Source organism: Ornithodoros turicata, chromosome 3 (assembly GCF_037126465.1).
Source record: "Ornithodoros turicata isolate Travis chromosome 3, ASM3712646v1, whole genome shotgun sequence".
NCBI classification, from domain to species: domain Eukaryota; kingdom Metazoa; phylum Arthropoda; class Arachnida; order Ixodida; family Argasidae; genus Ornithodoros; species Ornithodoros turicata.
This window is the reverse complement of record NC_088203.1, coordinates 75,854,053-75,925,759: the sequence shown is the minus strand read 5'-3', so window position 1 is coordinate 75,925,759 and position 71,707 is coordinate 75,854,053. Positions and strand designations below refer to the sequence as shown.

The window sequence follows — 71,707 nt, the reverse complement described above, 5'->3', positions numbered from 1 at the left end:
GCCCACGCATTGCACTTTGCCACAGACCCTTGAGGACCATCCGCCGTAGCGCCAACGGCGCACTTGTTTGCTTGACAACCTTCAACAAGTGCATTAGTTTCGCGCTCCGTAAAATTGGGTCTTCGAACGCGTTTCGCCTGTGATCGCATGTCATCCATTATCAAGCTTGGCTACCGGAAGTATGGTACCGAGGACACTTGTAGTAACAATACAGTTGGGGACGTACGACTTCTTCTTCTAACGGGATGACTCTCGGATGTATTCACACGAGCGATATTCCGCAGAATACTACAGCGGAAGATGCGAAACGTCATAGCTTTCTACTGTCACGTGAGCGCGAGTGCTCAACGTCGTGTCCTCACGTACACTGCTAACCGTGGGGAATATCCTGCGACACAGCCACAATATATTCTGTAGCAGCCGACAGGAAAAAACGCTAAGTGCGTCGTCTGCTCAGGGTCGTTTGCTCAGTGTGCAGTACGCCACTCTCGATATTCCGCACCGTGTGAATGCTCAACATAACACAGGACAGAACTTCGGCTCCGTGAGCAGTGTTTTCGCTTTTTCTTCCGCTAGAATCTTCGGTGAGGATGTCCCTCGAGTGAATACGCGGTTATTGGTACGATTGCAGATTGTCATAGTGAAAACGCACTCGCTGGCTGTTTCTCCTCGAGTTGCACGTGACAGGAAATGAGCAACCCTCTCTTCCTCGGCAAAGGGAGTACCCTCTCCACTACGATAGCTTTGCGAATCGTGCTTACGACCGCTTACGACGCCGTCGTACACTCGTCGCAGGCTGCGACGTCGCACATCTTATCGGTACAGCTTCGTTCAAACTTAACTTGAACTCGGCGCCAGCCTGCGGAGCAAGAGGGACGACACCCTAGCGGCTTTAACTGGAATTATCGGGAGAGAGCGTTGAGGGCTGTCCTACTCGCATCACGAGGGTGCCCGTCTGAGAACTGGTGCTCCGCTTCGAATGGGCAATGATTGGAGACGCAAAGCTTCAGCTTGTTTGTAGTGATTACGTGACCTTGTGCCACCTGATATCGCTGATCGCTGTGAAGCAACATCAGTTGCCTCAAAATTGCCGTTTCCTTGCTATTAACTGCGCGGGAGAAGCTTTGTGCGTTCAAGCGCTACAAGATAATTTCACTCCCATAACGAACCCGAGTTATTCTTGAAGCAGCATAGAAGTGGTAATGGACAGTGAATATTTGAATAATGCAAGCGAGTAACCACATTGTGATGTCGCGTGCAAAATTCCATTCTTACGACGTTCTACAAGGCTGCCTTTACCATAAATTATTTCGACGTATAGCAAGCTGCTCATCCTCGTTGTTGTTGTTTGAAGAAATAAAGGGTAGAAGGGGGGAAGAAAAATAAAGGGTAGCATTCATAAGAGCGCCGGCTACTCCACATTATTTAGTTAACATGTTTAACTTCTTCGCTAGCACACTGCTACACAAGGGGAATCACTGGGAGAATGGAACAAGCTTGTCAACTGGCTGGCCATCGTGAACATATGATACAACGTGGCCCGGAATGCAGTGCTTTAAGCAACAATCTTTTCCAGCATAATGCATTTACGTGTATTAATATTCCATTGATTTCATTCTGTCGCTTAATTCGAATCAATGTGACGCCGCTACAGCAATACGACGCATACCAATGACATGGTTGATAACGGCGCGGACAATCACTATCAGATGGCGAAGATTTCAGTCGCCCGCAGCAGCCTCCAGAACAGACTGGAACGATGTGCAAATAACAAATATCCACGTAAAAGTCAGCGCCCGTTCGAAGCGGAGCACCAGTTCTCAGACGGGCACCCCTGTGATGCGAGTAGGACAGCCCTCAACGCTCTCTCCCGATAATTCCAGTTACAGCCGCTAGGATGTCGTCCCTCTTGCTCCGCAGGCCGGCGCCGTGTTCAAGTTAAGTTTGGACGAAGCTGTACTTGCGATCGTGTTTGTAAATCCGACCCATTCGAAGAGAGAGGGTGGCGCACGCCATTTTGTGTCAATTATCATTTTTTCGCAACTTGATTCAGAAAGGCGTACGGCCTCCTTCGAATCAAAAGCGATGATCCTATCATTCGTGGCAATGGTTGGCGCAGAGCGTGCTATGCGTTCTGTTCTTCTTCTGTTTTTTCTTCTGTTCTGTTTTTTTGGAGCGCAGAATGATATCGTTATATTCCCTGATCTGCGGAAAGCGCAAGGCATACGTCTTTTTTTGACAACAACGTAACTACATAAGATGTGACGCTGTTACGATATTATTCGGGATAATGGTTGGAGAGGGGGGGGAGGGGGTTATGGCAGAATCAGATCACCGTTGTTGGCCACGAAGAAGTGGGCGTCGTAAAAACTGTAGTAAAAAAAATAACAAGGGCATAAAGACGGATGGAGAATGACGGGTGGAGAAGCGTAGAGGGTGCGTACGTCCGTAGTGCAGTGAAAGGTGCTAGAGGGGTCGTTGGGCAAGACCCGCCTCCTGAAGAAAGCGAGCAAGGTTTCTTGGTTGGAGGTCATGGTGGTGGTGGTGACGAACACCGGCTTGGTTGGAGGGGGGTTGTAATGGCACGATCGGCTCGCCGTTGTTGACCACACAGAAGTGGGCGTAGTCACGACTATAAAAAAAAGAAGAAGAAACAAAGAAAGACGGATGGAGGATGAAGGGTGGAGATGCGTAGAGGGTGCGTGAGTTCGTCGGGGAGAGCAAAGTGTTAGAGGGGTCGTTGAGCAAGACCCGCCTCCTGTAGAAAGAGAACAAGGCTGAAAGAAAGAAGTCACTGGAAAGGTTAGCCAGCTGTAGGACTCGAACCCACTTTTTCTGGATTACCTCTTACCAGTGTGGGTTCGAGTCCTACAGCTGGCTAACCTTTTCAGTGACTTCCTTCTTTCATCATTAATTTCTTAGGCACTTGAGGTTTCGTATGTACTTACCTTTTCTATGTGGTCCAGCCTCAGAACATCAATTGCCATCAAGAACAAGGCTTCTTGCTTTAGCGGAACGTTCGGCGTAGAAGAGCCACCGGGTAGAGGACGTCCGCTAGCGTGCCAGAGCTGGAGTAAGGGAGATGGGCTTCGCGCGCAGAATGATACACTCTAAAAACAGAACTTCACCGCATAGCACGCTGTGCGCCAACCGTTGCCGCGAATGATGGGGTTGTCGCTTTTAAATTGAGGAGGAGGGGGGCGTACGCCTTTTTGTGGCAATTACCGTATATCCAAATTGCCACAAGGTGGTGGTGGTGGTGACGAAAACGGCTTGCCGTTGTCCAAATTGCCACAAAAAGGCGCACGCCCCTCTCTCTCCTCGAATCAGAGGAGACAACCCTATCATTTGTGGCAATGGTTGGCGCACAGCGTGCTATGCGGTGAAGCTCTGTTTTTAGAGTGTATGCTCGGCAATCTCGCAGGATGTGCTCGATTGTTTCAGGTTGTTGACAGTGACCACAGCAGGCGTCACCCCTAGAGCCGATCTTGAATAGTTGAGAGTTGGTGATCCAGTGGTGTAGCCTATGTAGCATGGTCTGTACGCCTCGAGGAAGGTTTTTCATGAGAAGAAGGGGGCGATGATGGTGCACGATGTCTCGTATCCCAAGGTGGCGCAGTTCAACAAGCTGCTGAACGTTCATTTGCCTGTCGATGTGGTCCGGAGTTGGTAAACAAGGGCTCTCAAGGCAGCTCAAGTGTGCCTATAGGACGCCAGCTGATGCGCCCATTCATTGCCGCCGATACCGACGTGGGACGGAATCTATTGGAAGGAGATATCTCCTCCGGTTGTTTATGCTGAGCGCACGATCTTCTGATGCTTCGCGCTAAGATGTTGTCATACATGTGGTTCATCACGCCTTATAGGGCGCTTCTCGAGTCTGTGAGTAGGACTGCCCTGGCTAACCCTCGCACCTGGGCCGCAGCAGCTGCATGCAGGAGAGCCAGGAGATCAGCAGTGGTCGAGAATACCGGGTAACTCGATGTTTTCCTTTGCCAGGCCACATTCACCGATGGGATGTAAAACGCACAACTAACACTTTTGGCACGGTCGTCAATAGAGCCATCTGTGAATACTAGAGTATGTGACTGGCTTGGTTAGAACTTCACCGCATAGCGCGCTCCTAGCCAACAATCTTTTTTTTTATATTTCCGTGTTAGGGTTGCGAAGCAACTGTGGCTATGAGCGAAGTACTGACGGGAGAGAGAGGAGGGAGGTGGAGAGAGAGCGAGGTACAGATGGAGAGAGGACAGCAGGAAAGAGTGGGGGACAGGGGGGTTAGTATGCGTCCTGGGCTGACTTCAGGGGGAACTGTGGCGATATTCGTCTGGAAAATCTTCGGAAAACCCAGGGAAAACCTCAGACAGCACAGCCGGTGTCAGGATTCGAACCCGTGTCACCTCCAAGTCTCGGAGTGGAAAGCGATCATCCTATCCACTATGCCACGGGAGATTGCCCAACCATCATCTCGAATGACATCGTTCTCTCCACTGATTTGTTGAAAACGGGAGGTGCACGCCTTTTTTGTGACGCTTATGCAGTTATGGTAAGTGTCGCGAAAGGGCGTATGCGCCGCGTTTTCCACAAAACAGCAGTGATAGTGGCATCATTCTGTGCAATGATTTGCCTTCAGCGGTTTATGTGGTGAAGTTCCATTTCCCTGCAAGGGATCCGCTCCCACGTCGGCACCAGTGGCAAGCGCATCTGAGCAGTAGCCCCAATTTGACAACCCCGGGGACAGCAACAGAGAATTTGTTCTTGAGATCGTACTAACACACACTCTAAGAAATAAAGGTGTCAAAAAGGAGTCAAACGATACGCGGACACCCTCTCAGACGAAGGAGGTGTTGTGTTGACACTGCCTGCATTTCTGTACGCCTGCACAGGTGTCACTTCGACTCCCCATCCAAGCAGTGTTATTCTTACACCCCATTCTGAGTCCTCAGTAGGGTGTCCAAAGACAAAAAGGGACTTCCATGTAGACCATCTAAAACAGGTGCAACCGTGCCACCTTCCCAAGAGGTGCCACCTTGAGTCCCACGCCAAAGGGTGCTCAGTGGATACCTGCGTGGAGGGGAGACCAGTTAGAGACTCAGCGGGGCACCCTTACAAGTGGAATACAGAAGGGTATTCCACTAAGAGAGCTAGCAGAGCACCCTTGCGTGGGGCATCCAGAACACACCTCGATGGAAGAAGTTACAGGAGAGCACCCTTGCGAGGCGCCTTCAGAGAGCGCTTCAAATAACGGAACTTGCAGGGCACCTGTGAGAGAGGAATTCATACAGCACTTCGATTAGGGGAGCCAACGCAGCACCCTTGCGAGGGGAATCGAGAGGGCACTTCAATGGAGGAAGCTCGGAGAGCCACGTTGCGAGGGGCATTAAGGGAGCACTTCGATGCAGGGAGCTCTGAGAACCCCGCTGCGAAGGGCATCCAGCGCGCACTTCGGTGGAGGGGGTTACAGCAGGGCACCCTCGCGAGGCGCTTTCAGAGAGCACTTCGAATGAGGGAGCTAGCACAGCACCCTTGCCAGAGGAATTCCTAGGGTACTTCGACTAGGGGAGCCAACGCAGCACCCTTGCGAGGGGAATCGATAAGGCACTTCGATGGAGGAAGCTCGGAGAGCCACGTTGCGAGGGGCATTAAGGGAGCACTTCGATGGAGCGAGCTCTGGGAACCCCGTTGCGAAGGGCATCCAGCGAGCACTTCGGTGGAGGGAGTTACAGCAGGGCACCCTCGTGAGGCGCTTTCAGAGAGCACTTCGAATGAGGGAGCTAGCACAGCACCCTTGCCAGAGGAATCCATACAGCGCATCGATTAAGTTAGCCAGCAGAGCACCCTTGCGAGGGGAATCCACAGAGCACTTCAATGGAGGGGGTTACGAGAGAGCACCATTCCGGAGCGCCTTCAGAGTAACGGAGCTAGCTTCAAGTAACGGAGCTAGCAGAGCACCGTTGAGAGAGGTATTCATAGAGCACTTCAGTTAAGGGAGCCAGCAGAGCACCCTTCTGACAGGAATCGAGAAAGCATTTAGATTGCGGGAGCTACAGAAGATTGCAGTGAGAGGGGAACCCGGATAGCACTTCGATTCAGGGAGTTATAGCATAATACAATTCCAAGGGGCATTCAGAAAACACTTTAATAAGGGGAGTGAGGAGGGCACGCTTGCGCGGGAAATTCAGAAAGCGCTTCCATATCGTCGTTACAAATGCGGACGAAACAACGCACGTTGTTTCACGCGTTTCACGAAGAGAGCAATAAACGGAAACTTGGTACTACCTTTGTGGTGCTTGAGTTGCAGTCAGGTGCAACAGTAGCACCTACTTGTAACTCAAGTACCAGAAAGAGACCCTCAGGTTTCCGTTTGTCATTCTCTTTGTGAAGCGCTTTGGCCCACTTTCCTTGGGACACACTATATCAGAGGTGGGCAATACTCCTCACTGTCTTTGCCCTTATCTCAATTTTCCTTGACGGAGCTTCGTCCTCGCCTCACCTCACCTCAACTCTGTATCAGAGAAGTTCCATCACCTACCCTCACCTCAAAAATAAATCTGAGACGTTTCCTCACCCCACCTCAAAAAAAAAAAAAAAAAAAATTCAGAAAGTTTTCCTCGTCTCACCTCACAACAATTATCAGAAAAGTTACCTCACCTCAGCATTTCCTGAGAAAATTTTTCCTCAACTCACCTCACCTCAGCCTTCCCCAAGAAAATTTTCCCTCGCCTCACCTCAAATTTTTTTTCAGAAAGTTTTCCTCGCCTATCCTCACCTCAGCGTGTCCTAAGAAAATTTTTCCTCGCCTCATCTTACCTCAATCATTGCTTCAAAAGTTGCCCCTCACCTCACCTCACCTAAAAAATTCCGTGCGGTGAGGGTGAGGGGAGGGAGCTCTCACCCTCACAAGCCCTCGTGAGGGTGCCCACCTCTGCACTGTATACTTGGAGTGTAAGCACGACACGACTCCCTCAAGAGAGTGAAATATGTGACGTACAGTACACCCCGAAGGCAGTAGCATTTTCGCTATTTTTACTATCATAAGAAAAAAAAAAATTGTTTTCAAGTGAGCTAAACACTGTACCCCGAGGTGTTGTATCACGCTGTGCCAAACCTGATCTTGAATTTATTTCTACTATGTTAGTTGGACTCATAAGCGTGCTCCAGCTGCGTAAACAAATGCTTGCAGCAACACATGTTTTCTCTATTACCTATGCTATTAGTAAAGAATAAAGACAGAGCCCCGAAACTTTTTGGGCATGGCATCACTCGCTGGTTCATAGCGGCACACGGGCACGACGTGATAAAGAAAAGCGCCAGCTGTTGGTAGACCGAGCCCTTCTCTCCCCCCCCCCCCCCCCCCTCGAGCCTTTCTCCCCGTTGCGCCTGCCATCGCGGATTGCTGGCGACAGAACCGCTTTGACGGTACCGAGTTAAAACAAGTAATCTTGTGCGTCTTCATGATGCCTCTTGCTTGTCTTTCAATTGTGCAGCTGATAGTGCTACAGGTCCTTCTAAGTGTAAAGGTCATGCTACGACTTCGCACGCAGCATTCGACGTCTCTCTTTCGTTTTTTTTCGTCCTTTTTGATAATTCGGGGTAAACAAAGAACATTTTTATTGAGACTTTGTATCCAGAACGACGTATCAGGATCTCACTCGATACAGTGTGAGGAAGGAAATTAGAAAATTATTTCCCATTTGGGCACGACGAATCCGCCAAAATATAGATCCAACTTTTGAAACGAAGCCTCATCTCCAGGTGCGTTAAGCGCAATGTGGCCTGTACGACGCAGTTTGTACGCAAACGTGTGCCTGCAAAATGTTTCCACTACCATCTCTTCCACTTGAAGATAAAACCTGCGTTTAGCGAAGTATAGTTGTTGGACTTGCGCAAAGTTCGGATCGTCGCCGGTTTTCATGACAAGGATATCTCCTTTGGAATACGCAAGACCGTTGACCTTGGCAGAATCCGCTATGTTGACCATGCCACAGAACAAGTGCTGTGCGCAGGGATGTGCCTGTGTTTGCTCTGCAGGGCGTAGATTTGTCGCTGTAAAGCTGTTTTCCATGAAGCTGGAACCTAACTGGTAACTTTGTAACAGCTGATGCTTCTTTGCCAATGTGTAGGGGATATTGCGGTAATTGTGAACCCTAGCGGCGTGACTCTTGAAGAACTGGTGTTTTGCTTCAAACCGAAGGCACCAATATTGCCTCAGGGGGCCAAGCTCACTGGTGATTCGCGGATAATGAACCATGTAATGGAGCTTCGGATGCACACGAGCATTCGGGTACTTGGCCAAGAACATCATGAAAAATTCCTCGATCTTGTCTTCCAAATATTGGGGGCACTCAGAGGGCATTTTCTCCGCCAAAATAATGTCCGCCAGCTCCCGGAAGGTGAGGAATAGTTCCCATTTGTCGTTCCCCTCTGGTACGATGGGGCCCAAAATCAAAGGCATGAGACGAAAGAGGCACCATTTTTGAGAGGCAGAGCCCCTCATGGATTTGGAATCACTTAGAAATGACGCGCCGATCTTCTCAGGCCTGTTTTTGTTGTCGTTGGTGCCATACGGGAAAGTATCGGCACGCAGGATATCTTCGGCAGTTAGGACGTTATCTTCAACGAGTCCTCTGAGGGTGTAATGCATGATAACAACAAACGTCCCTTCGAACATATCGTGCATTACGTCTGGTGGAAGCTGGCGCGTAACGTCGAAGGATTCCAACTCCAGCAGTGGGGACTTTTCTCGCACACCGTACGCAGATGTCAAGTCAGGGTTCACTTGTATAGCTTCTAGCTGAGCACTGTGTGTCTTTGCATCTCGTACAATGCAGTGACGTTCGCTTTTGACTTCACCCAGTTGACTTGACCTCGTTAAACAATATCGGCAAACCCTGCCACAGCTGAAACTGCATGTGAAGCCGCCAATAGCGTGCATCGACAAGTTGTCGCCACAAAAGCCCACAACACGCACAAAAATTTTCCGCGAGCCCAGTGGTGAAGTAATATCCATTCCGTCAGTTGCAAGCACATTCAGGTCGCTAACCAGTGGTGCTAGAACCACGTCAAGATGACACTTGGTGTCTGGGTACTTTGCGACTATGGCTAAATGTATATGCTTTACCTGGGACCGAAATCTTGGATGGAGTTCCAAGAAGGTAAAATATACCACTAGTAGTTTGTGCACACCCCGTTTGGGACCAATGGGGTTCACTACTTCAAGTTCATCTGAGTACAAAATGATGTATGTGGTGGATGGATCCCTTGTGTCTTGGCGTCGTTGCTGTAGTGTGCCATCACGGAAACTGCTAATGATTTGTGGATCGCACTGGGGCTGGGGATTCAAAAGCGAGTCAGCAATCGTTGGGCTCTCCAGAACATTTCTGATGACACTTGCAACAGGAACGTACTGAAACGACTCGTTCCTGTCGGCAGCGTAGTGACACTGAACGGGTTCCACGTAACGGAGGTGTCTCTTTGCGAACTGTTCTCGCTGGTAGGCTGTGCGAACTGGCGCAAAAAGTTGCTTCATGAAGTCACACTTTAGGAGCTGTCTTAGGTCATCATGTGTAGACAGAAGTTCGTCACCGATTTTGCAGCCTACTGTGTTTGTAAACTGCTCCCAGAGGGAACTCATCAGACATTCCAAGTCCCTAAACGCAGTTTCACAGGCCGACTCGGGAACTTTATGCTCTTGTGTCAGGCGGAAAAAGAGCCGACACACGTTTCCCGTAGCATCCTCAACGAGATCAAAGAATTCATACGACGGCCCTTCATGTGTCCACTCCCCCTCACTGCCCATATCGGGACGGTCCAGGATTTCGTCGCGTAGAGTGTAGTCGCTGGTATCGCTCTCTAGGTTCACATCTGGGACGGTGTCTCTCGATGCCTTGTTTATGTGCACATTGTAGAGGTGTTTCCTGTAGGAATTCATATGGGAGTAGGTTTTCTTGCAACCACCCACATCACAAACAACGTTGAAGTTCGATTCGCCGCTGTGAGAGATTGCCAAATGCGAAGCAACACGTTGCCGTGTACACGCGAAGTACGGGCACTTCGGACATCGGAACACACAGCCAGACATTTTTGTTTAGAATTAAAGTCTTCCACACAACCACATGCCTCCGTGCAACAACGTCAGCTGATAAAACATCGTCTGCAACTTGCAGTTCAAGACCGCTGTTCAAGTTCGCACCTACAACTACGTATCGCGCCGTTTACTATCAGTGTATGAAAGAAGACGATAAGCATGCCCAAAAGTACGTTATCAACCTGTTGGACGGGTGATCACCCTCACCCGAACCTCCCTCCCCATTCGACAAGTTTGCGGCGCTTTTCCGTTGATAACAGTTTTCACCATGTTCGCGCGTTGAGTGCCCAGGTTGTTCATAGCTGTAGACCTACAGCGGATTAGGTAAGTCTAGCATCTAAAATAAGGAAGGTTCTGTTATCTCCGTTCTTCCGTTCACTCCCCTGTACTCTTGGTTCTCTTTAAGTGAGCTGAATTGCGGTCGCCAGTAGCACGATTTCCATGGAGGCTGCAGGTGCGTTAGGTGCGCGTGCTGTTTTTTTAGTGTGGCCTCAATTCGGTGTGTCCAATCGTAGTTGATCATATATGTGTTTGTCTAGGCGTCAGCACACATGCAAGAAAAGTTTAACAATTCCAATGCTTAGTTTGCTTACCTTTACAATTGACTCTATAGAGCCCACAGGAAGCATAGCTAATGCTTCTGAAATCATGTGCATTGTGGAGCATGGAGCTTCACGAAAGAAGCTCGTTGTAAAAGGGAAGAGGATGCTGTCCGATGTCAAAGAAGCCTTGCTGCAATCCACATTTAGTTACCTTGTCAACGACAAACTTATAGTTCAGGTACTGCTTGCGACATACTTGTTTGATATCTCCAGCCCCCGTAAAAGCGGGTTACCTAACCAAGTTGCTGTGCTACCGTCGCCTTCGCCTCACTTCCGTTCCCCTGGTGGCGGCGGTGCAGCGCAGAGCTACCAGACGGGAGAGATGGCGATCCGATAACCGCGCGTCGTCTGCTAGCTCCAAATGCGTCGACGGGGCAGCGCTTTCCTCGGAATACGGAGTAGAATGAGAATTGTAACCTGTTTCCTTTTGTTCCTGTTTACTGTTTTTGAAACATAAGTACACCAGGATTAGGCCACATTTGAGCAGATCCTGCGGTCGTCAGGACTTTTTGTGAAAGGTGTCACAGCAATGCAAGGGACCACGGCTGCTCCGTGAAGCTGGCACAAGCGAGGGATTACCTCATTTTATTTACTGGTGTTATGTGAAGCAACAGCCTCGCTTGCTGGCCAGGATTTAAAAAAGAAATAATAAATTTATACAAAATGAGGCAAAGAAACGCTGTGGAACACGGGACCTCAGTAACGCGTTGGTGCCCCTCCACTCTCATTCACTGCGTTCATTCGCCTGGGCAGGGAAGCGTAGATGGCGGAAGAACACCTTAGGAACAATCGAGAAAGTGTTGATAATCTTATCAACACACTCTCGATTGTTCTGACCATTCATTGGTCCACGCATCCACACTCCGCATTCCCAGGAAAGCGCTGCCCCGTCAACGCACTTGGAGCTAGCAGACGACGCGCGGTTATCGGGTCGCCATCTCTCCCGTCTGGTGGCGCTGCGCTGCACCGCCGCCACCAGGGGAACGGAAGTGAGGCGAAGGCGACGGTAGCACAGCAACTTGGTTAGGTAACCCGCTTTTACGGGGGCTGGAGATATCAAACAAGTATGTCGCAAGCAGTACATCGCGTATGTTGCCCCTGTACTGCGTGTAACGCTATGTGCACATTCTAGGCGTTTGACACTGCGGTGAACGGTTTCATCGACTTTGAGGAAAGAGATGTTCTAGAATCGACAAACCTGAGGCTGGTGCAATCCAGCAGCACTGTGCTTGATGGAAGTGGGAACCCGCCTTATGAAAGGTATGATGGTCACCATAAAACCCACAACGCACGACCATATTGAAATATGTATTTTTTTTGCGATAAGGGATAATGCTCGCAATATATGACCCCTATAGCTCTGTTGATCCACCTTCCTCGGGAAAAGCGTCATGCAGGTGAGGCCTCTGGTATAATCCTGATACGGTTGACCATCCCATTTGCACATGGCATGCAATGCCGGGAATATTATAGTTCGATCCAGGTATCACACCTTCCAGCAGCAATGGACATTCCTCCAGCCAGTTACCGCTTCCCTATCGTCCCCCAACATATACGCGCAGAGCTTACAAGCCTGAAAGATGGCTTGCCGTCAGTGCGGCTAAAGTCGGATATTGTGAACTGGCTGTTCTATGATCTGTCAAGGTACACTCTGTACGTATGCATAGACAAACGTTGTACTATTCTCATGGTGCGTTGCCTAATGCAGCTTTCCTGGAAAACTGTATTCCGTTTGCGCGCAACACCTTGTATGCAAGTATCCTAAACTCAAGGACAACACGAAGACTGGCTATGTGAGTACAACGCATTGCACCTTCAACCTACCGTGACTGTCAGCAGTTCCCAGTGAAACTTCGCTCCTTAACGGCGATTAAAAACACATGTTTCGTATAAGCTCATTTGGTCCTAAACGTCTCCCCCTACTGAGCTTTGATACCTGAGTGTCAAGCTGCACGCATTTTGCAATGGCGGCTGCAATCGCGCTCCCGCATTGGGTGTAAGTGGTTGGTGTCGGGGGTGGGGGAAGACGGTTTTTGGAATAATAATAATAAAAGTAACTTGACATATCATTTGTAATGACATGAGAACGACTGCGCAGCATGGACTCGACAACTATCGCTTCGAGAGCCCTACCCCTTTCGATATTTTGTCCTCAGTGAACGCCTCACCTTGCCTTAACATAAGGCGGTTGCACCATGCTTTTTCCAGGGCACCTGGGTTATGTCTCTGAGATACAAGGCTAAAAACACAAGAAGGCGCCTGCCACCAGGTAACCCCGTCCTTGAAGACGCTCGTCAAAAAGCGAAGAAGCAATGCACACCTTCATCGTCAGCGTCTCCATTTCACCGAGCGGGAAACGTAAGGACGGTTCTTATGCTGCATTCATGTGAATCACCCCAGGCCATAGTCATGATTTAGTTGTTGTTGTTGTTGTTGCATTCATGTGACCTTACTTATTTAGGCGCGTGGTAGGCACTGGTCGTTCATAAGGAGCTTCTGAATTACCTTAAAGCACTGTGCAAAAACAGCATTGTTTTCCTCCGTATTTTAAGTGAAAAATGTGGCTGCAATTAAGAAATAAAGCAATATCCATATTGGGTTCACGTCTACAGGCAAACGGCATGGATGAACTGGGCGATGGCGAAGATGAAGGAACTATTGAAGTCCACCTCAACATATTGAACAAAGAAATGAGGAAAACTGTGCCTGATATGGAAAAGGTTTCACTTTCGATGGACAGGACTTTCACTTTCCGCAAGCGCTGGCTGAGGGAAGAGAAGCCTTTGGTCGCGGAAGTTCTGGAGAAGTACCCCCCGTTAAGAAGTGAGGAACAGGTATACATGCTAACTTCCCTGCCCACTCTTGCGCCTAGCGCAAAGTTGTAGTTCACACGTTCCGATGTACTGTTCCCTCTCTTCCTCCATGTGTATAGCTCTCGCAGGAATTCCTCAGGCACACTGGTGTTAACATCGACAATGCAATTACACGGTTCATAAACCAATATGGCGAAAAGGTGCTGACTCTAGCCTCGCTCAAAAGTGGAGGATTACAGCCCATCGCAGACTTCTGGAAACTAGTAGAAGCTGAGAAGGATGAAACTAAAAAGTGTAAGCCTTAAAGCTTGTGTTTAAATTAACATGATTGTACATATTTCTCCGTCATCTCTCCATCTCTGCCAGATGTCCTTGCTGCGGGGGTGCTCTATTTCTTGCCATTGCTTGTGCGGGAGAAAGCCGGTGCACTTTTTACAAAAATGGTACGAGTGGTGTATACCTATAACGTGCAGCATTCCTATAATTCCTGTGTATTTCATCGGGACGTTGTAAAAAGAACGATCCCCCAGTCCTTTCGCACAGAAAGGCTAGGTTGGAAATTTTGAGCATATTTGAAACGCTTGAGTTGATCACATCTTAATTTCTTGTGGTCACTGATTATTTATTACTAGCAAAAGGAGGCATTGTCACCGCCCTGCACAATAAGATGTTTCCATTCTGCTTTCAAGGACAATGCACAAGAACACGTTCATCCGGTTGTTGTCTACAGCGGAGATGACGTCTTCAGTAGCGACTCCGTCCATGTCCACGTTGAGTCACTGAGGATTGACGTACTTGATGTCACTAGCGCCATCTCCACCCTTATGGCATCCTACACAGTAAATCATTTCACACCTTTATTTGCTCAAACAAGGTGTATTCTTATAAAAACACCCCTTTCTATTCCACAAAGAGTGCAAAAAGTGCATTACTAAAGGTGTAATATCGACATACACCACGTCTTATCCAATGTGAATCATTAAGAGTGTAAAGTGGGGTGTTGAAACAGGTGTTTTCCGTCGAATGCACCTTTTTTACACCCATTTGAAATGGGAGTATGGTGTTAAAAATGGTGTTTTATTTCGTGAGAAAAAAATTATGCTGGTTTCACAGCTCCGCTCAGCAAGTAATCACATTATAGACAATAACCTGAGTTAAAAACACAGTATTTGACAGGGAGGGATGTTAGAAATTTAGCTTATACCTTTGACTCGTTGCAAGCGTGGGTGTTAATTGCAAAAACATACTCCCGCCACCGTTACAAACGTTTCCCACCCCACCACATGTAACGAACGTGCCCCAACAAATTTTATTTCAGTATATGATACATCCGACACGCCAATATAGGCTACTGAGGGTGCCCCAGGTCTCTTTGTGGCTTGCACTCACTTTGGTCCCACAGTGTTAACAAGCTAACGAGGCGTGCCTGCGACGCATTGCCATTGCACTCCGGTTTAGGTTCTACGATGGAACCACGGCTGGAAGTCTACCGCGTTCGCGGTGCTGCTTGCCATAGAAGCAAGAACGTCGAACTGTATGTCTCGGCCAGTGGTGTCGGTATGCTGCCGCGGAAGCTCCTATTACACTATTTGCGAGGGAATATTCGCTAGCAAATAATTCCATCATAAAAGGTGTTTTCAATAGAATACTCCCATTTTAAGGGTGTTTTTGTTTTTAAACACCCATTATAAGAGTGTTCTATTAGGAATACACTTAACTAAAGGGTGCATTAGAAAACACCCATCATTTGAGTGTAGAGGCAAGACCAAAAAGGTGTGCGCCATGGGACAAGCCATTTACACCAAAAAAGTGCAAAAAATTTTTACTGTGTACTGGGCTTTTAACATCAGATATGCAAGACAAGCTGCTAAAACACTGTCGTTGCTGGAAGCATTCATTGGGATTGAAAATCAACATATAGGTGTGCTGTGCTCACGAGCTATTGCAGCCGTGAGATGCTAAGACCATCGGAGACTGAAGTGCATCTTTTCTCTTTTTTATACAGGGTGGCGACTTGAAAAAGTTCACCGACAACCGTCACGAACTGCTTCGCAATTAGTAAACTTGCAGAAACGTTGTGCTGCATACGCGTAGAGCATACAAGTGGATTTAACCCACATAAACTTCAGATTGATTTAAGGCCGCAAGAAAAAGTTTCAGTAGCTAATGTTCACACCCAACGACAGAGCTGAACCGGAGGCGTTGCTGACGGCAGGTAATGCAGCGGTCGCCTGCGACTGTCGGCACCAGTTGATAACTCGCTCCCCAGTTGGCGCAGGGTACCGACACCATGACTGAGCCCAGTAGGGACCCTACGCCGTCTGGGGTGGGGAGGGAGGGCGAGTTTGCAACTGGTGTCGACAGCAGCAGACGACCGCTGAATTACCAGTCGCTACAACGTCTTCAGTACAGCTGTCGTTAGGTTCGAACTTTTCTTGCAACTTTTCTTCCGGCCTTGAATCAACCTGAAGTTTGTGATTAAATCCATTTGTATGCTCTAAGTGTGGACAGCACAACGTTCCTCGCAAGTTTAGTAATTGCTGAGACGTTCGTGGCGCTATCGGTGAACTTTTTTTCAAATCGTCACTCTAGTTAACGTTCACATTAGTGTACTAGTATTTTTTGCCTTTCCAGAAAGATGTTCTAATGAGGCGCCACCAGATTGTAGCTTTATTCATTAACAATTTATTTTATTTGCAAGGACATGACGGTAGATATTCATGCCTGCACACGTGTTTCTAATGCCATTAAAAGCGCGAAAGGCATGCTGCGCATTTACTGTAACATTTTTTTTTTCTTTTTTGCCTTTCCGGAACGATTTTCTTATGAGACTGGCGTGTAAGCAGCACATTGTATCTTTGTTCATAGACATTTTCGTTTTATTCCTACAGAAGATGATTGTAGAAATACGTCATCACGTGTATTAATTTCTAATTGCACTAAGAGTGCTAAAGAGAAAATGCTCCTTCACTGTAACGCGTGTTTTCACTTACCATTTTTGCTTGTGTATGGAATTGTTTTAATATGCTATAAGGTGCGCGCGCTAATAAATGTTTGCACGTTAACTGTGTTGATCATGCATACGGTGTACGCATAATGCAACTGTTGGGCCCTACATGCTATGATGCGTCACTATGTCCCTATACAGGGTGTCCAGGCTAAATGTGAACATGACTTCTCATAACTCGGCCTGCCGCGGAAAAACTGATGCCGTTGCTTGAACATTTGTGTAAGAAGCAGGTGCTGCATTGCAAGATCTACTTGTTTCTTATACTTCTTCTTATAGATTTAGGATACTTTCTTATAGCTTCTTAGGAAGCGTATCAGTTAGCCTATGACAGCACGTCATTTCGGAGATCCCGTTCAGATTTAGCGTGGACACACTGTATATATGAACGGCTACCTAGCTGTTAACCCCCGCCTGTGTGTCAGCGTGTAGATTCAAACTATAATAATGGAAGTAAAAGTAACGTCCTTAGCCGCAGGTCAATAGAAGGGGCGTGGGAGCACAGCCCAATGGGGAGTCATGATACCAAACATGGAGGTCCTTTCCGCGTGCCCTAATATTGGGAGTAAAAGCAAGGCCTTTAGTCGGAATGTCAGTGGAATACTGCAAAGAAAAGGGGCGCTGGAGCACCGTCCAATAGGGAGTCAGAAAGACACCTAAATTACGGATCCTTTGTGCATGCCGAAAATTGGGAGTAAAATCAACGCCCTTAATCTGAGAGTCGCCGGAGCACTTTAAAGAAAAGAGGAGCGGTAGCACCGTTTAGTGGGGAGTCAGAAAAACACCTAAACCAGAGACATTTTCCGCACTCCCATATATTGGGAGCAAAGGCAACGGCCTTAATCAAGTTGTCAGTAGAGCACTTCAAAGGAAAGAGGAGCGGGAGCACCGTCTAGTGGGGAGCCAGGAGAACACCCAAAACCAGGGGCGCTTTCCGTACGCCCCTATATTGGGAGCAAAGACAACGCTCTTAATAAGAATGTCAGTGGAGCACCTCAAAGAAAAGAGGAGCGGCAGCACCGTCTAGTGGGGAGTCAGGAGAACACCTGAACCAGGGGCGCTTTCCGTACGCCCATATATTGGGAGCAAAGGCGATGCCCTTAATAAGAATGTCAGTAGAGCACTTCAAAGAAAAGAGGAGCGGGAGCACCGTCTAGTGGGGAGTCAGAAGAATACCTAAACCAGAAGCTCTTTCCGCACTCCCATGTACTGGGAGCAAAGGCAACGGCCTTAATCAGGGTGTCAGTAGAGCACCTCAAAGAAAAGAGGAGCGGCAGCACCGTCTAGTGGGGAGTCAGGAGAACACCTGAACCAGGGGCGCTTTCCGTACGCCCATATATTGGGAGCAAAGGAAACGCCATTAATAAGAATGTCAGTAGAGCACTTCAAAGAAAAGAGGAGCGGGAGCACCGTCCAATAGGGTGTCAGAGGACACCTATGCTAGGGGTGTAAATGCAACCCCTGAAAGAAGATGGCCATGGAGGCTCGGTCGTGTGGGGATTCTGAAAGAAACAAAGTATGATAGCGTCGTGAGACCTCTTTCACTCAGAGAGTAGTGGAGACCTTCTCGGAAGGGGCCTCAGTACAGCACCTACAGAAGGAGCGTCCCGAGTACACTCTCATCTACGGTGTAACGCGAACACTTGTTGTAGTGGTGTACCCTCATCACCCATGGGGGAGTGAAATATGTGACGGCCGTGAACACCCCGAAAGGAGTACCGTGTGCACCCTTTTTTCTTAGAGTGCAGCACCTTGCAATCAGGGAAATACTGCAAAATCAACGACCATAGATCTCCCGTTGAAAGGACTTTCCTGGAAAATACAAATCCTGCTCTTTAGGTTGCGAGCAGGAAGCGCTTTCACTAAATTACAATTGTACAAAATTGGCTCTCTGCAAATTACGACATTGTCAGCAAATCGCGAACCTATCGAACGCATCCTCATTGTACTACATATGCTGTAGTGCGGGAAAAAAGTACTTTGGACACTGCAGGAATTGTATAGCGTGGATGATGTCCTTCATCCAAGATGCTGTTTCACTGAAAGATAGTCCAAAACTCGGAGCCTTGTCTGCTTCCTCCAGGAATCTGGACTCGATCGCACAAAGACTGACTCAGTTTGTTTGCTCGCGGGACATCTCACCAATCCTAGCAGTGACCGGCCCTACATCTTAACCTCTTCAACATCTGAGACCGTCTCATCCCATCCTGGCTATAGTCGTGCTGCACACATGAGTGAGGTCAACAACGACAAGCTGGTCTCGTCAACACCACTACTTGCTCCATTTTTAAGCGTGCAGGACATGACGTACATTGCGGTGACGAAAATAAAATTCAATTGAAATGACATGAAATGAAGACACCTATGTAGTGCATGCGTTTCTTTGCAATTTTTCTGCAAGGCAATCCAGTTTTGAAAAACGCAGCAATATACGTGACTTGAAATCAGTGGCGTCAAACACGGGCCCCCAAACTCTCAAAGAACTCAAGCAATGGCGCAACCACTTCGTCGCCAGCGTCCGAACGCCATTAGACTGTTGCTCCCCATAGCCTTGACGGATGCGACCATAATGGAAGGTGAGTCCATTTGTCGGCGAGTAACTTCGTTACCAGACCACTGCCGAAACGCGGACAATGCAATAAAAAAACTCTAACCCAATCTCCCAAACGGGGTAATCAAATCACCGACCTACCGGTTGCGCACATTTGAAGAGTGGCTTATGACGCGCAACATTGCAACGCATCGGAAACACTGCAGCTGAAAAGGCTCCGTTCGGTTTGTACAGCTGCCTAGCTTATTGGCAAGGAAAAAGGCCATAACTTAGGAATACGACCTATTGCGTTTGATGTACTGCTCTCCGGTGGTGAATGACTCCAGGTCATAGTCGCGATTTATTTGTTGTCGTTGTTGTCTGATGTACAGATGAACATTGGTCCCCTCTACACGCTTTAGCTGCACTCAACTCATATTCTGGCTTTTATAGCTTGTGCAATGAGGGGCCGTTCGCAACGTTCGCAAAGAACGAAGTTGGAGTCTGTTCCGGATTGGTGGACAGACATCACGAGATATTGAAGTACAGCGTAACGCGTTTCAGTCAGGTTACTAATTAGCATTAGACTTTTTTGAAGAACAACAGCAATTCTTGAGAAGTTCGGTTTAAAGTTTTAACGGTTGAGGAAACGGTTGAGGAAAGGAAATTGTTGTCTGTTGTTTAATTCCCTGCCTCGGGTTGCATCCTTGTCGTAATGCTTACTCCCGAGAATCGTTTGTGTTCTCTATAGATGACGCAGGGTTGGGACGCCTCTGGAGTCTGCGTAGCAATCTTTAAAATTCTATTGCTGAAAAAAACGCTCAATATACGGCAGGGGCCCGTCAAACTAATCGGTCTCGATTACTTCGTGCCTGGCCTGTCATTGGTCGTTACCTGAAGAAGGCGTGAATAACAGAAATGAATGTCACGCGCACTCAACCAATAGTAGAGCTCTTGATCTTGCAACAACAACAACAATAAATGAAGAAGTGATGATGACATGGGATGTTTCCCCGCGGTAGCCACAGGACACTACCCCGTTTCACAGTGGTTAATATGAGAGGATGAATTATGGTGAGAATGAAGCAACGACAGGTTGGAGTTCTGTTTAGAGCTCTTCAAGGAGTCCAGTGGCCTGCATGAAAACGAAAAGGGAGCGAAGAGCCCGGCACTGATGTTCAGGGGAGCTCCATGGGCCAAGTACTTTGGACAAGCTGAATGGTCTATGGTCGAGGAGTTCAAGTTGGCGTCGAAGTACCCGGCGTTCACACGTGTACCGCTCACAGTCCTCGATGATATGGGGGATCGTAGCTGGGGTGCGGCAAGCTAGGCACAGCGCCGTGTTACTGTAACCCAGCTTAGCACGGAACGCAGGGGTGAAGGCGACGTTGAGTCGTAGACGCCGCAGGAGTGTCGTAAAGCTGCGAGGGAATCCACCTGGCATCCTAAATGATAATGACGGGTCCACTGCATGGAGGAGCGACCATTGAGTGATGTCATGTAGCCATTGCTGGCGGGCCAAGGGTGACACCAACGCAGACAAGTAGGAGCGCCTATCCCCGTTGGAGAGGATAATGGGCAGGGCTCTGGAGATACGGTGGGCCGCAGCAGCCGCCAAATCTGCCTCTTCGTTGCCCTGAATGCCAGTGTGGCCGGGGACCCACTGTAGGGTCACCCGGTGTCCCTGTTCGCCGGGAACCCTGAGCGCCGTCAGGATACTAACAACCACCGGGGCCAACGAGCCGCGGATGCCCATGGTTCCTACACATTGCAGGGCTGATTTTGAGTCGGTGTATATCACCCAGGAACGGGGAGGGTACTTTGAGACAGACTTTAGAGATAACAAGATGGCATACAGCTCCGCAGAGGTCGACGAAGTGCGATGTGACAGGCGGAACCCACCCCTTGCAATCTTCGTGATAAAGTATAGATAAATCATGAAGAGTGCAGGATCAAGTGCTAGACTATCGGTTGAGGGCGCTTTCTTTATCGGTTCTTGATCTCTATCGGTTGCGGGCACATCTCTGTTCTTCACGCCTTCTTCACATAACGACCAATGGCAGGCGAGACACAAAGTAATCGAGGTCGATTACTTTGACGAGAATAGTGCCCCAGAACTATTACGTATCTCAAGCGTCCAAGGAAAATAAAACGGGATTGATCGCTTTAAATCTGGACCCACAACGGTGCACGATTGAATCGTCCGATGTCTCGTTGCGTCAGTTGTTTTCATAAATGTCCTCCGATCACTCAGAGTTCTTCTTCGCTTGCGCAGAATCACATTTCCGGGCAGCGATTTCCGCTTCCGGAGGTGCTTATTTCCGGTTAATGGCCCGCATGTCTTGCTTTATTGTCGTTGCCGGCATTTCTGCTTGTGTCGTACGGAACGCAGTCTACTATAAGAGATCGGAAGGTGTTTACGATAACGGTTGCGAAAACTTGGTAAGCCAATCGCCTTCATTCCTTCGAAGTAGCTGACATCACATTGCTGAAGTTAGATTTGACAGCATTGTTTATCGTATCGTTTTCGTAGAATGTTTTAATAGACCGGAAGCACGCAATGAAATCGGTACGGCAAGGAATGTTATGTTATGTTAGGAAGGTTATGTAGCCACTTCAAAAGAATGGCGCGATGGTACTTTTAAAACAGAACTTCACCATGGTGAAGGCCAACCATTGCACCACAACGATACCGCTATCACTCCTGATTTGCGAAAAGCGCGTGAAGACAGCCTTCTTTGCGATAGGTAACACAACCGCATAAGCGTCACGAAAAGGTGTACGCCTCCACAACAAATCCGGGGATGAACGATGTCGTTCGGGATGATGGTTGGATACGAACGTGCTGAGCGACCCATCTAATACTTTGCCCTCCCCGACGAACCCTGCACCCTCTAAGCACTTCCACCCTTCGTCCTCTATCCTCCACCCGTCCGTCCTTCTTTCTTCCGTCTTCTTGTTTTTTTGAAGAGTGATATTAAACGGTAGGAGCAACTTATTTATTTACACATGGTAACGAGACTTTCGTGCACGAGACTGCACTTCTTCAGGTTACAAAAATACGAACATGGTACAGGAACATATATACAATTGACGGGGGAGTTTTGGCATGGATTACGTATCCTGTTACCCTCTCATGCCAAAACTCCTCCCCCGTCAACTGTATATATATTCCTGTACCATGTTCATATTTTTGTAACATGAAGAAGTGCAGTCTCGTGCACGAAAGTCTCGTTACCATGTGTAAATAAATAAGTTGCTCCTACCGTTTAATATCACTCTTGGATTTACTCACCACCGGCAACTTGACATCGCATATTTTTCCGCTTTCGTATCTTCTTTCTTTTTTTTTTTTGGGCTATAGTCGTGACGACGCCCACTTCTGTGTGGCCAACCACGGCGATGTGATCCTGCCATTACCCCTCTCTGTTTTCACGCCTGGCGCTTGGCTGGTCTCTTCGCCGCCAGCTCTCTTTGCCTCCAGTGGCGCTACGCCTGGGAACCCTGCGCCATGGCGTGAGTCCGTGCCCGTTACAACGCTTGACATCACAGGCTTACGGAACAAGAGAGAGTCCAGTCCCTGGTATAGCCAGAATGGCGACAGAAAACCTGATATCTGACATCTACCACTCGCATACTTTGGTGTTTACAGATGGCTCCATTGACGACCGTGCTAGAAGCGCTACTAGTGCATACTACACCCCATCAATGAACGTGGCTAGGCAAGGCACCCCGTTACCCGAAAGCTTCTACGACTGCCGAACTTCTACACACGCGGCTGCGGCGGTGCAAGTCGGAGATATTGGTACGCTGTATAAACATTGGCCCGTTGTATAAGAAGATCGTGTGCCAAGCATAAAATAATCGGAGGAGATCTTACTTTCCAATGTATCCCGTCTCATGTCAGCACCAGAGGCAACGAAAGAGCGGACAAGTTAGCATCCTCAGTGCACCTTAGCTGCAGCCCTTCCTTACCAATTCCGGACGCCGCCGACAGACCAATGGATGTAACAGCTACTTAAGTGCGTCATCCTGGGATACGAGACATCATGCAAAATCACCTACCCTCTCTTCCCACGAAAGGCTTTTCCCGAGTCTTACAAACCATGCTGCAGGTTACGCACAGGATCTACGTTCACCAACTCGCAACTATGCAAGATCGGCTCTAGGGATGATCACTGTCATCAACGTGAGACTATCGAACATATCCTGAAAGAGTGCCGCGCATACAACACTATGCGGGAAACGCACACTCCAGGACTGGCACATTGGCGAACATCCTATACTCCGGCGGTTGTTATGCAGAACGACCTACAAAAACTCGTAACTCCGTTTCTCGTTTCTCCAAGACCCCTCTAGCATACTTCCCATCCACAGTGCACTTCGGTCTCATCGGTTTCATTCATCATGTGCATACCGCACCTTCACCCCTTCATCCTTTCTTCCTATGGTTGTGACGATGCCCATTCGCGTGCGGCCAACAACGGCAAGCCAGTTCGGACATTAACCTCCTCAGAGCTCAGAGCTCGATGCTGAACTTCGTTATTCCGCACCTCGCGATAAGTGGTGTCTGCATCTGCCTCACGGAGGTGGGCAACGTCACGACTTCGGGAATGTACGTCCTGGGCCGACTTCTAAGGGAACTGTGCCGACAAATGTCTGAAAGCGTCTGAGGAAAATCCAGGAAAAACCCCCCAGACATCACAGCCGGGACCGGGATTCGAACCCGGGTACCTTCTAGTCTCGACGTGACATGACCGATAAGCACGATAAGTACATAGCTTCGCCGTGATTCGTGAGTCGTGTCGTTTCTTTGAAATCCCAGCCTACCGGAACAGGTTTCACGTGACGTTTGGAGCGCAACAACTTGGACTAATAACGATAGCGAAACGTCAACGTCAACTGTCATTTCTAGTCTATGATGAAGGAAGCCATAAAGGGGGGACGAGCACCGAACAGTTTAACTTTTTCATCTTTCGTAAACCACGCTCGGGCTTCCTTATACTAGTTCCCCTGCGCTTATGCTGTTCGAATAGTAATTTCCCGACCACCCTGGCCATTCAACGGCCTCCCACGCAGCCCAGACGATCAGGGTGTACCTCGAAATAAAGTGATCGAAATCCCACTAATAAATTACGAAATAAACTACTGTAAATATATGTTATCTGACTATCAAAATGCACAGCCGCACGCGGGAAACTGCTAACGCGAACTTCGACTAGCCTGGACGTAACAATGCAAACAATGAATTTGGACTAAACTAATAATAATCTAACAAACGCGCTGTTCCGTCTTGTCCGACCTGCTAAGCCTAACGGCCGCTAAAATGTGGCTTTCGTTATAGCTAATACGACTTGGACAGACATTGAAAACCCGTGAATTTGAGTGGTTAATTAGTGATGTCGTGTTTTTAATCACGGCGTATCATCTTACGAAGCAATCGAGCATTCTCCTCTCTGATTTTTCTTGTTTTGAGAACGCGAATTTCGCGACCGGGGATTTCGCAACCGGGAATATCGAGGTCCTCCCGACGATCAAGGCGGAACAATCGCGAACTTGCGAGGCTACGAAATGTCGACGAATGCGCCTCTATAGAATAACATCCCAAACGAAATATTGTATTGGTGCTTTCTCTGTACTATATATGTACTCTCTATACGGGCGGGTGTTTAGGAGAACCAGCTGTGAAGTGCGGTGAAGCCCGCTGTAAGTCTCTTCTTGTTTCCGTCTTTTCTCGTCCGTTTTTGATTCCAGATTAGCGCAGTGCACAGCAGCTGCGGCTTCGGGTGGTGTACAGACGTGGAGTGATGACAGCATGAAAGAGTGGGGGATAGAGGGGTTACTGTGCGTCACTGGACGGCTTCTCGTATAACTGTGACGACATTTCTCGGGAAAGTCTGCTGCAGGACCCTGAAGCAACATCAGGCAGCACAGCAAGACGTTCCAATTTCAGTTTATTTATTATTAGGCAAGGTACCACGTACAAGGGTGTGGCCAAAAAGCGCCACAAAAGCCACTTGACATAGGGTTTGAACTCTTCTAGTCTTCACCACTCTACGATGACGCTGGTGCAGTCATTATCATCAATCTAATCTCGATTTTCTATACTCGTCCACAATGTCCGAGTGACGGTCCACCCGTTCTCTCATAAGAGGCTTACCTGGACGTCGGCACTGTTCGCTGTGGGAGGCCCGATGGCAGTCTCGAAATCTCTTTTTGGCATTGCTGTGTATCCAGTGAGAGCCTTATTGTTCGCTAATGGGCAGTAATGTGGGCAATGGAAATGTTCTTCAGCCTGTTAGTTCCGCTCAATTAGCAATGGCGACTGTGGAACGCGGGGGTTTCTGCCTCTCGGGGGTTCAAGTTGATCCTTCTGGGTGAGATAATCCCATCGGGGATTATGCCTCCCAGGAGCAATGCTCAAATTTTGTTTCCGAAGGGAACACTATTTCGTTGAGGTTTGCTAATGGTAATCGGCTTTGGAATGTGCTACTTACAACGCGTAATCGTTGTAACGTTCATGCATTATGCGCTGGACAAGCTTGCTTTCCCGCGTAGCTTAATTGGCTGGTGGAATAATGCTTTTGCGAGTTGGATTCCTTGCAAAGTTTTATTCAGGCACACCTAATGCCCGAAGAGGGATTTTGTCTGTGCGCAGGAGATGAAAAAGATTCGGCTACAGTGTCGGAGAGGATTATCATGATGAAACTGCGTCAGAAGTTGCAATATAAACTTTTGTCATTGAAGAATATCACTGAAGGGACAGCCCAGAAGAGAAAGTGCCCTACGTGTGCCGTTGAGGAGGAGACATCATAATGTAATGCGAGCGGTACAGCGAAGTCAGTTTCCTTTTGTTGTGGAAGTTTGCAAAACTGGACAGCCGCGCCTTTAGTGTTCATAAACTATACTATGGCCGTGGCACCCGCCAGGCAGGCATCGGGCATGAAAAATGAACTTCACCTCATAGCACGCTCCTAGCCAGCCACCACCTCGAATGATATCGTTATCTGACCCGATTTGTTGAAAACGGGAGGCGTACGCCTTTTTTGTGACAATTATGAACAGCATAAGTGTCACAAAAAGGTGTACGCCTCCAGTTTTCAACGAATCAGGGCAGATAGCGATATCATTTGAGAGTATGGTTGGCTAAGAGCGTGCTATGCGGTGAAGTTCATTTTTAAGAGTGTAGGTATGAGTGCATTTAAGAGCACTATTTCTGGGACATCGAAACGAACAAAGGGTTTTCACACATGGGGTGTCAGTTCGCAACACTGGACAGTAGGGGCGACACATGGAAATCTTGCACAGCCATGAAGTACTTTAATAATTTCATAATCGTTTTTCGCTCGTTCATTCTTTGTGCTGTCATCACATCCTCATCTCCACCAATCCCTGGTGGTATGTGCTAGTAACCACCCTTTAGCGGTGCATGTTTTTCTGGAGTAGCCGGCTTCGCACTTGTGGAGCGGACTTCGAACATGTGGAGGAGCCGGCTTCGGACTTTAAATCTCTAATCTAATCGAATCCGATCCACGACAGAAAGAACCACGTTTAGAGTTACTGTGAACTCTCACGCATTATCCTACCTCAGAGCAGAACTTCATCACATAACACGCTGAATGCAAACCGTCGCACAGAATCATACACTCTAAAAATAGAACTTCACCGCATAGCACGCTGTACGCCAACCATTGCCACGAATGATAGGGTTATCATTTCTGATTCGAAGAGAAAGGTGGGCGTACGCCTTTTTGTAGCAATTTGGATATATGAAAATTGACAGAAAAAGGCATACGCCCCCCCTCTCTCTTCGAATCAGAAGCGATAACCCTATCATTCTTGGCAACGGTTGGCACACAGCGTGCTATGCGGTGAAGTGCTGTTTTTAAAGTGATACCGTTAACTGTACTGATCTCTGGAAAGCGGTATAGGCGTATGCCTTTTTGACACTTACGCAGTTATGCTAATTATCACAAAAAAAGCGCATGTCCCGTGCTTTTCACAAATCAGGAGTGATAACGGTATCATTCTGATGGCGGTTGGATAAGAGCGTGTTATGCGGTGAAGCTTTGTGTGACTCTACCTCCCAAAATTAGCAAACCACAAGGATGCAAAGAAGAAAGAGGACACCAAGAACCAATCCATAGAGTACGAACCGCTTTTACTGGATCACCGCAATAAATCTATGTATTTTGATCCGTGGATCCAGAACGAGTCCCGACATCGTATACGTTATTATGTGTTATGTACAAGTGAGTCGTGCATATAGTCCTGCGGAGTTGGCCTAACTGTTTCTGAAAGTTCACAAAGACAGCATAATCTTCTTGAAACAAACTATGGGCATTGTGAACACTACCGAGCTGTTGAAAACCACTACAAGCGCGGCTGAACACTTTCAAATTACATTTTCTCCTACCATCATCATAATCATCGTCACTTTGAAATTAATCAAATCAATTTTACTGTTTTTCTTTCTTCAGTCCAGTCACTGACGTCACTTCCGTTTCGGTCAACCACTGCTTTCAGATATCGCAGACATTCCAGTTCATTTCATGACAGTATCGTCCTTCTATGTACACATTGTCGTTACTGTGGTGACGTCACACAGTAGCGACACCTTTGCAGAGCAGTTCGACGTGTTCCCGGGCTCGAAGCCGTAACGCAACGATGCTAGAGCTGCGAGAAGTGTCGCTGGGGTCGCCGACGTTTTGGTCGTGCGCGGCCACTTCACCGTTGTGTCTCCTCCGGTCCGTTTCACTCGGTTCAGCCACGGTGAGATTCAGGGGTGATGGAGAGGTGGCAGTGGAGGTGCTGGTAGCTATGTAGGGGTGGGACCCTGCCTGCGCATAAACAATGTCTCGCCCGTCAGCGTTGCTTTCTCTTATCGACTAAAGGCAGAGCCCACCATGCAACATGCACACAAGGCAGGCAAGGCTTGTTTTGCTCAAGGCCGTATAGTGGTAACTACCATGAAGTTACCGTTCTCTATTTCGAGATTACCCTCTCTTTTGTGTTTTCTTGCTTTCTTTGGCGGTTCTTTGGGGACTCATTTTCAATGCGTTATTTTTTTAAACTATTATTTATGCCATGCTCGCTGATTGACCAGTATTTTTTTTTGTTCTCTCTCTGGTGTGTAGGAGGGTTTCTATTGTGGTGCTTTTAACGAAATCGGTAATTTTCCCAGGTATATCGTGACATCTTTCGTGCCTTTATCTCACGAACGTTACACGACCAGGTTTTTCTTCCTTCTCAGTGGGTTTCTGTTGTAGCGTGCTGTTGTAACACCTTTCATATTACAGTACTCTTAAAACACAACATCTAACAAACTATTATTCCAAATGACATCTGACCCCTGTAATGTCTCCTCTGATTTGTTGAGAACGGGAGGCGCGCGCCTTTTGTGACACCTACGCAGTTATGTTAATTGTCACAAAATGGCGTTGGCTCCACACTTTCCACAACCGATAAGTGATAACGTTGTTATTCTGTGCAATGGTTGGCCTTCGGCTTGTTATGTGGTGAAATTCTGTTCTAAGAGTGTCGCGTGATACATTGTGGCGCCTTTCAAACCACCGTTACACACACTGTTACTCTCACATTGTTGTTACTGTTACACATTCACCGCCCATATTAGACGTAATGGATACACGGACGAAAGGTTAGGTTAGCGCGGTTAACACGGACGAAATCCCGACAGATTGGCGACCTCTAGAGTATTCACGTCTCACTCGACCAAAGTTATACGCAGCCCTCAGAAACAACGAGCACGAATGGTGGTGATAACATTACCTGTAGAAACGGTGGCGCCCCGTAGAAATGGTGCGTAGGTGGCAAGAAGGGCAAGAGAGGAGGTGACAACCACGGATCCAGGGGCACGACCGGGGGCTGAGGGGACTCTGGGGAGGTCCCTCCTTGGAGGCGATGAATAGGCGAAGAGACGTTGTTCTGCAGAGCGCTCTGGCACTCCATCTTTTCTTGCCGGCGCCATTTTGCTCGGCGATTTTGAAACCATACCTGCGTGCGAATAGACGAGTCATTCGGAGTGAAAATGTCGTGAACTCACGAGTCAGCGACTCGTGGTGCCCCCTAGAAGGATATGGAGGCGGAAGGCAGACTGTTGCCGTGTTGCGCGACCTCGAAACTCATTTATTTATTTACCCTGAGCGCCGTGTGGCAATACAGAGGGGGAGTGGTTAATATTTTATAATATAATGTTAATATGGAGCACCACACAGAAAGATTTACAAAGTTCGCATGAACAAATTGAACAGATAAGTGGAGGTAAATAAAAAAACGAAATGAAACATTTGGGTGAGAGTAGAGCTAACATTGCACAAGTCTACAACATGAAGATTGAAAAATGACTGTGCAGCGAAGTAGTCGCATAAACATTTCTTAAATTGCTTGGCGTCGGTAATGGAGGTAAAGGCACCTGGGAGGTGGTTCTACTCAAGCGATACGAAGCAGAAATGTACCGTGAAGTGATCTTGTTGAGCATGAGGCTTCCCGCCAATGGACAACCCACATTCTTCCCCCCTCTATGTTGAGCAGAGTTGATCCAACGCTCGCTTTCCGCATGCCACGAAACACCTGTCGTCAAGATGCTGCATTAGTCCACCGAATGCGCCTCGATGTGGCCTTTACAGCTCAGTGGCGTTACCGCTTGAGACAAGTGGACTCTCCCACGTGCTGCCACTGTGGTGTGCTTGAGGATCTGGAGCATACTCTTCTTCACTGCTCCCACTACCAACCTTCTCGAACCACACTCTCAGAGTGTCCTCGTCAGCTGGACTCTCGCCCTTTCTCCCTATCGAAATTGCTTGGTCCCTGGCCTAATCCAGCCCAGCAACGCTCTGCGCTCAAAGCTCTTCTAACATTTCTGGACACCATCTGACTTCGATCGTTATTGTGAAGGGGCTCGTTATTTTATTCCCCACATTCCCACCAGCAATGGGGTAGAGTATCGCCTGTGGCAATGAACCTCCCCACTCTCCAAAGCCAAATTAAAGTTGTTTGAGGCGATGCCTATACTTTCTGCTGATCGGTGCGAGTTGAGATATATGTAGGTTGTTGGATTAACAGTTCTCTCAGGCAATTCTTATGATAACAAATTTTGCGAAACAAACAGAGACTATAATTATTGTTCGGCGAGTGGAAAGAGGCAGGTTGAGGTTCTGTTTCATGACAGTGACACTGGCGGTGCGGCGCTAATTGCCGAATATGAATCGGGCTGCCCTGTTTTGTATACTGTTTCTATTGAGTTCGAGATTGTGCTGTGATCAGCACATCACACGATAGCGGCATATTCGAACTCTGGGAGAACTAGTGATTTTAAGGACTATCATCGAGGGACCAACTGCGGGCTCGAGGTTCCTTCACTTTCACACCGGGCAACAACGTTGCGAGATGGCTATGTGTGTTATTTGAGATACTCATGGTGCGGCAAGAAAAGTTTTTCTTTGTATTGTTGACTCTATGAGATGAACCACAGAAGATTTTGTGCTCATCTTCCTAAACGTTCCCTAACCATTTATCCCGCTTGTTAGCCATATCTTGCATATTTCTATCCTTGAGTCAACAACTGAGAAAAGTTCGAAAACATTGCCACATTGCTATCGCACTGAAGTGCAGCGTCCTATCGTATACTCTCGAGGAGTGCCAACACCGCTGTGCTTCACATTTCAACCACCCCAGCATATATTACCAATTCCATCCCCTGGCCGAACATCGTGCTTTTCGGGGCACCAAGAGCATAGCGCTCGACGACATTTTGAGCGCAATCTTGTCCGTCCGACGAAAGGAGGTCGCAAACCCAGTCCACCGGGTGATAGTAAAAAAAGTCACGGCTCCTGAAATTGCGTGAGGGAAGGCGTGATTTCAGCGGAAGCTGAATGCGATGAGCCATCCTGCGTTATCTCTTTCTACTATCACTCGGTGGGCTGGGGTTGCAACCTCCTTTGGTCGGATTGACCACGATTGCGCTCAGAAAGTCGTCGAGCGCTATGCTCTTCGTGCCCCAAAAGCATGATGTTCGGATATTTTTTTCCGATGGGATAGAACCTCAATATCGCTGTCAATTATCATGGATTCGAGTAAATTCGGCACGCTCTTCACGTTGGTGGGGTACAAAAATGAGCTTTACTTTGCAAATTTCCGAATTCAGTTCGCAAAAGTTCACATAATAAACCTTATGTTACATGATATTCACATCAGGAGGTGGCAAAACCCTAGGAAGAGCAAATGCCGTTGACCGCATAATTATAGGGAGCGTAGTTTTTTTCTTTTTATTATTCAATGACACGTTTTCTGGGACAGCATGTATACAATTATCCCCGCATTTTCTTAGAAGTTCGACGACTGCTGTCGCATTACAACTCGTTGCATCAGCAGGGAGACGCCTGTTTTTCTTTTTCTTTTTCTCGCGCTAGAATATTCTGTGGGAATGTCGCTCTTAGTGCATACACGGCAATGCGAACAGTAAACCTTCGCATGAAATACACTAGACTGACAGAGTATTCCGCAACGTTACGCGCATCACGATAAAGCGCGCCAGCATCATACGGATCATCATACCGCAAAGCCAACAAATCAAACTGGGCAAATACAAGGGACGGCAGGAAGGTTCAAAGCGGATAGCATGCAGGTAGTATCCAAGGAGAAGCGAAGATACACAGCGAGAGAGCATCAGATATTGCTTTGGGTGAATATAACTGTAGAATACGCTGTTTATCCGAAGCCCCCATCCGTTCACTATATGGGCGCGCGTGTGAGACGCAGCCCCCTTTTCAACATTCTATATTGCCTATACCCGAAGCACTCAACATAGCTGCAAGCGTGCGCGGGTAAGTGAATCTGTGCGCATTGAATATGGACTCAATTGAATTTAGACCTCGCATGGCATCCATTTTACGCTCCCTTTGTGACCCGCCGTGACGCGAGATGAGCTACTCTGGTTTACGCATATGCTGGGTTCAACCATTTGCGTTAATTCGGAGTCCCCCTCGAATTACGAGAAAAGAGTAGTGGACAGATGATGCCTCACCCGCTGGCAGTAGGACGAGAGATGGCTATATAGAAGAGTTCGCGTTCTCTGCGATACGGCTAATGCGGAGTTTGGGAAATTACTTTTACTTTGTACTGCATTACGGTTACTCGTTATAGTTTTGTAAAGTAATGTATTACTTTCCTCGTTACTTTTGCATGCTTAGTAATGAAATACTAATGCCATTACTTTCGTGAAGTAATGGCGTTACCTTAGCATTCCATTTTCCGAAACGTCTCCGAGTCTATGCGGTGTTTGAAGCACGGCTACACTTTACCGGTGATATTAATTAGAGTTTGTATTAGTTAGAGTTTGTTGTAATAGAGTTTGAACTGCAGGAAGGGACAACCGCAATACTTGCTCCACATCACGCTTCAAAAATACTGCCCTCGCTCTAAGAACGAAGAGTTACTGCAAGATTGCATATGAATAATCCTCGAGAGATGAGACCGCATAATCTAACGAGCAACCATAGGTAAGGTTAATCACAGAGTAGAAGAAGTCGGTGTCTAAAGACTCTACTTGGACTCCGTCCTCCTTCCTGAGCTTGTCGGTGACAGAGGTGGTTGGGGAATGTCATCTTGAGGATTATCCTTGCCTCTACCAGGCACAATTCGTAACTGCTGGCTGTGGACAATGACTGAATTTTCAACCCAGGTAATGAGTTGCACTTGCTCGAGCGTGCATGCTACACAGCCGCTACAAACATGCGTCGCATTTCATTGGTCCCGGATTCGTATCCCGGTGCCGGCTGTGCTGTCTGGGGATTTTCCTGGGTCTCAGGCGCACTAAGACAAATGTCGGCACACTTCCCTGTGAAGTCGTCCCAGGACGCACGCCCCCCCCCCCCTTCGGCCTGCGATAGTCGTGACGTTCCGGTGCCGGCTGCAACAAGCAGTTCCATCATCACCACAACTACCGCTGGCACACTACACTGTGCGAAAACGACGAGCGGAATTAGCCTATCAAAAAGCCGCTCTATTTCTACGTAAGCTGCCCATGGATGCTATTTGATTGGACAGGGGGGGATATAGGTTTATTGCAAAACAAAACAGAAAAGTGAAAGTGATTGGACAGTAACCGTTCTCGTGTTCTGTAATACAAGGGAAGTGCGAATGTATGGCTACGTGATGATCCAATTAGTACAGTTTTTGGGTACAATCGGTGCAGGGATATTCCCGTTAGTCGCGCTGAACCTGCGGATAATACGTATATGACTCCCTCAAATCACTTATTCTGCACTCTTAAAAATGAGGTGGTAGTGGTGGTGGTGGTGATGAAAACTTCACCGCATGGCGTGCTCCTAGCCAACCATCATCTTTCATGATATCGACATCTGCCCTGATTTGTTGAAAACGATGTTATTAAAGATGACGGTTGGCCAGGAGCGTGCTATGCGGTGAAGATAAATTTTTAAGAGTGTGCTATCATTGCTTATTATGTTACATCCTTACGGTAAAATTTCCACAACAACAACAACAAAAATTGCCACTTATATATACAATGTGGGTCACCCTCAAAACAGAGAGGGGGGGGGGGGGTGTCGAGGTAGCTTGCCGTTGTTGGCCGCACTCAAGTGGGCATCGTCACGACTATAGCCAAAAAAAAAAAAAGGAAACGAAGGTGGGAGAAAGGGGAGTTGAGGACTTCAAAGTGATGTAGAAGCAGGATGACCGGTACTGATGGGACGGAAGCACACTGTAGGTGAGAGGTGCACTAGAGTGGTCTCTCCGCTAGGCCCGTTGCTTGGAGAAAGCGCACGAGGCCGCGAGTTTTTGAAAGTCGTTCCGCACAAGAACCTTCGGGGAAGAGGACGTCCGTCAGTATACCAGGCCTGGCGTGGGGAAGATGGGTTTCCCGCATGGCATGGTATGCACGGCATTCTGTCAGGATATGCGCAATTGTCTCCGGATGATTACAGTGTCCGCAACTGGAATCCTCCCTGGAGCCGATCTTGCACAGTTGAGAGTTCGTGAACGCAGATCCTGTGCGTAATCGATGGAGCATTGTCTGCATACCACGGGGAAGATCTTTCGTGGGGAGAGAGGGTCGGTGATTCTGCATGATGTCCTGTATGCCAGGGTGACGCACCTCAACTAGCTGTTTGACGACCAAGAGCCTGTCAGTGTCGGCCGGGACTGCTAAGGATGGGCTGCAGCTGTTGTGTGCTGAGGAAGCTAGCTGGTCCGCTCGTTCGTTGCCTCTGATGCCGACATGAGATGGGATCCATTGGAGCGTAAGCTCACCTCCGGTTAGCCTATGCTGGGCACACGATCTCCTTATACATCGGGCCAGAATGCTACCACACATGGGGTTTATCACGTTGTTGAGGGCACTTTTGGAGTCCGTAAGCAAGACGGCCTTAGGTATTCCGGTGACTTGAACCGCAGCAGCTGCGTGTAGCAAGGCCAGGAGTTCGGCCGTCGTAGATGAGATTGGGTAGCGGACTGATTTCCCTTGCCAGGCCTTGTTTATTGACGGGACTTTAGCGCTTATTTCGCCTACACACTAAAAACAGAGCTTCACCGCATAGCACGCTCCTAGCCAACCATCATCCCGGGTGACTCTTTCCCTTCCCTGATTTACTGAAAACGGGGGGCGTACGCCATTTTTGTGGTATTATGTAGTTCATAATTTCTCAAAAAAATGGCGTACGCCCCCCCCCCTCCCCGTTTTCATCAAATCAAAGAGAGAGAACATTGTCAATCGCGGTGATGGTGGGCTAGGTGCGTGCTATGCGGTGAAGCTCTGTTTTTAGTGTGTAGGCGAAATAAGCGCTAAAGTCTGTATTTTAGTTCTATCTTACTTAGTTAGCGCAGAAATAGTTGCCCACAAATACTTACTAAATACGAATGCTAAACAACAAATTTATTTATTGCCAGATGATGAATGGGGAGCTATGTAATGCTGGTTCTGAGGGTAGTTATTAGTTTTCGTTTTTTAAAGCTGCATTCGGCAATTTTGATTGTCGGTAGAGAGCGCTCGATCTCCAGCAATGGGGTATAGGGTATCGCCCCTGGCGATGAAACTCTCCACTCATCATCATTTAAATAAAGGCGTTTGTTTTGTTTTAGATCGCATAGTAAACTTCAAATACTTTTGGGCAATACCGTTACGTATACCGCTCGTGACCTGTAGAGGATGTCGCACACATAAGAGGGAGAGAGACATACATGATGACGATGGTATGGTGATGTCTTCCGCTCATTGAGCAGAATGCTACCCCATTACAATTGGGGAAAAATGAGAGGAGGATGATGCTGACGACGCTGACGGGGTCTTAGAGGGAGTCGATCAGGCCGGTGGTTTCAAGGAATTTGACAAAGGGTCGTAAGACGGACATCTGCTTCCGTTTGTCCCATGGTCCCAAAATGAGTCTGAGGTCAAGGGGTCGGCTGTCAATCGGCGCAAAGTCGTTTGCCAACAAGCGACGCTTGTGACGCTCAACAAATAAGCTCGTCACGTAGTCCTATTGAAATGCATTTATTGTCCTCAGCAAGTAAAGCTCATCTTCATCAATGTATACTAAGCAAATTAGGACAAACTTTCCTGCGTAGATAACACGGGTTGAACATGAGGTTTATTCCGAGCACTGTCCCGGGTTTGATAACACGATTCGGATCACGTTTGACTCCCATACGCAAACAAAGGAGGATGTTGCGACTGTTTCACTCCACGCATGCGTAATGAGAGATTAACGAATATACGCACGCAGCGGCGATTTCGTGCGTACCTGTTCGGTATACATTAGCTGTGACACGCGAAGGAAAAGCGCGACACTCTCCCGGGAACATTTTCAGACTGGATTACGGAGGACGCAGTGGTGTATAACAAGGTTAGATTATATGGGGAAAGTGTTTTGCAAATAATTAGGCTATGAATATGGAAATGAGAGGACAAGGCCAATTTTGAATGCAGCCTGTTGCCCCGTCGCATAACGTTATTGCTGCGTCCCTGTTTTATGCCAATTTTAGGAAGGATGGATTATGGAGGATTTGTAGCGAGTGGAGAGTTTTCATCCTCTTTTTTTTGCTTGTTAGTCTGACGAAACCCCGTCGTATACGGGAAATGTGACAGGATTGCGTTATATTACCGCGCGCCTTGACATGAACTTAATTGTTAATGTCTGCATGGCAGAGCAACACCTGTGACGCCACGAAAGGAACTCGTCGTAGCTAATAAGCTGCGATATAGGGTTCTCCTCGTGGAGGGAACCGTTAAGATAAGGGCCGTTACCACGCAGCGCAATCAACATGCTTTTCTTTTCAAGGAGGTCGTGCTATAAAAGTTGAGTGTAATCTATAAGGAAATGTCGGCAAAGCAGACGGTGGTTGTGAAAGGCTTCGCCGTGTGCAAAGCAGAACTTCACCGCATAACACATTACTAGCCGACCATCATCCCGAATGACATCATTCTTTCCCTTTGCTTTTTTGGGAAAGGGGTACTTGCGCCCTTTTATGACAATTCTTATTTTGCACTCTAAAAACAGAACTTGACCGCATAGCACGCAGTACGCCATGATTGCCGCGAACGATAGGGTTATCGCTTTTGATTCGAGGAGAGAGGGAGGCGTACGTCGTTTTGTGGAAATTACCATATACCCAAATTGCCACAAAAAGGCGTACGCCCCGTTCTCTCCTGGAATCGGAAGCGATAACCCTATCATTCGTGGGTTGGCGCACAGCGTGCTATGCGGTGAAGCTCTGTTTTTAGAGTGTGTACGGCGTACAAAATTATACATTTATTTTGTACGGAAACGGCGTACGTCCCGCACTTTCTATCACTCTAAAAACATAACTCCACCGCATAGCACGCTGTGCGCTAACCACGGCCACGAATGATAGGATTAGCGCTTCTGATTCGAAGACAGATGGGGGCGTACGCCATTTTATGTCAATTTGGACATACGATAATTGAAACACAAAGGCGTACGCCCACATTCGAATCAGGTGCGATAACCCTATCATTCGTGACCGTGGTTGGTGCACAGCGTGCTATGCGGTGAAGTTCTCCCTTAAGGGTGCATTACATGATGGCGCAAATGGAGGAGTTTCTTGGGGCGCCCATCAACGTGCTACATCCAATTCAACCTTTCTATTGACGTGGCGAATATGATTAGAGGGACGCAATACTGTAAAAAGGCATTTAGAAGCTTCGATCGTTGATGTCCGCAGATCGTTCAATTCTCTCTGCCTCATACACGGTTAAAAATGAGCTTCACCACATAGCACGGTTCTAGCCAACCATCATTCCCAGTGCTATCGTTCTCTCCTCTGATTTGTTGAAAATGCGAGGCGTACGCCTTTTTGTGACACTTAGGCAGAAATGTTAATTGTTGCAAAAAGGCATACGCCCCGTGCTTTCAACAAATCAAAAGCGACTTCTTGGGTGTGGATGCGCGCATACGGTTGTCTCAGGAGCAAATAATACGCTACCGTAAGTCTCTCCCGTATTGAATAAAATGCTACTCTACTGACACATGTGTTTTAAATCAAATTACCGTTTAACTCGGATAATATCGCCTCCATCACAAATTAACGGGCATAAAATAACATGTAACAAACATAAGTATCGATCTAGTAACAGCTACTAAGCAAAACTTTCTGGCTAGTAACGGCAGTATTTACTGCTTTCCACAACTCTTAGCTAGTACTCAGCTAGTGACCAACTAGTAACGCACTTCGAGGATAGTAACCGCAGTCGTTACTACCCTTTTACTAGCCATTTTTCTAAGAGTGTATGCCTCTGTACAATGATTGGCCTTCAGTGTGCTATGTGGTGAAGCTTTGTTTTAAGAGTGTAGGATAGCAACGAACCCACGCTCTCAAAAAATGAACTTCACCGCATAGCACGCTCCTAGCCAACCATCATCTCGAATGATATCGTTATCTGCTCAGATTTGTTGAAAACGGGTAGCATATACCTTTTTTGCGACACTTATGCTGTTCATAATTGTCACACAAAAGGCGTACGCCTCCCGTTTTCAACAAATCAGGGCAGATAACGATATCATTCGAGATTATGGTTAGCTAGGACCGTGCTATGCGGTGAAGTTCCCTTTTAAGAGTGTAGCTGGCATCGCTTGACACGGAGTGCTCAACGCCAATATTTAGTGCTATTTATATTTTTGCGATAGCGATTTAGCGACATTCAGCAGGACGATATTTCTTACTGAACCTGATGTCACACGCGGAGTGTAGAACAAGGACCGACGCACTCGGTTTCATTCATAACCACACAGACATGTAACACAGTGGCGAGCTCGGCGTACGTGAAACAATCTCCCGCCAACTTAATATTTTTCGATCCCGCCCGTAGAGATTGACCACAACATTTCACTTTCATTTGACGCTCTTTTCTTCTGCTTCTTCTTTTTACTTTTTATTGTGGAATATATGTGGCTCGATCTGTTCCCGTGGTTACCTCTGCATGCGTCCGTCCACTGGTCACGGTGTTGAGAGCAGCCTAGCGTAAAATTAACTGTCAACTGAAAGCGGCCAAATAAATGGGCTCGCGAGGCGTCCACCAGGTGGGACTATACGCGCTCGTTTGGTAATTACGCTGCTGCGGCTTATACGCGGAGTTCATTATTGTGACGAATAGGGATCGATAAGTTTATTAGCTAGTACGACGGAGTGAAAGCTTGAGCACTGGACATGAGTGCTGGGTTATTGAGGTTTTCGAGGTCATTATGTGCCGTAATAAGTTGGGTTTCCTTCTTTCTTCTGTATGGCGTAGCCGTGTTGGTCAGTTAATGTTATAACAGGATGAGTTTTATCTACGTGGGTGTACTTCTACAACAGCGTGCGAAGAAAAAGAAAATGAAACACGTCCTCATTTTCCCCTAACTGGGTGGTTTCGTTTTTTTGTCCTTATATCTGCCTTCCGACACGGCGGTGTGTTACCAGCGTCACCTAGATATGTCCCATGAGGATTTCCGTGTGTTTACCCGCAGGCATTCCCGGCTGATATCGACACAGTTCCCTCAGAAGTAGGCCCGTTACGCATATTCTCTCCACCTGTTCACGTCTGCAAGCCGCTCATATAGCCGCTGTTGCTTCGCGGTGTTAACACGTATGGACCTTTTGTCTTTAAACCCGATATGAAGTTCCAAATTAAACTATACCGATTTGGAGAGATAGGGGTGTGTACGGCTTTTTGTGACAGTTTTCGTAACTGCGTAAGTGAAACAAAAAAGCTACATTTTTTTGCCCCCGTTTTGAACAAATCAGGTGAGAGGACAATGTCATCCGGGATGATAGGTTGGCTAGGAGCATGCTACACAGTGTAGTAATGTTTCAAGATTATATTTCCAACAAATCACGAGAGAGGGCCGATGTCATTCACAATGATGTGTTCGCTGGAATCGTGCACTTAACTTATCTTTTAAACAATGTAGGTGTCGGAGAACGTCGAAGGGGATGCGTTGGCGTGTTTCACTTCAATCAAATTAATCTACATCAACAACCAGGCATGAAAAAACAAAAAAACCCAAAAAAACGTACGCTCTAAAACGAATCAGAAGCGATAACCCTATCATTCTTGGTAATGGCTGGAGCACAGCGTGCTATGCGGTGAAGTTCTGTTTTTAGAGTGTAGGCAGAGCGAAGAAATACAATGCGTGACGCGTACTCACCTGTACCCTCACTTCAGGCAGGTTGACCTTTATCGCGAGCTCCTCCCTACTGTAGACATCTGGGTAGTGAGATTTCTCAAAAGCACGTTCCAGCTCGTGCAGTTGATAAGTGGTGAAGGTGGTGCGGTTGCGACGGTGCTTCTTCTTAGAGGAACTTTCACCATTGGACGAGTGGTGATGATGGTGGGATGTGCCGTGTTCTCCTATCGGCGTACCTCCTGGGCTGCCCGCGCGACCGGGGCTGGCCGGGGATAGCTCTGCTCCGCTTGACAAGCACTCCAGTCCAGCTAACGCGAAAATGGAACAACAACGTGCGTAAGAATGTTGGCTTTCCACGACATGGCATAATTTTACTATATCTCTCACTCTCTTTGCTGTATTTCGAACTTACAAAGCGCATTAATCAGATTATCTTTTCAAGATTAACAACAACAATGCATAACTGAAGTGATGACGATGAAGAAGTTTGACAATCTAATAAGCCGAGTTGAGACGTTCAAATATTCGGGAGTCCACTTTTTCACTGACTTAAGTGGAAGGTGCACATTAACGCTGTGTCTTCTAAAACTCTTTTAAGACTTTGTTTCCTTAAATATACCCTGAAACTGGAGTGTATTAATACTAAGCTTCTGACATACAAAACCCTAGTGCTCCTAATTTTGCGCAGTATGCATCACTGGCAGAGATATGAAAACACTAGAAATAGTTCCAAGGGAGGGAGGAAACCAAGGGAGTCAGGTTTATCATGAAACGTTATGACAGAAAATTCTCTCCGACTTCTGCCCTCCACTCTCCGCTCAGTAGCAGGAGGACACTGGAAAGGATGAAATATTTGTACTTAATTCTTCAAGGGCGGCTTAATATTCAACATTCATCTTACTTCAGTTTCGCGCAACCCTCATCGTTACGTAATGAGCATCCCCAGAATATTGTACCTCTTTTCTCGCGTATTAATAGTTTCAAACATAGTTTCTTTTCACGCACTATCCCTCAATGGAATGTTGGTCCTGGTTCCACTATAGGGAACTTCCTGTCAATTAATTTGCCGTGCGCATCAGGTGTGCCTGCTTCTGCTATAGCCTCTGAAAGGCTGCAATATGTGTAAATCAATACATTTACTGCTGAATTTGTAGCTCAGTACCTCAGCGCATACTGGCCAGTATCTGATACTGAAATGAGAAGGTGTTGGGTGAATAAATAATGATCCAAGCTTTTGGTGTGGCATAATAGCTATGCACTCCATTCCCAAAGTTAGGTATACCGCGCGGTAGTCCACACACCCAACAGTCACCACATGAATCCCTCATGAGGAGATAATGTCAGTGCGCAAGGCATAAAAGTTAGAATATGAGTTGAGTTGAGTTCAGTAAAGTGTGTATAGAAGGCAACTGGCACATTAAGTTTCAACGATAACGATGAGCGTTCCACGTTCGATAGAAATTTGCTCAACAGACAGATCATACAGATGTGCTCAGTCGGTAGCGTGTTCGCCTTCTGATCCCGAGATCGCGGGTTCGAACCCGGCCGAGGACGCCAGCAACTTGGTGGCAGGGTACAAGTTGCTTAGACACGTCGTCTTCCGCGAGGGACGTTAAATGCGGGGTGCCGTGGGATGAGCTTTCATCGCACGTTAAAGAACCCTCAGGTGGGCAAAAGCAATCCACAGACCGACCGCTGTGGCGTCGCTCATGATCTCAGTTGTCTCGCGACGTAAGCCCCTCAATTACTTAAAGATGGTCACTCTACACGTAGTGCTCCAAAATGTTTCAGTAGTATATAGTTCTTCTGAAACATTACCTGCTCTGGAAAATATCTGTTTATAGTGGCGTGCTGCTGTATGTTTGGTTTCGCAGAGAAAACCGAGGAAAGTACACTCTGTGGGCGTCGTGTCACAGTTTTGCTTCGTTATTCGGTATGGCGTTTTCACATGTACAAAAAAAAAAAAAAAAAAAGAACGCTCTCTCCAGATCGAAGTTCAACCAAGACAATATGCATATATGGACTTCGGGAAGTGTATTTACTCCTGAATCTTAGAATTTAGCTTATGACAAGTTGATAACACTTGCACATTCTGGCCGCATTACGTGCGTGCATGTCACTCACATTATATGCACGCGCCCAGTACTTCACTGTGATGTATAGAGAGAGAAAGGAAGTAAACAAAACACTAGCATTTTTTGAAGTGTGTGAGGTAGGGACGCAAAACGCCGCATTATTATGACGACAACTACTTATTGCATTTATCTGTTATCACACTGAGACAAGATTTTTTTTGTAGTTCCATTCCTGTTCACGGCTCTTTGAACAATTAATGGTAGAAATTTTCATTATGTGATCCATTGTGGAAAATGAGTATGTGATTGTATCACCTTAACCATTCCGTTCGTAATCACGAGAGGAACATATGGCATGCCCCGTTTGACATTTCTTGCTCGCCTAATAGACAGTGACACGAACTTATCGGCTACAAACATTTTACATAACCGCATATCTTCCCTTTGCAGACACCAGTAACACCCACCATAAAACTCTTAACAACACCATCGAGATTACCCCCCCCCCCCCCACACACACACACACATACACACACAGCTTTCCTTCAGCCTGAATACTCCCTCAAACGAGTTGCATACCTCATTCAAACGTCACTCGCAATGCCGTTTCTTCATTGATTGGCGTTCCCTTATATTTTTATATAGATCCATCTAAATGGTCTCCGGCAACGCTTCATACCCGCCGTATACCCTTTCTTCAGGGGGAACTCAATCGGACCCTAACAGCCGGCAATTTCGTACAGGCGCCAAAAACATATGGCACGGGGATTCGTCCGTCTACCCCATGCGGAGGACCCGAAAAGGACAGGAAAAAAAAAGTAGTATATAGAAAGCATAAGGAGCATAAAGGAGCGTAAACGTTTGCGGAGCCAAAATGTGCTCCCTATTGTTAGTGTTCTCTCTCGGGGTTCCTGTACATGTGCGACGCGGTGTCTGGGAGCCAGACTATATTATTATGGGGTGTACGGGGTTTTGTCGTGGCGATCGCTTTTGACAAGGGGTAAGACGGGGGGGGGGGGAAGCGGGGCTAATTTAGCGCCCTCTACTCACTAAATAGCTCGTCGGGGGGTTAAGTTAACCGGCCCCCTTACATGGTTTGGTGTCGTGTTGCCTGTTGTTGTTTAGTGTGAAGGGAGTGGACTATACGTGGAGTGCTCGAGAGTGGAGAGTGATGTGAGGACTATTAGTGCAGATCGCGTTTTGAAGGGGTGCATGTCCCATAGTGTTCCAGTTATTTCCATTACAATGTACTGTGCAGGTTTCCACATTATGGAAGATACATCCCTCCAAGACGCATTCGACCGTAAGGAGTCCTCACATCACTCAACGCTCTTTCGAAACTTTGAAAAAAAGACTGACTACATCTTCGGGCGTTTTCCCAAACGCGTTTAAAGGCTCTAGCTTTATAGGACCATTGTTTGAGGTAAATTTTTGGTCACGTGGCCCCATAAGGCTGTCCCTTTAAAATGCACAGCGAAATGCCGACACTCGTCTTATATGCTGATAATTGGCAGAAAAAGTACAACAGTCGTGCAGCAATGGTGGAAGGCACCACTGATTTTAGCCACTTTTTGTTCTGGTGCTCTACTCTTATTTTTAAGTTGCACTCTTAGAAATGAACTTCACCGCATAGCACGCTCCTACCCAACCATCATCTCGAATGATATCGTTATCTGCCCTGATTTTTTTAAAACGGGAATCGCACGCCTTTTTTGTGACACTTATGCTATTCATAATTATCACAAAAAGGCGTACGCCTCCCGTTTTAAACAAATAACGCGAGATGATGGTTGGCTAGGAGCGTGCTATGCGGTGAAGTTCATTTCTAAGAGTGTTCTTGCAAAAATGACTAGAAGTCGGCTGCAGTATACGTATTTTGTATACAGTATAATAATTTTTCCACAATTGAGAAGTTGGGAGGTTAGCCTGTATGTTCCGGTCCACACGGTAGTAGGTCGTAGAACTTGTGTGGAATAATAGATAACAGTGGAAGGGCGCAGACGAGATGGATCATACTGACAATGAGACAACAATTTATGAGAAATTGTTATCTGTTAATTTTTCTCTGTCTCGGGTCCCCTCATTGTCAGTATGAAAGAAACCCTCCAATCATAGGGCACACACATACACAAAAAGAAAAAAAAACTGTGTAAGAAGGTTGTACCACTCCTGGCAGACATATTTTATGAAGGGTTTGTATTGATGCACTACGCCGCAAATAATTTTCCTCACAGCTAAATAACACCAATTTTGGTTGTCGTAGGCGTCAGCACAGCGGGCTCGTTTGAATTGGAGCACTTCACAGATCTCGATTAGCACTCCCGCAACGGTTGCTGTTCTTTCTTTTTTTCTTCTCTATCTCTCTTTCTCTCTGTAGGGCCTTCTCTCCCTTCCGACTCTATCGCGCGCCTTCTCCCCGTCGACGATGGTCGCTGTTTTGTCGTCTGCTTCGCGCGCTTTACCGCTTGTCGTCTGCTTTGATCGTCTGCCGAGAGAACGGCCGCCCTGTTTTCCGTTTAGTGTAGAAAAACAGACGACAGGTCTTCTTTGGCCATCTTTTGAGGTGCGGTCTGTGTGCCGTAGTGGTGCGTTCGTTATTTTTATTTACTATTTTTAAATGTCTCTCTTTCTGCTAGCAGCGGAAGCAGACGAGGGTGATGACGATGGTGATAATCGAGCCGGTGGCGCCCCCTCCGTTTGAGTTTGAATGGCGCTAAGTGGCCATTGTGAGTGGACGCTTTATACACATTTGTTGGGGTTGTCGTCGGCTGGTCCATTGCTTTCGTTTGAGTCTGCAGTTTTTAAAAGGAAAGCCGAATTTTCGTGAGACGGACGGCGCCATAGTCTCTCTGGCATTAGAGTTAGTAGAAGGGTGTGTTTGGCGCATGGCGCACAAAGCGCACAGTAATGAGACAAGGTGCACGCGCACACGCAGCTACTATAAATATCTGCAAGTACTTATGGATTGTTCACAGATGCTTGGCGATGTGGTTATCTGCCTATGCGGAACATCCGAAGCCGTTGAACAAGTGCACCACATATACGTGCAAAACGGACGACCTAACGTTCACTACCTTTGAACTCCTCAGTTCCCGCCTTGCCAAGGAAAATAGCGCGAAATTAATCAGATACGTTGGGGCTGAGAGCTTCCGTAGGTTACGGAAGTCACCGTAATAAGAATCTACCCGTAAAGCGACTCCATATTATTATTTATTATTATTATTTTTCTTCGTTGAGTTAAACTGACATTTCGAGTTTCATTCTTAATTACTTACGCCCTGCACAATTCAGAAATATTGTACGAAACGTCGAGATCCTTTCTAACGTATTCTATATATGCTATACGTACATTCAATTCCAGTCAACACAACCGTACATTTCTCCCTAAATAACGGTACCTGCCATCATTCCTACCTACTGAAGTGCAACCTCCTTGCCGACTCGCGGACCCGGAAACACTTATTGCGTAACGGGGTCATCCTCTAAGATGGCGCCCTCTCGCGTGCCAGCCCCAATATGGCGGTCGCTCGGGCGACACAATCCCGTTTTATTAGCGCTCTCCACCGGCGGCGCTGCTCTCGATAAGCTGCTGAGCAAACAGGGCATTGTTGGCCGGAACCTTCTGTGAGACCCCACGTCACAGGACGGACGACACAAAGGTTCTTGTGGAAATGTTTGCGTTCCCACCGGGAGCGAATTCATCCCTGCACGACTTCGTGCTTTTTTTAATGTAAAAGAGGGGGGCGGTATCGTCTTCGGGGGGCGGCCAACGGGGGTTAATCTTCGGCCGGTGCTCTCCATAAGCTTTAGAAACAGGCCGAGTGAACGGACGGTTATCCGAGCTCTTCATCAATATGGGCGCAGGGTGGTGACTATGCGAATTTAGCCTCATACCGAACGCTAGGGGGATTATGTCGCTCTGGGAAACGCGATTGTTAGTTGAGATTCTTTTTTTAAATTTATTTTCTTTTCGACTGAGTGGGGAGGGGGTGAATGTGTGACGTCTTATGTAGTTGTATAATTGGCGATCTGCTGTGGATGGTGTGGACTGGGCCGCGGTGCGGTGGTGCGACATCGCGTCTTACGCACCGAAAAATTACGAAAGCAGAAAACAAAGAAGGAACTGTCAAAAGAAACGTGGTCTATGTACTTTCTGTACTTTCGAATACTGAGTGGGACGAACAGACGGCTTCCCAGAGAACATAGCGGCCGCTTTGAACTATGGGAACTTTGTTATGAGAAAGGAGGGGGAAGTATCTAAGTTGTTTCGATTTCTCCTCTCTTGGCCACGAGAGAGGATAATCAAATAGAGTGGCAAGGGTCAGCGAAAACGAAACTTGTAGGGCCATATGATGGATAGTAACCGTTCCGAGACTGAAACACACGAACCGACAATCGAGAGGCGCCAGGTTCGATTCCCGCTGCTGTCTGGCTTTCTCGACCACTCCCATATTTCAACTGTAGGGCTATTCCCTCTTTCCAATGGCAGTAAAGGTCCATTTGTCACATGGCACATTGAAGGCCAACTATGGCACAGAATTGTGCCGCTATCACTCCTGATTTGTGGAAAGCGCGGGGCGTACGCGCCTTTTTCTGACAATTAACGATACAGCACAAATGACACAAAAAGGCGTACACCTCCAGTTTTCGACACACCGGGGGAAGAACGACGTCATTCGGGATGAGGGTTGGAGGATCGTGTCATGCAGAGAAGTTACTTTTGAAGGGCCCAGGATGTGCAAACGGTATACGCAGGCAGCACTGAAATCGCCAGTAGGAGGCTATCACTTCAAAGCTGCGTGGTTCTTGTAAAATAAAATAAAATAATAATACTGTTTCCATGAAGAGTATTTACGAAAGGTCTTAGTAAGGACAGAAACGTCTTTTTGCTGCAAAGCATTGAGCGCATCATCAACCATCAACTGCTTGTTGATGATGTTGACCATCAACCGTCAACCATCTGCTTGTTGTGCGTTCCTTATTGACAAACCTGAAACATTGAACTCAATAAAAGAAGTGAAGATGTCTCATTAACCTCCTCGAACTTCCGCCATGAATCGGACTGGCTTTTAACGACAGGATTTCATCGCCCTCGTATTATGTGCTCAGTAAAGCGGCTTCCTTTCTCCATTCACCATGTACGCGGGTCACGTGGCCGTGTCACGTGACGGTGTAGGGGGAGGCTTTTGTTCCTCACTTAATAAGGCCGTATTCAACGGGTAGCTACTGCCCTGTAGCGGAGGATTAAATTGTTTTCCTAAGGGGGCCGACCCTGTATGGGGTCATGGGGGATTTCAGGTTTAATTGCCCGTCCGGTCGTTCGGTGAAATTCGGCGATAAAAGAATTCGAGGGGGTCTCACGCCGATATAGAGTTCTGTCAATGCTTCTCCCATGAATAATTGATGGCCGTGTGACCGGCCGCTCTGTATGGGGCAGGGGATACCGGGGGAAAGAGTGTTGCGGTATGTCATGGGTGGGTGTACACAGTATAGTGGGAAACGGGGCTGATATAACGATAAGGTGTTAGATAAATTAATTTTAGCGATCCGCCAGGCCGGCGTCCCGTCACGGGGAGCTGTCAACGAGACGCTCTTTGGAATGTAAAGCTTTCGAGTAATTATATCCGCGGGGCAATAAATAAGCGGCCTATCGAATATATGGAGCATATATCACCGAAGCCCTTCTTAGAGGATATTGAATACAGTATTGTAGAGATTGATTCAAAAGAACGAGAATATATTCTAGGATACGAAATAAAAGATGCGCGCGGCCACGCGCGTATTTAAGAAATGGTAAACTGCGTTGGAAATCGCATCTGTTGAACATGAAAGAACTAATGTTCTGAGACTGGAACAACATAGAAGGGAGAAATACATACAAAGCCCCAGAGAGAGAGAGAGAGAGAGAGAGAGGCTGGTTTGTCTCTTCAGATGGCGCACCCTGGAAGTCGCTGATGAGGCGTGTTAGTTTAGCTCAATTGGTAGAGCCCTGTACCGGTAATCCAGAAGATGTGGGTTCGAGTCCTACAGCTGGTTAACCTTTTCAGTGACTTTCATCTTTAAATCGCATCTGGCATTGCTTGGTGAGTAAGCTATAGGAGGCACTTTGCTGAGCAGAGTTGATCAAGCGCTCGCTTTCCGCATGCCTGCACATATCTCTCGTCAAGACGCAGGGCCTTCGTCTTCTGGCGGAGTACTTGTGCTCCACCGGTCTGGCGACGGCTCTTTGAAAGCCCCCATCATCATCCCTTCATCCTCTCCCACCGCGAAATAGGATTCACCGCCTCAGCGGCGGTGAATCGCCCACCCCATCACCATCAAATGTATGTGTGTGTGTGTGTGTGTGTGTCGTCAAGATGCCGCTTTAGTTCATCGAATGCGCCTCGACGTGGCCTTCACAGCACAGTGGTGCTACCGCTTGAGACAAGTTGCCTCTCCCCACTGCAGCCACTGCGATGCTGTTGGAGATCTAGAGCACATTCTTCTCCATTGCCCACACTAAGAACCTTCCCGAACCGTACTCTACTCTCCGTATCCCTCAAAGAGCTAGACTCCCGCGATGTATTTGACTACTGCAAATGACAGAAACCGACACTGAAGATTTTAGTTTAAGTTTAATTTGTACAAGCTTTCGCGTGGAGGTCCACGCTTCCTCAGGTACCTGAGGAAGCGTGGACCTCCACGCGAAAGCTTGTACAAATTAAACTTAAACTAAAATCTTCAGTGTCGGTTTCTGTATTTTGTTTATGTGATCTACAGGACTTGACTCCCCTCTTCGTATACGCTTCTACTACTGCAAATGGCGAGACGTTCGTTACACTTCCCCGCAGTACATGCAGGGCTTACAGTGGTGCCAACCGGATGATGTGGGCGGTATTTTTGGAGCAATCGGGCGATAATCCAATTACGTTGTCCGTGGCTTCTTCTGGCTGCGAAGAACGTCCGTTTCAGACAGGCCGCCTGTCAGTTACGATTATAGCCTAGGCGCTCGGAGCGGATTAGCTTCCGACGGACGGGCCGGAAATCTGTCTTGCCAGCTAGATCGTCGGCTTGTTCTTCGTACTGCAGACGTGTACGTGGAGCGACGCTTCATTCTTAAAACGGAACTTCACTGCATAACACGCTCTTACACTCTTAAAAATGTGTTTCACCACATAGCACGCCCCTATGCAACCATCATCCCGAACATAGATCGAGAAGTTACCCGTCAAAAAGAACTCGTTAGGAGTTAAGTTACCGTGTGAAAATGTAACTAAGTTTATACATGGCATTCACGGGTAAACATAAACAAGCCTTTCGGTGTCACGAAGACTTCCGCAATTTAACTTTTAGCTTTTAACGAGCAATTGAACTTTTGGGCCACTCTAGATTGCGATTACTCCCCATTTTTGTACCCTATATACCCTGAAATGTACTCCCAAGTACTGCAAATAGTCCCTACACTTCAAATCCGTCGATGGTCTGCCTCTGAAACCCGCCACTTCATTGCAGACGCTATTCGATGCAACACCTTTCTTCGAGCCATCGACTCCGCGATGCAACTTTACCCCACAAAACACCTTACCAGGGCCGAGGAAACCCTCCTTCATCGCCTCCGCCTTAACTTCGCCTACACTCCGTCACTCCTGCACAAGATGGGCAGACGCGGCAACTCAAACTGCGATGCCTGCGGCGCCATCGCTGACGTAGCCCACCTCCTGCTAACGTGCCCGACGTTCTCGGCGCCCCGTGCCGCCCGAAGCCTCCAAGCCTTGGGCCACCACCCCCTCTCGCTCGCTACACTCCTCGTGCCTGTCCCGCGCCCTGGGCAACGGGATGTTACCAAGGCACTCTTCGAGTACCTCAAGGCCACCGAAATGATGACCACCCTCTGAAGCACAGGTGGCAAGCCTCACCGCCCACAGCACATCGTTGCCATCGCGGCTTCTCCCGTACCTGTTTTTTTTAAGGAGTAGCAAGCCGGCACTTGCCTGGCTGACATCTCCTTTTGTGTGAATAAACATCCCCCCCTACACTACCGCTCATTTAGTCCCACAGCGACTAAATTGCTGTGGCAATGCAGCTACTCCCCAAAAGGAGTAATATAACTCCATTTTTCCCTTTGACTGTAGAAGCCCTTGCAATGATCAATCAGTGGTAGCCTACTTGGTGTGAATAGTTATTACGAGTTATTTTTTTCGCAGCCCCCGCTTAGATGAAGCTTTTTGACCAACGGAAGCCACAACTTGTTCTCTACTTTTTGCGTCTTACTAGTAAGCTAGACCTAGTCAGAAGGAAAGAGCTAGTCAGAAGGAAAAGAATGTCCGCTGAGCTAGAAGTAGGCATCCACACTCTTCTCCACAGTTCATTTCTAAGAGTGCAGTGCCGAAATTTGCGTCCGAAATCTGGTTACGGCGTGTATGTGATCTGTTGTTGCGTTTTTTGTGTAATCTCTTGCTGGTAGTTTCCGTGCGCCATGAAAGCGGCAGTAAAAAAGGCAAAAAAAAAAAAAAGGAAACCAACCAATCAAACAAACAAACCGGTATAACAGAAAAAATGAAAAATATGTAAACGCTGTTATATATTTTTCATTACTGTGGAAATCGACTCACCGTGCAAGATATTTCGTTTTCATTCGTAGACAGTTGAATTTAGTTCCCGGGGATGTGGCTGCCGTAGCATCGCTTTCAGGAGCTTTCGTGTTTTTTTTTTGTTTTTGTTTTTCTGTGGTTGTTTTTTTCTGGTTTTGCCGAGCAATCGATTTCCATGCGAAAGTTGCTCATAACGTTCAAAACACGATATTCAAAAGACGATATTGAATGCTGAAGGAAGTATGTACTTTAGATACAGTAGAAATAGTTGGCCATGAAACTAGTTACTGTTTTTACTTTTTCATAGACATTCATAAACATTAGAGATGGTTGGTTCAGAGACATTATTGGCTCGTTGTATAGGTGTTGTATTTCAAAGCCTTCCTCTCTCCTCAGACGCTTTCGACATATGTCGACACTGCTCCCTTAGAAGTCGGCCCAGGACGCACATTCCCTCAGGGCCAGTCAGTCGTGGCGTTGCCCACCTCTGTGAGGCCGACAACGGCAAGCCCTTTCACCATTACCACCACCACCACCACAGCAATCCTCTCGTTCTTTGAAAAAATAATATCGTTGTTGAATAAATTGTTGTCCTTGTTCAGAATGCATTGAAAAGAAGAAAAAGACCATGGAAGTAAATGTGTACCTCGTGTTGAAACTGAACATGCAGCGAAAAGAAACAGACAAATAGGAAGTGATTAGAGTATTGGATAGAAGGTACTTAAAAAGTATTTGAAATACAGTAGAGATAACTTTGATAACAAGATTGGAGTATGGTGCTCAAGATACCAACAAGTCTGGGACACACAGACACGTAAAATATACCAGCTCCTGTGGCATAGTAGTTATAGGATGATCGCTTTCAATTTCTTAAATTCTTTGAAAAATACCCTACTTTGTCAATAAGTTGTTGCCCTTATCTATTGAATGGAAGACGAAAAATAACATGAAAATAAGGATAAGGATAATAAGGGTAACTTGTAATAAGGCCGAACATGTAAATAGAACAGACACAAACGAAAATATATTAGAGTATCGAGTAGAAAATATGGAAAAAGTATTTGAAATAAAGCAGAAATACCTATTAACGATGTAACGATACCTACTACGATACATACCTATAACGATTTCTGAGTAGGACACTAAAATACTAGCAAAATTATTCAAGAGAAGGTATTTTGAGTTCGGTACTAATGATACGTACGTGTTTGAGAACAGGACAATTTTCCTGTATTCTACGTTTGTGTATAGCCCTATTGTCTTCACCCCAAACTCGAGGATATGCTGGTTCCGTTTTATCATATCTTAAAGCAATCTTCAACTCCTTTATCTCTGTTGCACACTGGTGTCACGTACATCAGGGAGCGGTACACACTAAAAACAGAGTTTCACCGCATAGCACGCTGTGCGCCAACCATTGCCGCGAATGATAGGGTTATCGCTTCTGATTCGAGGAGAGAGGGAGGAGTACGCCTTTTTGTGGCAATTTGGATATATGGTAATTGCCACAAAAAGGCGTATGCCTCCCTCTGTCCTCGAATCAAAAGCGATAACCGTATCGTTCGCAGCTGTTATTGGCGCACTACGTGCTATGCGGTGAAGTCCTGTCTTTAGACTGTTTAGACGACTTTCAAATCTCGCGGCCTCGTGCGCTTTCTTCAAGAAAGGGGCCTAGCGGAAAGACCACTCTAGTGCACCTCTCACCTACAGTGTGCCTCCGTCCCATCAGTATCGGTCATCCTGCCTCTGCATCACTTTGAAGTCCTCAACTCCCCTCTCCCACTTTTCTTTTTTTCTTTGGCTATAGTCGTGACGATGCACACTTGCCGCCAACAACGGCAAGCTACCTAGACCCCCCCCCCCCCTCTGTTTTTAGAGTGTGTAGCTGATGCTCCACTATTAAAAATGAACTTCACTATGAGATCGTTCTCTCCCTGATTTGTTGAAAACGGAAGGCGTACGCCTTTTCGTGACACTTATGCAGAAATGTTAATGCTCACAAAAAGGCGTACTCCCCGCGCTTTCCACAAATCAAGATTTACAGGTATTACTCTGTCTGTACAATGGTTGGCCTTCAGCGTGCTATGTGGTGAAGTCAGTTTTTAAGAGTGTACGTGGTTGTAAAACAGGAACCAGATGTGAACATGCCGGTCGCTTTTCTTGCTTATCTCATGATCCACAGCTCTCTGGAAGATGAAACCTTACGGCTTCTGCACGTATAACATACAGACGAATACCTCGCTAATGCCAAAATCAGTCAATGACCTTTTAAATGCAAAGTATGTGCGTCCATAAAATAATGTAAACTGCAGATTATACTACAAGATGGCTATCGATTGGCATACATTCTTAAAAATGATCTTCACCGCATAGCACGCTCCTAGCCAACCATCATCTCGAATGATATCGTTATCTGCCCTGATTTGTTGAAAACGGGAGGCGTACGCCTTTTTTGCGACACGTATGCTGTTCATAATTGTCATAAAAAAGGCGTATGCCTCCCGTTTTCAACAAATCAGTACAAATGGTAGCGGCGCATCAGACGAGTAATTTAGGTGGTGATTACGAATCAAGAATGACGCAGTAAACCCGCAGTTAGAATCATACTGAAATACATGAGTCGCCAGTAGTATCTTTTTGTATACTGATCATTGCAATCCCGTCAAAAAACGAAGTGGTTATGATACGGTGCTAATGAATGCAGTCGGACCAAAAAGATGGTCCAGCTTGTTTCCAATAATCGTAAGAATAAAAAGAAAAAAAAAAGATAACATAATTAGTGTGCAGATTTTGAGAAATAAGTTTGAAATGTGTTCTTTTACACACACAGTTTTGACCAAAGAAATGCTTTCCAAGGAGTAATCATTCATGTTTGTCACTGGGCGACGTCACATTTCCATTTGCAGGCGTGTGCAATATTATCTTCTTGGTCGAAACAATTCGACCTCAGCAGGCACGGACGTAACGCGTCCTAATCGTCCTGCAGCCCTTTTCGAGACCATTCAGTACGTGTCCAACAGAACACCATTTTCGTTACGAGTGAACCTGTACTATTGATCAGGCCGCTTAAACATTAGACGTCGTCCATAACACTGCTATCGCTACTGCTACTAAGTGGGACCTGCTGCTCTACGTTCATGGGTATAATTTGCTGCTTGCAAATAAGCGAGGTGTCATACCAAAGTGAAAACGCAGTAATGTCCAATTGGTGTGTGATACACCCAAACATATACTGCACCGGCGTTAACACCGATAAATGACACGATGAAAGACGAGATGCTAGTTATGCATCAGTAAAGAAATGTCCCGAAGTTTCTACGGTCAAGCGCTGTAACCATTAGTTGACCATGAACCAAGTAGCGCTCTCGAACTCTGAACACTTACTGTAACTTATTTGTCTATATAGACCAAACGCAAACAAGACCGGTTGTCGTTCGTGGACAGCACACTGGATGTGGACGTGCTCGTCCGTGTCCCTGTACGCGAGTGTGCCGCATGGGACAATTTGTGGTGTTACTTTTCCTATAGTCGTCTAAATCCGGTTCATAATGGTGTAAAGAGTAAAGGTATTCGTGGCCTGTTCACACCATAAGTGATAACTTCCGCAAAGTCGCAGGGTTGCAGGACATGCTTCTTTGCATTACCGTGCAGTGAGTTTGATAGCTTTCCCTGGAAAGAAGGATGCTGCATTGTGATCATGTCGAATTGACACGCACAAAGTTAGTAGTCTATCCCGCAGTCTTTTTTTATATTCCGTGTTAGCGCCGCGAAGCAACTATGGCTATGAGCGGTGTACAGATGTGAGCAGCTGGAGAGAGGACAGCAGGGAGGAGCGGGGGAAGAGGGGGGTTAGTATGCATCCTGGGCCGACTTTAGGGGGAATTGTGTCGACATTTGTCTGGAAATACTTCGCAAACCCCAGGGAACACCGACAGCACACAGACGGTGGTAGGATTCGAACCCTCCACCTCCCAGTCTTCAGCACGACCTTGGCTACAACCAACGAGCAGGACGCCTTAACCCGCTCGGCCATTCCGCTGGTTCCCGCAGTCTTCGACAGAGCTGATCCTAAGCTCAAAATATACGTTCTTCGTGGGGTGTGCAGTTGAAAAGCGCGCGTAATCTTTCACTCGTACATTTACTTTCTATAATTTGTTTCTGATTCGAAAGACTCACAATATGCCGTACAAACGTAACTGGCGCAAAACAAAGCATGTTTGTGAGCTATAACACGGTAATGATACGGTTACTTCTGATTTGAACAAGACGACGTCAACTTCAACGACGTCTTCTCCTTTCATTCATTTCATTTCCTTTTTTCCTGGGAGTAGCAGAATTCGTCAGGTGAGGAATTGAATATCTCCGTTTTTTTTTTCTATAGCCAAACTCTAACTCAAACTCAAACGTCAACTGGAAACTAACTTTTTTCAACATGCTACTTTAAAACGCATGAAATGAAGAAAAAGTAATGAGGGACTGAATTTAATTATATCAGCGCGACAGTATAATCAGCCGCCAGTTAAATTGGAGCAGTCTTGCACTGTCGTAACCCATACACTCCGGCGAAGAAATCAGCTTGAAACACAAGAAAAAAAAAAAAGCTATACCAATATTGATTTGGGGGGGGGGGGATATGTTTATTCATACAAAAGGAGATGATTTGGGAATATCATCAGTTCATGAGGCTTTGCTTTTGTTTGTTTGTTTTGACGTGACGTTTTAATATTCGAAAAGAAAGGTTCGTGCAACAATTTTAAATTATTTCTTACGCCATACCGCGATGACTTTAAATACGCGCGCGGGACAAAACAACAAAAGCAAAATTCGGCTACGTCGGATCTGTACGCGCAGTCAATTTATCATGAAGCGGAAACTGCGAAACAGAGTAAAAAGGAACTCGCTTCGACAATTATATCTCGTAAAGAAAAAATAAAGTTCAATAGGGCGTCATCTGTGAATGTGGAAGGGGCTATATACAGGGTGTCCCAGAAAACGTGTTATTGAATTATAATTAAAAAACTACGTCGCCTAGAATCATGCGGTCAACAGCATTTGTTCTTATTAGGTTTTTGCCACCTCCTAATGTGAATGTCATGTACTCCAAGTTTAATTATGTAAATATTTGCGAACTGAACTCGGAAATTTGCCAAGTAAAGGTCACTCTTTTACCCCACCAATATAAAGAGCGTGCCAAATTCACTCAAATCCACGATAATTCACAGTGATATTCACGAGCTATCCCACCGGAAAAAATAGCCGAATATCATGATTTTCGGGGCACCGGACCATAGCGCGCGATGACGTTTTGAGCGCAATCGCTCTCAGTGTGACGAAAGGAGGTTCCGAAGCCAGCCCACAGAGTGATAGTAGAAAAAGTAACTGTTCCTAAAATTGGGAGAGGGAAAGCATTATCCCAGCGAAAAGTCGAACGTGATAAGCCGTGCCTGTTTTATCTCTTTCTGCGACGTCGGGGAGGGCTGGGTTTCCAACCTCCTTTCGTCGGACTGACAAAGATTGCGCGGAAAAATTCATCGTGCGCTATTCTGTGCGACCTTCGTAGAGCATGATGTTCGGCTATTTTTTCCGTTGGGATAGCTCCTGAATATCCCTGCCAATTATCATTAATTTCACTAAATTAGACACGCTCTTCACATTGGTGGGGTAAAAAAGTGACCTTTACTAGGCAAATTTCCGACTTAAGCTCGCAAAAATTTACATAATTAAACTTACGTTACAGGACATTCACATAAGGAGGTGGCAAAAACCCAGTAAGAACAAATACCATTGACGACATGACTCTAGGTGGTGTAGTTTTTTTATTATAATTCAATGACACGTTTTCTGGGACACCCTGTATATGCTAATGTACAAGTAACATGAAATTAAACTTAATTAAGTAAATACGTACAACTAAGAATGCAATAAAATACAATACATACTAAATACAATAAAATAAGGTACTAAATACAGATAAGAAACGTTAACCTCACAGCTATAGATATAGGTTGCTGGAGTAAGAAGCTTACCGGTCAGTCAAGAGCAACAAGGGAACTTCAAATAAATGAAGAACGAAATACCCAATAAAACACCTATAATATATTTAATTGCGAACTCCGCACCAAAGCTTGAGATCAAATATTTTACTTGCTTTCTATTGGTGCTTCGTTCCGCTTCATGTACTTCACCTCATCGTTGAAACACCCCATCTCATCGTCAGCATCTATTATTGTTGTTACTGTTTTATGTATTTCAAGCTATAGATATAATTGAAAGTGACAATTTCGGTTGACCCTTTCCTAGCTCAATTACACCACAATTGATTGTCTGCTTCCCATTTTCTTTCACAAATTTTTCGATGTGCGTCGTTATTGGCCATCGAAGAATATTTGAACATTTGATTTCTATAGTGCTGGTGGTGGTGGTGATGATGATGAAAGGGCTCGCCGTTGTCGGCCTCACCTAGGTGGGCAACGTCACGACTGACGCCTTAAGGGAATGTGCGTCCTGGGCCGACTTCTAAGGGAACTGTGCCGACATATATCTGAAAGCGTCTGAGGAAAACCCAGGAAAAAAACCAGACAGCACAGCCGACATCGGGATTCGAACCCAGGTACCTTCCGATTTTCTAAAGTGCTCTGTGGCGTACCACTTGCCTGCAGACAAATCATGCACGAGTACGTAAGTCCATTGTCGCGACACCAGGCAGTATGCTGAAATATTAGGCTGGCAAACAGTGATCCGTAACCTAAGCTTCAACAAAATTGTCACGTACTCCTGCTTTGACAGAAGAAACAATAACTATATAATTTATTTATTATGTTCTCGTCATCCCGCTTCCTCAAGCGGTAAACATCATGTCGTTTCTTTTTTTTTTGTCATTCTTACGTGCTTTTAATGATGAAGAACGGTCGGTACGTATTTGAACCAGTATAGTAATCTCGCAAACGTGCGCAGTCAAGAAAAATGTCACGTTCTTTTGGGCGTTGAATGACTCTGTTGAATGAGTGTTAAATGACTCTGGGCTACAACAGTGTCGCGGTGAAGTGAGATCACTCTGGATTCGCGCATGGGTGGATGCGATGCAGGAATACATTTTTATTTTATCTCTAGTTCAGTATCGGATGATGAGAGCAGGACGGGTTGCAAGATATGTTTTATCCCCTAAAGTGTGACAGCGAAAAATACATATCAGGATCGATCTTGCGCGAGAGCTGAAGATGACGATGATAATTGTGATGATGAGGATGATGTATGTTTCTGGTTCACTATGTATCCCGCTGTCTGCCTATACTTTACCGTTGAAACACTTCCATTTAGGACGTTATATTGATGTAAGAGATTTTAAAATATTTTGCCTAAACCTTAGTTAGCTGTGATCCGGATGTGCGAATGGGAGTGCAGAGTCAGATTTATCATTACTATTAATTTGGTGTAATACGACAGCGGCATTAGAGTCTCGTATGCAACTGGTTTTAATTGCATAATTGAATTGAATTGTTGAGCAGCCTTCATTGGTGAATTGGTACACATGACCCCATCACTATGAATATAAGGGATAAGATTGCACGTAACCAACCAAGTGTGAATGAGGGAAACCTGACCTTCATGTGCATCGGATTTTGTTTAGCACTGTGCTTAACACTTTTTGAATCTCAGTTTACTATGCACCGTGTAGATTCGCACGCGCACAAGTTCATTTCTGCAGACGGAATGTTGTTTGTTGGAATGTGTTATTTTACAGTGCTTTCGAGTGACGATCACAGTAAATCTGTGTGGTGGCATGGTCGTATGCCTCGTTTTGTTTTTTATTTTTTGTTGTAGGTCGCTGACTGGACATACTCAGGGGCCGGGTTCATGCTCGGTTGTAATTTAGATATAGTCTAAATGCTGATTCACGTTACTGCGTTTACGGCTGCACGTTCAGCGTCTTACGTGTACCTTCGTTCCATCCGCAGGGATGTTCCATTGCAATGATTCGCTGTCAGCGGACGCAACGCGTAAGCGCAACCGTAAACGCAGCTGTGCCTTTATCCTTTCCCCGTTATCATTTGCGGTTTCACATTTCAACATCGGTATTTTCAGTGTTCCGAAACGCCGGATATTTTACCTCAGTAGGTCATTGCATTACCATTCCGAGGGAATTTTCTCACTGTCAACGTTACAGACGTGTTACTGAGCTATGTAACTGGCGATCCTAGACAATCGCCATCCCGAATCACGTCGTTCTCTCCGCTGATTCGTTAAAAACGAGGGGCGTACGCCGTTTTGTAACAATTATCATATCGCTTTCAATTAGCAATTATCATCGTGCTTTACAAAAATCAGGTGTGATAAGCGGTATCCTTCTGTGCAATGGTTGGCCTTCAGCGTGCTACGTGGTGAAGTTCTGTTTTAACAGTGATCACTTTCGCCTCTGGTCTTCCGAGACAGAATTCGTCGAAAGATCGAACTATGGCAATCGTCGAAAATGCAGACGGCAGCGGCGATAACTCGAATTGGCACCTAACTGTATCAAAAGTAACTCACCATTACTTCCTGTTTCAGAACCGCTCTCACTGCCACTGTTGACCGGCGACGCGCTTCGACACTCGGTCGGTGGTTTGCACGAGCCCAGGCCCAAAATGGCGTCAATGGAATAGGCATGGCCTGCGGGCCTGCCCGCAGCACGGCCCGTTGTCGGCGTGGCCGTGGTCGTCTCCTTTGCGGGCGACATAGGCCTCGTGTGCGGCATGCGCTTGCCGAGAACCTCAACACAGACAAAACTATCTTTTTTCAAAAGCGCGTTCGCTCTTCGGGGGAACGGGGTGAGCGCGCGCGCTCCCATACTCTTCCCCATCACCGTCCCGTATTGATCCTATTGGCGGTCTCTTTCCGCCAGTCAGGCGCAGAGGATCATCCGCCAACGGGGAGGCGAGGAATTGGTGTCGTCACTAGTTTGTGCGAAGAAGAAAAAGGAGGAGGCGGAGTGATGGGTCATTTTTATGTGCGTGTTTGTTTGGTCGTTTCGCAGTTCTTCCGTTGCTTCTCCTGTTTGGGGCTGTCGCACGTGGAGCTTGTTTGTTTGCTGTTTCACTTTCTTGTTTGTGTGCTTGTTGGCGCGAATAAGAGAGTTTGTTCCGAGTCGTTTTATTCATTGGGTCATTATTGCGATCATTATTCGGTAATTATCGTTATAACAAACATTGATGCGCTCTAAAGGTCAGAGGTGGTGGTGGTGATGGTGATGGTGAAAGGGCTTGCCGTTGTCGGCCTCTAAAGGTCAGAACTTCACGGGATAACACGCTCGGAACGAACCATCATTCTGAACGTTATCGTTCTCTTTGTAGGTTTGTTGAAAATAGGAGGCGTACCTCCTTTTGTGGCAACTTGGTACGTTAATTGCCACAAAAACGCGTACGCCTCGCTGTCTCACTAAATCAGAAGCGATAAATGTACCGTTCGGCGCAGAGCGTGTGATGCTGAGAAGACTTATTCTTAAGTTTAAATCTACTCCAAGTACATTACCGATTTCCCCAGCTTATTTTTACATTTGTAATTCGTAATAACACATCTATTGCACGAAAAATTATCAGAGATAACCCATGTTGTCTCGTTACTGCATGGTGAAGTGTATTTTGACTGTGTTTTGAAACATTAGTCTAAAATTGTATTTTTCCTCATAAATGGATGTAATTGGATATCAAGACGGAGATATCCCAATTACTACTCTCGACGAAAATTAATGGCAGCAGTCGTTCTCGCCCACAGCTTCCTTCCACTTATCCGGTCTAAAAGGCCACACAAATCGTACCTCGTTGCACTCTTAAAACATAACTTGCCCGCATAACACGCTCCTCTTGCCAACCGCAGACCCCAGTAACATCGTTCTCTCCTCTGCAGGTTTGTTGAAAACCGGAGGCGTGCGCCTTTTTGTGATATTTGTGCAATTGTCGCAAAAAGGTGTGCGCCCCTCGCCTTGCATAAATGAGGATTGATAACGGTATCCTTCAACGGTTCAACGGTTGTCCATTAGCGTGTTATGCGGTGAAGTTACCTTTTTATAGGACTACACTTTCACCATCAGCACAGCCACGATCTTTTTATAGCGTTGAAACCTCGGTCCTTCTCAAGGCCCTTCTTAAACTTTCCAGTTGACACCTCTTTTAAAGGGGCACTAAAGTGCAAAAGTTTCTCCCCGCGGAATGAAAGATGGCGTTACCTTGACACCAACACAAAAGGAACGGGATTCATCGGTTGCGTTGCTCGTGATTTATGATCGATATTTAAAAAATGCAACTGCGCGCTTTCTCCTCTCCCTCTCCTTCCCGAGGAAGCCGAGAGTGCGGAGCGGACTGTCATTAGTCTCTCCAAACGATTTGACCAATCATCGCGGGAGATACTTTGAGGAGGCCAATCCGAGGCCTCTCTGCATCGTCGCACTTCTTGAGAACCAGAGCGAGAACGAAAGCGTTAATTGTGATTTCTTTCGCACATAAATTACGAACGAGGCAACCGATGAATCCTGTTCCTTTAGTGTTATTGTCAAGGTAACGCCATCTTTCATTCCGCGGGGAGAAACTTTCGCACTTTAGTGCCCCTCTAAGAGTTAGCTAATTACTTTTGTCAGATTAATTAATTAGGCACAATGGAAAAAAAAAGCTAGTGTTCGATGCACGGCTCCTAATAAAACATTCAGTTTTCTTTCATTCGGGAGGAGCGCTCCGTCTTGTTTTTCTCTTATCCAAATACCTATTTTAAAGGGGCACTAAAGTGCGAAGTTTTCTCCTCGTGGAATAAAAGATGCTGTTACCGTGACATCAACACTAAAGGAACGGAATTCATCCGTTTCGTCCTTCGCGGTTTATGAACGAAGGAACCTGCAATTTACGCTTCCCTTCTTCCTCTCTTCCTCAAGAAGCCCGACAATGAGGAGATGGCTATCGGATTGGTCTCCTCAAACGATCACCCGCGAAGATTGGACAAATCGCTTGTGGAGACCAGTGAGGGTGCGCTCCACATTGTCGGCCTTCTTGAGAAGGTCAGGCAGAATGAAAGCGTACGCTGCAGGTTCATTCGCCCAAAAAACCAACGAACAACGCAACTGATGAATTTCGTTCGTTTTGTATTGCTCTCAAGGTAACGGCAACTTTCGTGCCGCGAGGAGAAATTTTCACACTTTAGTTCCCCTTCAAATCTGCGTGGAAGAGGAGACATCACCCTGTATATGCAGCATCCCGCCTTGGAATTTGTGAAACGGTATGCGAATACACTGTCATTTCTCTAAAAATAAATGCACTTTGCCACCAATCGCTTCCACTTCTTTCGACCGCATGATTTTTTTTTCTCACCTATAATTTACGTCTTTCCGTTGAATTTACATCTACAGATGTGATAGGTCTCCTTGGAAAGAACCAAATAACGGTAACGTTCCGTGAAGTGATGGAGGCGAGCACACACACGAATCATGCAGCGCCATCTTTGATGCACATTTGCAAAGGCCGTTGTTGCCTCGTCCACACAGACCTCAGTAACAAGACAGGTAGAAAACGCGGGGGAGGATGGACGAGGATGAGAGACCATGGGAGTGACACCGATAAGAGGAGTAACAGCGACAGATTTGTTCTATGTTTCAGTTATTATTTGTTGCACTATGTCGTTCTATGGTGTATTATATGGATGAAATATGTCTATTCCGTGCCTGTGTGTGTGTGGGGGGGGGGGATATGTTTAATCCGAAATAAAAGAAAAAAGAGAAGAAGAGAAGAGAAAGGTTAGCCACGGTGTAGGCCTGCTATTCTCAAAAAGCTATCAAGCAAACAAAAGAGGATACAGGCAACTGGGACACAGAAAATTATGAAAAAATACATAATAAACAGCTCCTTCTCTAATCGTTGCGCATAGGACGTATCAGAGCATGCCCAGGAGTTTAGATTCCCGAAGGAATCGTGTCAGTGCAGACGTGACTTCAGCGTGCTGAGTAGGGCCAAGTATAGCACCGCGAGGGAAAGCTCTCGGTAGCCTATAGATGAGCAAGGCGGCGCCGGAGACTCGACCGGTGATCTTCGTACCGCTGGCAGTCAAGGAGTATGTGTGGCACGTCAGGTTCTACTTGGCACGTGGGGCAAAGGGGCGATGGATGCTGACTCATCTTAAAGAGGAGGAGTGGAGTTCGTGCCACATTCAGCCGCAGCCGATGAAGCAACGATTCCTCGATGCTCGAGATGCGACTAGGCACAGCATATGTCATTATACGGTCAATGGATTTAAGGAAGGCATTGGGTCGTATAGCTTCTTGCTGAAACAGCTGTGTGTGATTGGCAATGAAGCGGCGGATTTCCAGCTGGCACCTGGAGTGCGCAAGGGGAAGGACAGTTGCAGTTGCCTGTGGGCTATTTTCGTAAACTAATGAGTAGGGATGTGCCAATCGAATCCTCGAATACTAGGCAGGGATTCGAGATTCGGGAATCCGAATCCCAGTGCCCAAAACGGCGAATCGAATCATTCGAATCCACCAGCCACGTTTGTTTGTTTCTTTTTCAAATTGGCGCCTCCGGAGTCCGGCGAAAGCCTCATTGACCGACGGGTGTTTTCTTGTTTGTTTGTTTACATTGCTCTAGACTGAAAGAGTTCAGGCAGGAACTGCTACATTACAAGTTTAAAAGTAACATGGTTTTGTTTTTGATAGTTGGTTAGTTTTATGGAAATAATTCAGACGCGAGAACTTATGTATTTCTTGTAGTCGTTGAACAGCACGTTAAATAAATTACGTTTAAGAAGAATTATACTGGTATCTTTTCTCCTGAAATTGTTTTTCATTAAGCAAATGTATAATGTTCTGCTTCAAAATACTTTTCAGTACAAGTTTTTTTTCTGACTTTTAAAACTCTTTTTAAAGAAATGATTCGAAAGATTCGAGATTCGTAAGATTCGTGGATTCGCAGAACCTTCCTTGAATTCGGATCCGTATTCGGATTTGTAAAATTCTGGATTCGTCCCATCTGTACTATTTTGCCATAATTGAAACACCAGTTCTTCGCACTGCTACTAATACCTGGCATAACAGTAACATTCTAAAACTATACATCTAACTAATCCTCGTCCCCTGTCACAACGCCGCCGCAATAAATCAGCTCTAGATTATCTCTAAGTGTCATTATTTCCTCTTTTTTTTTTTTTTTGCGAAACCTTTTTTCTTGTGTATCTGCAGAGCGCGTGCTCGACAGGGGTCGCCCCCATCGTAGCGAGCCAAACCTTATTCAGCGTGTGCATGCTTATCTCCGTCACGTACAGATTGCCGTTGCGCTTGCTACCGGCCGTTATCAATTAAAAGCACTCTGGCGTAATTAATTTCCCTTCTGCCTCCCAGGGGGCGACACTGGTTACGGCTGCTTCGTTTGTTTGTGGCTAGTCTGTTGCATTTTTCGTGGGGCTCGTTGCATACTTCGTTATCTGGCACGTACCGCTGTGGTTGCCAGGCTAATGGGTAGGCCTGTGTTTCAGGCCCGGTAATTAGCTTTTTGTAACGAGTTTAGCACTAAAGTTTTCACGTGTCGTTCTCTCCTAGCTGCGATGGTGGAAATTTAGATTTTGGTTTTGTATACGCGTTACGTAGTTCAAGTTAGTGTAATTATGGCAATAATGGAGATGGTGTGAGTACCTATATCGTGGAAGCGAATTATGGAAATGGTGTACAGTGAAGTAACGTACATGCCCGCGCTGCACGTATATATCGCTGTTAAAAGCGCTTATTTTTTAAGCGTCACGTCGACAGCTTCATACGTTTTACGGGAGAAATGTTATTACTGCACGTTAGATGGCAAGTAGCAGAAAGAATCTTGCGCGAGAAAACTAATTAAACATGCGAGACATCCTTTCTCGCCATTCAATGACTGGTTGGGTGACGTGAAGGCAAGCCGGTTTTCGTCACCACCACCACCACCACCACCACCACGCGGTCATTCGTAACAGTAAATTCACGTCGATTTGCTTCCAGAAAATGAGTATATTGCATCACAATTAGAAGGGGAGACTATAGGTTTATGGTGTTCAGTGTGCATTAGACTGCCTTACAAATTTATTTAGACGTCATTTCTCCCCTTCAGTCTCTTTCAGTCGCGGCTTCCTATTTAGGCTACAAGTTGTGAACGCGCGGAATGTACGAGGGACGGTATAAGATTAGCAACTGGAATTGCGTTCACTTCGTTTCAAAAGCTTCATTATTATTCACTAATAATAAATATTAGTTTATTTAACTAATATTTATTATTTTAGTTAAATAATAAATATTAGTGTATTATAGGTGTATTAATAAATAATAATAAATAATATTTATTAACCACTTTATTATATTTATCCTCTGTATTGTATTTTGGGGTGCATGGCATCAAACAAACACAAGTTCTGCGTTATCACCTTCATGAACAAACACCATTTTGTACGCCGGTAGCCTCATATACAAGTATACTTCAGCTCCTCAGCGTCGTTTAAGATTGAGCAGCCTTGCGTATACACTTCGGAAGAAAATCGGCATTAAAGCCTCCTATGATTTCATTCACTACCTAGTTAAACATACCTCTCCCAACCATACTCACTGCACTGAACCGTGTCAACGTTACTCCCGCGTGCCATGCTTGGCAGCCCTCTTGTCCTCATTATTCTTTCTTTCATATTTACCTGACAATAAGCTCCTTTATAACGCAAAAATGACGCTGCAATAACACTATTATGAACCTATACATGCTTCGTTGAAAGAGGCCACGCACACACATTTACGTGGATAGAAAAACATAAAACACGTTCGAAGAAGTAGACCTGTGTATATGGTGCGGGTCAAAAAGCGGGTACTTGTGTGTGGGTACTGGCGTACGTATTAGGCTCGCTTCTTTGGCTCCTTTCAGGGATGGGGGGAATAGGCTTCCAAAGAGGGAGGCTGAGTGGCACAGAGGTCAGGCAAAGTGTCCCCGCCGTTTTCGGTGTTTTTCTTAACATGATGCCGGACGATCAACGGGGCGTGAGCACCGTGTGAGCACAATGGAAGACACGGTTTGTGCCTGTAGTGATGCCGTCTTTCACTATGTGAGGTAGAATGAGGTTTAATCTGTCCAGATGGCGTAATTGTGGGGGACGGCCGGGCGCGCGATTTTACTGTATTTGCCGATTAACGTTGCCGAAATCGGAGCTGATGGCGGTCATTTTTTCCGGACTGTTAGAGATTTGTAAGCCCCCCGCTTACGCATGTAATAAACCGTTATGTAATAATCGCAGCTTTCGTTAGACAGCGTGCTGTAGTCTCCATTTTATTAAATAGCAATACTACATATTGTTAAGACGATAGGCTCTGCTAGCGGCTCGGGGGGGGGGGGAGAGATATGTTTAGTATAAAAAAGAGAAGCGAAAGGTTAGCCTGCGCTCCGGCGGCTTGCTATTCCCAGCAAGTAAAAAAGAAGAAGAAAAAGAGGAAAACAAACACGAAATCGGTCACAGCGGCTCTGTTGTGTCGCAATTCCTGCGATGAAACGTACACCTCATCCCATCGTCGTGCGTGTAGCTGCTGTTGTTAGTGGGTATACAGATTTAAAAGGACGGTCGCATCCCGAAACTCGAATAAACGAATTTTGAAGATTAGCTCTGCTTCCGCAGTTGCAGAGGCTCCGGCGGCGTGACGTTACTCCTTAACCGGAGGAGTAAGAGGGCGTCGCTCAGGTACGAGAAAGGCGATAGCGATGGTGATGCGATAGAGATAAAAATGGGGATGTGAGTTTCGACGAAGTCGACCTGGTTACCCCAGGAAGCTTACACATAAAGTACAAACAGATGATGAGATGATGAGAAAACCAAGAGATCATGACCAGAGAAGAACAGAGGTGATGATGGAGTTCAACATGTGGTTCAAAAGTTTGTACCAAGTGAGTGTAAAATGTCGGAATCGCTGAGGACACACACACCACACAGTCATCGAGTCATAGAATGTCCATAAGCCCGGTTGTATGTAGAAAATCTCCGAGTGCCCTCAGCGCCTTGTCGGACGACGGAGGACAGTTTCGCGATGTCGAAGGCTCGGGAGGAGAAAGGCGCTATCCAGACGCCCGTAGGGCCAATGCATTCCTTTTCTCAAGGCCGTGCTCTGATTGGTGGTCTGGGGAATGAATTTTTCGCATTTTTCCAGAGAAGGAATTCTTGCATACTCTCAACATCCGGCGTCTACGCTTGTCACGTGTTCCATCGAATAATAGTCAAACTACTCCACTCTTCCGCGTGAGCATTTTCGATACCGTGGTCAGTGGTCAACGAGGAATAAAATGGCACTATAGTTTAGAAATAGACAGGGACGAAGGCCAAAGCGAAGATGATGTTCCTTTTCAGGTCGACGGCGAGGAATCTTCTACGCAATATATATTCGCAACAAAAATGCCGAGAAATGCAAGGGCCACCTAGGCCGAGAAGGCTTGCTTGCTGAGCCCGACAACTGAGAGAACGACCATGCATAGCTGCATGCGCTGCACACTGCTTCGAGTCTTGCGTCTCTATCTATACACGGTGTCCCAGAAAACGTGTCATTGAATTATAATAAAAAACTACGCCACCTAGCGTTCAACGGGATTTGTTCTTACTAGATTTTTGCCACCTCCTGATCTGAATGTCATGTAGCGTCAGTTTAATTATGCAAATATTTGCGAACTGAACTCGGAAATTTGCCAAGTAAAGGTCACTTTTTTACCCCACCAATATGAAGAGGGCCACGATGATGCCAATACGTACCAATATGAAGAGGGTGCCCAATTCACTCAAAGTGATGATAGTTGACAGCGATATTCACGAGCTATCCCACCGGAAAAAATAGCCGAACATCGTGCTTTTCGGAGCATCGGACCGTAACGCGCTACGACTGCTTGAGCGCAATCGCTCACAGTCCGACGAAAGGAGGTTCCAAACTCAGCCCACAGAGTGATAGTTAATAAAGTGACAGTTCCTGAAATTGGGAGAGGGAAAGCACGATCCCAGGGAAAGCTGGACGCGATAAGCCATGCCTATGTGTTATCTCTTTCTGCTATGCCGGTGTGGGCTGGGTTTCCAACCTCCTTTCGTCGGACCGACAACGATTGCGCTAAAAATTCTTCGCGCGCTATCCTCTGGGAGACCCGTAAAGCATGATGTTCGGCTATTTTTTCCGATGGGATAACTCCTGAATACTCCTGTGAATTATCATTAATTTGAATAAATTCGGCACGGTTTTCGCATTGGTGGTGTAAAAAAGTGACCTTAACTTGGCAAATTTCTGACTTCAGTTCGCAAAACTTTACATGATTAAACTTACGTTACACGACATTCACATCAGGAGGTGGCAAAAACAAATGTACCGCGTGATTCCAGCTGGTGTAGCTTTTTAAATTATAATTCAATGACACATTTTCTGGGACACCATGTATACAGATGTTTGCAACGAAAACCTGCAGATTGATTGATTGATTATTTAAAAGAAAACCAGGGAGAAATTGAACTTGTCTCCTGACTAGTTCTGCTACTCCCAAAACAAAACAACAACCTACAAACAACCAAAAACAAACAAAGTACATTCCCCATCCCCAACAGAGAAAACCTGCAGAGAATTCCACCGGGTCTTCGAGTTATTATGACTTCCTGTCATGACTATGTAGTCATGAAGAAAAGTGACTGCTCTGAGGCCTGAACACATGCACATTCATGGCTGGTGGTGTGTGGTTCGATTCCAGCTGCTGTCTGGCTTTGTCTACGACTGCCATATTTCAGTCTTCTATGTAGAGTCCTTAAAGATGGTGTCGCATTCCCACTGCGCCGAGGCGAGATGTAAGTAAATATTATGTGAAGAAAAAATAAAAAAAGGAAAACAGCCTTGGAGTAAGGTGGCTTCCCCTACAAGCGCCTGTAGCTCTATGTAATCTGACCTAGATTCTGTTTTAGAGACGCAGCGAAGGTGTTAAAAGCGGCAGTGTATCTTTTAGGAAGGCGCTGAGTGCCTTCAGAGCTACTTCTTGGTCCTGTGTAGGCCATTTCCTCGCCACTTTACAAAAGGAGAAAGACCTTTAGTCGAGGGCTTGCAGGGATTGCTTCAGTCTTGCTCTTGCTGGCTCGTAGTCTGGGCACGGCATTGCAACGTGAAGTGTGTCCTCTGGCATCTTGCATCTGCTGCAGAGGTTCGAGGCCACAATGCCCAATCTGTGCTTCGTCGTCGCGGTGTATAAAGCACCTAGACGGATCCGGTAAATAGCTGTCTCGAGGCTTCGGCCGATGTCGTGTGAGATGACACTTTGTGAGTCGGGGTCTACATGAGTCATGTAATCAGACTCCCGCTCGACTTGTTTCCATGCCCTGCATGATCTTTTGCTTGTAGATTGTCTGAGTGATCTCTTTGAATCTGACTTGGAAAAAGGGATTGCAGACAACTTGGTTTTGCTAAGCGCGCCCTTTGCTATCGTGTCTGCCAGTTCATTTCCTGGTATTTCGCAGTGTGAGAGAACCCACTACAGAGAGACAGTGTGTCCGTTTGTTGCCGTAGAGGTGAAGGATTTTCAATATTGTACACGAGCAGGTCGTCGGGGTTCTGTTTCCTGATGGTTTCCAGGGCTGCCTTGGAGTCTGTACAGATGACCTATTTGTTTGCGGGAGAACTGCCAAGGTGCCACAAAGCTTTGAGGATGCCGTGCAATTCTGCTGTGGTGGACGAAATGGCGTTGGACAAACGGCATCCATTTGCGACGTCTTCTAGAATAAAAGCGCTGGATGCTCTACCATCAGCAGAGGAGCCGTCCGTGTAAACGTGAGTTGTGTCAGGGTACTTTTCTTCGAGGTGGGCGATGGGCCAGTGTTTTGAGGGCCAGGCATAGTGTTTCTTCTTGTTCCCTAATTTTTTTTATATCTATGCAGGTCGGCGGGACTGTGAGAATCCATGGTGCAGTGAACTTGTAATGGTTGTAAACTCTGCGCTTTTGCAGACTTCGTTCGATGTGCCGCAAAGCTTTGTAGAGGAAACATTTGTGTCGATTCTTAATCCTTTCAACCAGGGGGGGAGGGGTTTATTGGCAGAAAAAAAAAGGGAAAAGGAAAGATAAAAGGGAAAAGGTCAGCCGTGCAGCATGCCGGCTTGCTATTCGCTAGACAAATAAAAAATTAAAAAATAAAAAAGGGTGGGGAATATATTTATTAAACGAAAGGAAAAATAAACGAGGGAAAGGTCAGCCAAACGGGACGTCGGCTTGCTATTCCGCAACAAAAAGAAAATTAATGAAGATAAGAAAGAAGAATAAAATAAATAAAGAAAAGGGGGAAAGAAAGAACTACAGAAAATAATGAAATATGGAGATGAAGAAAGAATAATAAAATAAATAAAAAAGAAAAGATAAGAACTGGGAAGTAAAGGATAGACCAACAAACGGTGAAAGAAGGATGGATTACAGAAGATGACTTTAAAAGAATAGCATGGGGTTAATGCGTTGAGGGTGAGAGTGGGGCACTGAAGAGTGAGATTGCACGACTGGAGTTCACAGGCTGTTCATAAGACCTGAATCGCTCAAGAAAGTCAAAACAGCTTTGGCCACAGACCGCTGTGTGTGGTGTCGTACTGGGCCGTGCAGAGTGGCCAGAGAAAAGTCTGTGCACCGCAGCTCGAGTAGGCGCCGTCTGAGCGTGGCTCGAGGGGCGTCGAATATGTGACCGTCGACGCGAAGATGTTGAATATCAGCTTCAACAGCGCTAGTGTTGCATTTGGGCGACTGGAGAAGACCCATTTTACACAGAAGCAGAGGTGTCCTGGCGCCATTAAGTCGTAGTCGGTGTATAATGGACGCTTCTTGACGCGAGCAGTGGTGTCTGTCAACGAAATTCATCGACGGGTCGATAGACAGGAGGTGGTCGTTCAGTCGGACAGCGTCCTCTTGAAACTGCCGAGTGCCGCTATGACGGAGTCGCTGTGTCTGTAACAGACATGCTGTGGCCGAAAGTGGTAGGAGACAGTTATTGAAGGTGACATCCCCATGTGCCCGACGTGCTAAGGCGTCTGCGCGGGTGTTTCCGTGCAGGCCAATGTGACTAGGCACCCATTGGAAACACAGGCTATGACCCGAGGATAGAAGTCGGTTGTATGTTGTGACAGTCATGGTGTCTATGCCGCTGATTATTCTGGAACAATAGCTTGCTAGAACTTCTAGCGCCGCCTTACTGTCCGTGAACACAGTCCAAGCGCCAAGCGCGGATACCGCTATGTGGTTCAACGCGGTCAGTATGGGGAAGAGCTCGGACTCGGTAGATGACGTTTCATAGGGAAGCCTGTGCGCTACTTGAAGGTTTTCATGTGGAATATAAAAGGCTGCTGTTGATCCGCCTTGAGACACTTATCCATCCGTGTACACAGGGAGTCGTTGGGAGTACGCTGAGTTGAGGTGCTCCAGCGTAAGTTGGTGAGCAACAACTGGAGGTAGTGTTTTTCTTCAGAAGACCAGGAACGTGGTCACATACAGGAGGCCTGCGAAGAGTCCACATTGGCGGGGCATAGGAACGTACTGATGGTGTGGTGGGGAGGTACACTTTCAGGCGGTCAACAGCAATACCAATGCTACAGTCCGGACAGTCAATATCAATGAGTCGAAGATGATGGAAGGGGTGGTGTGTGAGGTACCGCGCATATTTCCGGGGTGTTTCCACGCCTCGTAGGACGCCTGATGGCGTTTCGCGTGCCTCTGCAAGGACAGAGTAGGTCTATGTCGTTCGAGGAACTCCCAAACAGACGCGGAGGCTTCAGGCCTGAATATTGAGAAGCTCACGCTCTCTGAGGCTATGCTGATGATATGCTGAGGCCGTGTAGGATAGGCAGGCTGTACCGCAGTGAGCCCAGTACCAACGCTGTGTGTACGAGACGGAGGTCAGCGTATGAAGGGCCCCACGACGATCCAGCAATGCAACGTAGAGCATTTACAAAACCGCTGGTCTTCGTGGTTATTGTTTTTACGTGCCGGGACCACGTCATGCCTCTGTCTAATGTCACGCCAAGGTACTTGCAATGAGGCACAAAGTCCAGCGGTGTCCTATTGACGAACAATGGGTACCTTTGGAATGAGCGTCGGGTTAATGCCATGGCAACGGTCTTAGCGGGGGAGACCGATAAGCCTCAGTCGGCAAGGTACTCTACAATAGAGTCCAAGGCGCATTGTAACCGGCGTTGGACGGTGTCTCAGTGGTACGGGTGGCAGTGGTCCATATGCAAATGCCGTCTGCGTACAAGGGATGCAGGTATGATCACGAAGTTCCCTGTGGGACACAAAAAAAAAAAGCGGGTGTGCAGTGTGTCTAGTGAGGAGACGTAGCAGGTGCCTTTCTGTCTCCAGTTTTCGTAGTACTTGGACAGGGGGTTCCCTCGCC

The 71,707-nt window shown here is 46.7% G+C and overlaps 3 protein-coding genes across 4 annotated transcripts; 1 reads left to right on the top strand and 2 right to left on the bottom strand.

The window, feature by feature from the left end:
- Window positions 1-7,675: 7,675 nt before the first annotated feature.
- On the bottom strand, window positions 7,676-9,931 carry LOC135389687 (uncharacterized). Its single transcript, XM_064619721.1, has one exon. The coding sequence runs from the start codon at window positions 9,929-9,931 to the stop codon at window positions 7,676-7,678; it is 2,256 nt and encodes a 751-aa protein (XP_064475791.1).
- A 1,918-nt stretch (window positions 9,932-11,849) lies between these two features.
- LOC135387360 (uncharacterized) lies at window positions 11,850-14,325 on the top strand. Its single transcript, XM_064616589.1, has 7 exons — window positions 11,850-11,949; window positions 12,048-12,342; window positions 12,398-12,482; window positions 12,898-13,047; window positions 13,302-13,796; window positions 13,869-13,945; window positions 14,192-14,325. Exons 1-5 carry the CDS (start codon window positions 11,922-11,924, stop codon window positions 13,572-13,574), a joined length of 831 nt encoding a protein of 276 aa, XP_064472659.1. The 5' UTR covers window positions 11,850-11,921; the 3' UTR covers window positions 13,575-13,796; window positions 13,869-13,945; window positions 14,192-14,325.
- Window positions 14,326-27,181: 12,856 nt separating this feature from the next.
- On the bottom strand, window positions 27,182-59,078 carry LOC135387359 (retina and anterior neural fold homeobox protein 2-like). Of its 2 annotated transcripts, none has more exons than XM_064616587.1 (4): window positions 58,868-59,078; window positions 39,718-40,004; window positions 28,829-29,053; window positions 27,182-27,879 (listed from the first exon to the last, which is right to left on the bottom strand). In XM_064616587.1, exons 1-4 carry the CDS (start codon window positions 59,070-59,072, stop codon window positions 27,640-27,642), a joined length of 957 nt encoding a protein of 318 aa, XP_064472657.1. In that variant the 5' UTR covers window positions 59,073-59,078; the 3' UTR covers window positions 27,182-27,639. The 2 variants fall into 2 exon arrangements, with proteins under 2 accessions (XP_064472657.1, XP_064472658.1); XM_064616588.1 differs by having other exon boundaries at window positions 27,777-27,875.
- Between the last annotated feature and the right edge of the window lie 12,629 nt (window positions 59,079-71,707).

What these genes read in the sequence shown, in the direction of transcription:
- LOC135387359 (XM_064616587.1), bottom strand. Translation starts at nt 59,072, where the DNA reads ATGCCGCACACGAGGCCTATGTCGCCCGCAAAGGAGACGACCACGGCC. An exon ending in TGCCTGAAGTGAGGGTACAG is followed by an intron (nt 29,054 to 39,717) that starts GTGAGTACGCGT and finishes ATTCGCACGCAG; the next exon opens with GTATGGTTTCAAAATCGCCG. An exon ending in GGGCGCCACCGTTTCTACAG is followed by an intron (nt 27,880 to 28,828) that starts GTAATGTTATCA and finishes GTTTATGCGCAG; the next exon opens with GCAGGGTCCCACCCCTACAT.
- LOC135387360 (XM_064616589.1), top strand. Translation starts at nt 11,922, where the DNA reads ATGGAAGTGGGAACCCGCCTTATGAAAG. An exon ending in GGGAACCCGCCTTATGAAAG is followed by an intron (nt 11,950 to 12,047) that starts GTATGATGGTCA and finishes TGACCCCTATAG; the next exon opens with CTCTGTTGATCCACCTTCCT. An exon ending in GATCTGTCAAGGTACACTCT is followed by an intron (nt 12,343 to 12,397) that starts GTACGTATGCAT and finishes TGCCTAATGCAG; the next exon opens with CTTTCCTGGAAAACTGTATT.
- LOC135389687 (XM_064619721.1), bottom strand. Translation starts at nt 9,931, where the DNA reads ATGAATTCCTACAGGAAACACCTCTACAATGTGCACATAAACAAGGCA.